Source organism: Branchiostoma belcheri, unplaced genomic scaffold (genome assembly GCF_001625305.1).
Source record: "Branchiostoma belcheri isolate BF01 breed outbred unplaced genomic scaffold, Haploidv18h27 scaffold4, whole genome shotgun sequence".
NCBI classification, from domain to species: Eukaryota; Metazoa; Chordata; class Leptocardii; order Amphioxiformes; family Branchiostomatidae; genus Branchiostoma; species Branchiostoma belcheri.
This window is the reverse complement of record NW_017804020.1, coordinates 6,160,509-6,232,597: the sequence shown is the minus strand read 5'-3', so window position 1 is coordinate 6,232,597 and position 72,089 is coordinate 6,160,509. Positions and strand designations below refer to the sequence as shown.

The following is a 72,089-nucleotide window of genomic DNA, read 5'->3' as shown; positions in this document are numbered from 1 at the left end:
TCCAAGGGAATCCAACTCATTTCTCTATTGGCTACGGGGTTAGGCAGCAGGGAGAAGGTTAAACTTGATGAAATCCACTTAACCGCGACGGGGGCCGACATCGACTACAAGATATTTTTGACCCAGTGTTGACGTCACACTTCAAAGAAGCCACGTGACAAGTTTCACTGGGTCAGTCTACTGAGTAAGACCAGAGTGACTGGTCGAAAGCTCTAGGTGGGAGAACTTTTTGTGTTGGATCAAAAGTTTGAACTTTAAACTTGATGAAATTCATTTTTCTCGTAACAGTGTTTTCAACATAATGCATGTGGCATGTTTTAATAGTTGCCTAACATGTTCATATGTAAGCTCCATCTACGTTTGAAAGAAAATGCCTAGTGCATTCGTCATCTCAAACAAGAATGGCCCCACACTTTAACAGGTCCACACGTATTCATTAGAAACAGCAGTCATCCTATTTATGGACTACACAGGGGAGTTTAAGGTCGCGTCAAGAGAAATAAAGCCAGACGATATAACGCGCGCAGCAATAAGGGATAAAAACTGCACAGTTTAACACAACATAAACGCGGTATGACAGCGATAAGGAAAACAAATCTGTCCCTGGAGCGCTAAAATATGAACGGATTAGTATCTGTGGCGTTACCTGATTTAATCAGGTAACGCCCCTGTCTAACATAGCTGAATATGGCCCCCCCTAACATTGCCGAACTCGCCACAACCATGGTTAAGAGTAGGTTGCGAACTTGTTGGCCTCAGTGTTCAGCGAGGTAGGCTACTGTTCGTCCGGGCCCGCCGAATGTTTCAAAATGTTTTAAACATTTGTGTGTGGACGGGAGGTTTGTGGTTGGGAAGAAGGGTATCAATGTTCGGGGTGTGTTCGATGGTCAACTTTGACTCAAATTGAACTCAAATCCGATTCGATTCGTACAGATTAGTGGTTTTGGTAGAGGGGTAGAGGTGGCCCGTAGCAAATCTGGTTGCTCCCGAACTTCAGCCAACCATTAGTTGGTTGGTAGTCGGAGGAAGGTTCTGAATGTGTAATAGGAGCTCAACTCTCGGTCTGCACACGTCCGGGACTCATGTCTGTGTAATGTAGACCCAAGGGTCACATTGAAGCGCTCGCCAATTTCCGCTATCTTCTCAACAAATCTAGACCCAGATGTTGAAAGGTAATTGCTCGTAAATGTCCAGGTGCCCCTCCATAAGTTTGACTTCATCATTTTATGATAGCAATCTTGGTCTTAGCATCAAAGAACTATAAAGGCTGGCCTGAAACCTTCCCCAAGGTCAGTAAAATACGGCGGACAAGGTCACTAAAGGTAAAGCTGGGAAAGGCTTGTGCAATCACCGCCATATGGTGCGGTAAATTCTACGCTCTTGAAAGTAATGTTTTAACGCTATTTGACATTGTGCTGAGGAGAAAGGTCCGTTTTACATGCTTTAAGTGCATAGCGTTGAACAAAAAGGACGTCATTCAGTCTAGCTATGATAATGACGGCAGGCTCTTTTGTTGCTCAATAGCGTTGACCAAAGGACAGTGCCGGTTGTTTAGTAGCTGTGCCAGATACTGACGTCAATGGAAGTACTAACGTTTAGTCCGTTAATATTTCTAAAGCGAAGTCTATATTAGCCTGGCTAAATCGCGTTCCTAGCGATCCTACACACTGGCCGCCCACTAGAAGGGGACCAATTAGCGAGCTAACACACGCTAAAATCAACATATTGTTTGAAGCTTTCCCGTGACTTTGTGTGTCGTCTAGTTGTTAGTAATCCTGCCTCTGGACCGGGAGTTCGGATTCCGGCTGATGACTATAGTACCTGATAGTTCTTTATGCATTGCAACATCTGCAGGGGTGTACAGCCCCGTTTTCGGGACTTCAAAAGGCCATGAGAGAACCTGGTGTATTTTCGTTCGTGACCGCCATATTTCTTTCCTTGTCATTTTGCCGCTGCTGCTATAGTTGGAATACAGAAATCCTTCAATCAGAGCTGCTGAAAGATAAAATGGCGCCCGTGTGTACGTCATCGGCGCGCGTCACGTGATGATTGATTGATTCTATCAACGTAGGTGTACGTAGGTCTGCCCTCAAGGGCGGGCAATGTCACCATCAGAGAGCAGGACTCCGCTTTTTGTCTGGTATGCCCTAAATAACCCCAGATTTTATAGAAGGAGAACTTTTAGATATTGCACTACAATTGTACATATGGCAACAGCCATTGTACAGAAAGGTTCTAAACGGGGACCATTTTGCTCCAGGTGTCTTACTGAGGAACGACTGCTGTGTGCGAGATGTCCGTTAGCTTGAAGAATAAATCCACTCAGTCTGACTCTACTATATAAGATTGCATTAGAGTTAATAGAGGTTAGGATTAGAGTTGAGTTCATTGTTCGCGCTAGGCTTAGACTTAGGATTAGGTTTAGTTTTAGTCTTCACATCACGGCCAACCTAATCTCCAAGCAGTATCAAATTTGCCAGCCTGTATCCATTTGCCAGACAGTATCCATTTCCCCACCTAATGGACACTCCTTTGGTCAATGGATACTGCCTTGCCACCGTATGATCTGCTTGGAGATTACGACCTACCCCCTCCCACCCCTTGCCTCAGGTATATTGGAAACCCCTATATAGAGTAGTGCCGTGAGCAGTTATTTGGCAGGGACAGAAATTTGGCTTCACACCGTCTGCCCGGGAAAAGGGGACAACCTGCTATAACATGAGTAATTCATGGACCGTGTGTATCACCATAATGATGCCATGAAACTTTTATGTTGAGAATCAATCCTGCTTTGAAGTTTGGCCTCGGTTGGGTCACAAACGGCGAGACCATCGCAGGTACGATTGAAGTCGTGCCAGGACGACCTCGCACTTCATAGTTCAGGTAACAAATGGGTAGTCGGGTACATGAACTTGAAATTGCGGGGGCGGAGACACTGAAAGTGCAACTTATCATAAGGGTCAAAAAGGGAGATTCCGTTCATATGCTGACTTCTCCAAAGTAGACTGACCAGATTTAGGCCACGCCTACCTTTCTATACGCATCGCATCAAATTTGAGTTAAATCGGAGTCATATCTGACGCTCGAACACACCTCGAGCACTGCTGACCTACTTCCGAACACTAGCCAACAGTATTGCCGTCCACACCCGAATGTTTTAAACATCTTGCAACATTCGGCTGTGGCAGCAGAACAGAAGCCGACCTTGCCGAACACCAGCCAACAACAGCCGACTTGGCTCCAGACCTTCTCCTAACCATGGTGGGGCCGGGGAAGTTCGTCAGTGTTCGCGATGCCATATTCGATCGGTTATGTCACAGGGGCTTTACTTTTCTCCGCAACAAGTATACAATCATCGGGGCTTTCCACTCGATATCGGTGGTCTCCTTGGCAAATCCACAAACTTATGCACAATTAGAAATCCTCTTATTCTGGCAGACATTCATATCGTTTTGCTCATATCATATCCATTAATCTGTTCGTGAGACCTCTTTTTTTCTGCTCACGGTTTCCGCATTTGTTGAGCTATGAATATGCATGACGCTATCTGCCAGGATGATTTGTGTCCCCCACGTAATTATGGTCACACCTCCACAGGGAGGAAACATCCATCATTGAAGTTCTGATGTAAGTTCGCAAGAGACAGCTCAAAAGTACGTAATTGGAATAAAGAACCTGCAAATCAAATCATGTGAATATTTCTTCAATTGCAATATTTCAATTTTTGATTCAAAATATTACATCATGGCCCTTTAACTCACACCTTAGTTGTTACATCACCAAGTATAACTAGAGTGTTACACGTTACGACGTTACACCATATACAATTCTGTACACTACACACCCTTTCTGTAAGAAGCCCGTAGAGTGAATGTCACATCTCCAATAACCGTAAAATTTCATCTGAAAACACGTTAGAGGAGCAGCGTCACTAGAGAAGCGGACATTATTTTATTTTATCGGTCCGGAAGAATGTGCAATCTCACATGGTTGTCTGCCGCATTGTGGATTTGCGTCAGTCGAGCGCTCACATACGCAGTGAGCAAACCTGCCATCTCCCCAAGTACCTATAACGACACGTCTGAGTCAAAATCATCATCTATGTGTGCATTCGTATCGTCACCATGCCGCATTACGTCCATAAAGAAAAGCAGGATTATCACCCTACATATGAGCAGTCTTTCTAATAACCCACGTCATCAGCCGCAATGGGCCAGAAACTGCAATTTTGGAGCGAGCGTCCATCACGGTACTTTGAAGCTTCCTTCCGATCGAAGAAGGCAGTTTTGCTACGGTTATTAGGTTTTCAAGGCTGAATTATTAATGCTTAACGTTATTGAATTAGCGGTAGAGATGATAGCGGCTTGGCTTTGAAACTTAGAAAGGGTATAGGGGTGACCCGGTGTGGCTTTCCTAAAAAGGTAAGCCTTGGCGAGGCCGCATTGCGCTGCTAGCTATCGTGGCGGTACTACTCAGTTTGAGACCTTTACCTTCTACTTGACTTCATTTACTGCGACAGCGTGATACTCCCCCACCCACCGATCTTACCACCATCATCCGGGTGTTTGTAGTTTCCCAATTATCAGCTGTCTCCTCTGATCGTGACCGTGCCGATGCGTCACGCGTGCTGCTCCTATGTCTGGTAATTCTCCCCTGAGAACAACGATTATACCTGCAGCTAGCGCGCTGCTGGCAACCTACTCAAAGTCACGGCACTGAAAGGTGGTCGGGAATGCTATGTGAGGTAAGAAACTGTTGTGTGTAGCACGTACTGATAACCTTGTAGTAGGGTTAGGTGGTTGTCCTTATTATGCACATAGTTAAGGGAGTGGCCGGTACTGTGCTTAACCTTCCTGTTCATTTTAAATGTCAGTAACAGCCCAGAATTATCCACGGGACCTGAAATCTGCTTGTTCGCTGATGCTGCAGTGATTCAGCCTACCCGCACTGTGTGCAGGCCAGGAAATTGAATTTTTATGTGAACATGCACAGCTAGGAATTTGCAGACGGCAGTGCCTCTAAGAGCGTAAAGGATCAAAATGGTACGTCCGTGGAGTCTGGTCTGGTCCTGTCTTTGCACTGGAAATTTTACAGTAATATGAGCAGGTTGTCTGTTATCTGCAACTGTGGAGGTCACCGCAAGCTGCCTTGGAGTTCCTCACAGTTCGCCTTGGGAGGACGTCCCTTTTCTGAGGTAAATTATTTCGCCGTGTGGATTCTGGATAGATATTAACCATTATTCACTACGGTTGTCGTTAGTAATGTGTGGCTATCAGTATCGGTGGTGACTGGTCGGTGGGTACGTACGTTAAGTGGCTGATCGAAGACTTCATTTCGCCCTTCCTTCCTTCCGTCCATCCTTTCTTCTTTCCCTCCTCCCTTTGTCCCTTCCTTCCTTTCTTGCCTCCATCCTTCCTTACTAGTACTTCCTTGTCCATTTTGATACACTTGTGGACAGTTTATTAAATCTCTCGGATCTGAAAGCTCGTACTCGGACAGAATGTTTCTCCTGACATTTCTGTACGCCTTTGATTAGGTACTGCGAAAGACGTTAATACTTCCCAAACCCCAAGCGTGTTGGTAGATTAGCCTAACACGATAAATCACCAAGTCTGCGGAAGACGTTTTCTATTGTTGGAGATTAACTCTGTGAGCTTTCTGACTTTTCCCCACTCTGCCCTCTTTCATTCCAAGCTAGTCCTGTTATCTTCACGCATACAATACACGGCTGCAACTGGAGATAATAAAGTTTTGCCTACAAGCGACTTTTCAACACTTGCACGCCTGTGCGGCGGAGATATGAACGTCAAATCGGAACCATTGTTACCGATTCTCTCCGGCCAGTGCTTCGCATGTAGACAAAATATTTCCCTTCGTTAAGCCTTTTGGTGCCAGTTGAAGAGGAAACAGGCCTATCTACGGGTTACTTCCGTTTCTGTCTACCGTTGGTTTTGGCAATTACATAGTGCCAGTACTTACAAGCGTTAATGAAACATTTAACAATCAATATACAATATGAAAGTCAGAATACATTCGGGTGGCTAGAAGACTTTACATAGAACCTTGTTTGTAATTTTTTTTTTTCAATTGTTTGAAATGTTTATTAAGGATGACACAAAATCTAATTGTGCTGGTAATTGTTTGTCCTAAATTGTATCAATAGTCAAGATAACACTAATTGGTTAACTGTAACGTTAACAAATTTGAAGACATCTGGAGTCATTGTTACACACGCGTAGTTTTCCTTTCTGGAAAATTATGCATTTCGTTTTGATTTTTTCCATTTCCTCTAGTTGTGTATATTGTAGATATAGCTAGCTAATATTGCCAGTTTCGCCCATACGACGCAGAAGAAGATCCATGTACGTAGACTGACGACGGTTGATGCGTCTGAGCGTTGGCGTTTTAAACTACACCGGAGGCCATCCTGATAACCATGCAGTACATACATACTACTCTGGGGATCCACTCTGATGTGTCAGCCTGAAATGTGTGCATTGCCGGCAGGGCCGCCTGCTGATCCTGGCATTTTCCTGGAAAATATACATTGACTTCTTTCTGAAATATTTGCTCTATTAAAGGGGCATTATGTAACACCTCTGCAGTCTGCACCACAATTGTGATATTTTGATTGAAAAAAATTCTGTTATGATAATTTTACGTCCACTTTTCAACATATTTGTGCAATTATCTCACATCTATGACATTTATGGTTACCGTTTAACACCTCACATCAGTCAGTTTGTGGTGCGACCACAAACTACCAGAATGTAACAAACATGGCTGACAGCAGTGTTTCCAGCTTTTAAACACACGTTATATTTTATCACCTCCACTTCCTGAATGGTACTTATTTGCAATGGAGTAGCGTTTATTCACTTTACTTTGTAAAGAAATGACTATAAAGTGGCTTTTTGTAATGTTACATGATGCTTCTTTAACAACATTTTCCACTCGTAGCGTTGGCGTCGTCTCATATTGCATATAACATCATATAATGAACATATGCAAGAATTCACCATTGTCATCATTTAACATTAAGTGTTAATTTCAGACTTCATCACTCGTTTAATGTTATGAATATTCACTCCCAAACTGCCTTTATGTATTCCGTATTTATTTTCTGGTCCATTGCATATTCATATGAGACAGAAACACTACAGCTGGGTGGTTCGTTTCCTTTATGCATACTTGATGATCATCATAATCCGTACTTAACGACCGTGTTAAGCAGCACGCTACAATCTTAAGTCTCGAGAAGAAATAAAAGAGATAAAGATGATAAACAAGTCGGGTAAAACATTCAGAAAGAGAGCAACTTTTCCGTGTGTTTGAAAAATCCTGCCGACCTCAAACCGCCGTGTATTCCGGGATGACCGCTATCTGGTCATACTAGCTAACTTAACTTTGTGATCATAGTGATGTTTTGTGTGAGGGATTTTATTCATCTGTGTGAGTTTTACGTATCATGCGTGCTTGTGTCAGTTTTTTTTTTATTCTTACAGTAATATCAGGAAATTGATTGGTAAATTCACTACAAATCACTCGGATGAAGGCCTGGCGTCAACCCCGTCTTGTATTAGCCACACAATATAAATGATTTACATCATCACACTTGCAGACTCCAGGAAGAATAGTATGAAACAGTAACGTTAATGGAAATCCTAGTAAAACAACCAAACAGCATTTCCAGAAGCGTTTCAAGAGTCATCGCGTCCTCATTTGAATTCAACACAACTTCGGGCGAGACGATCGACGGTTGTTCAACCCAGATATACCCTTCAAATGATCCAAACCCACTCTGCGTAAATACATCATCCTTCATGAGATAACGCCACGCCTTCTATATCTTTCGCCAGGTTTATTGGTAATATCTTTTAGCTTCAGCAGCCCATTTATATGTGTGATAGCGGCTCTTTATATCAGAAAGTATTTCTAATTTCGGTACCATGTATTAAATAACTGCCTCCGGTGCTAAGCTCCATTTGTGAATTGTGGGAAGGATGGGGCAAATCGCAAAACTCCCTTGAGAAGACAGTGAAGGTATGAAGAATGGAAGAGATAACATCAAACAGAGCCTTGCAGAAATATTGGATTACGTACCAACAGTGCAATAAAGTCGACAAAGCTGCAGACGCAAGCAAACTACATAAAAATGTGGAACACGTCTACTAAATATAACTAGTAGTCTTGTTTGAATTCTCTATAGGCAGATGCCTAATCGTCTCTTTTCATTAATACTACAATGAGATCTGTGATGTGAATAATATAGCTGTGTGAATATATGATACTCCATGTTTTGCTTCATGTGTAAAAATGACTCTAAAAGGCATTTGTCATATCCGGAACAAGGCTCTAGCATCTAGTTTTACTGCTTATTTTGCGAACCACTTTGTAATTTTTTGTGCCGTTGATATGATATGAGTGGGGAGGGGTGAATTGAGGTAGGCTAAGAGAGGGGAGGGGTGAATAGTTGAGGAAGGCTACGAATCGAGGGGGAGAGTATAGGTAGGCTACGAGTGAGGGAGGGAGGAAGAGTTGAGGTAGGAGAAGAGGGGGGAATAGTTGAGGTTGGGTAAGAGGGGGAAGAGTTGAGGTAAGGGTGGGGGAAAGGGGAAGAGTCGCTGCTATTTCACAGCAACTGCACTTGTACAAAATTGTCATGCCGCAATGATCTGTGATACCATAAAGAGAAAGATCTGTGGTAACGTTATAGTTCTGTTGCAATGACTATAGTTGTACTTCTGCTTCAGTTAAAGAATATATTCTCAAAATATTGTCTAACTTCTCCATCTATTCTCTCCAAATACTTCTTATGTTGTCATTGCTCACACAACACTTCAAAACGACCCTAGGTAACTCATTACACCTCAAACGAGTCCAGCGTGCCCCCCTCCCCACACAAACACTAACTCATCGCTAATGTCCCAGAAGGAGATGCCTACTGACTATCTTATGTAACAACTTGTGTGTTGGTTCTCTCAGCTTTCCATCTGGACATAGTAAAGCTTTTACTGTAATGAGGGTCAGGTATCGAACAGTGAAAACAAACATCACTGTGACGTACTATTGACAGACTCGACAATGAAAGATCCAAGGCGACCCATTTAACGGTAAAGTACCATATTACATCCGGGACCTCTACACGGGTCAACGGTCAACGCCATGCTGTTGTTTTCCTAGTTGGTACAGGATTGAAGACAGTTGCGTTTCAAAAGATGCAAATAAACCAACCATAACTTATCAAATTTGAGGCAACATGGAGTGTGAATAATATGTTCGCTACCCAAATCTTTACCTCTATATGATCATGAATGTGTATGTCTAATCTTGTATACCTCCCGTGCTCGTGTTAGGCCACGTTTGGACTACAGATAACATCCTTGCTGTATCAACTAGTTACGGTAAAAGGGAAGTATTTCTCCCACGGTATGGACTGTGTATTGTATTTCACTCCCCTTGACTGACCGTAATAGACAGTGTATCAGGTTGCACTAAAAGCACTTTGAGTGTTGCGGTCCATCAGTGCAGTACGATATTTAGAGAATTCCCGTACCCTCTGTCGACCTTGATTTCATATTCCACCATTAATTCCTTCCTGCAGTGAAATCTAAAACCCCGTCTGTTTTGAGAACCGCGCTCTGGTTGGTGCAGCCCCCATCTCTTTTATTAAGCCGTCTCCGTTTCTCCGGGCCACCTTAAAGAGATGAGGGCAGTAGTGTTACCTTCAAGTTCACCATTCATCCTCGCTACAGCTAATACCTCTGATAGTTATTGATCCGTCTCTGCATCACAGCAGGAGGGTCCGTACATTGCATCCTGTGTGTCTCCTATTTGCCCGGTTTACTCTGAGGCTATGTGTGTCTGCGGCAACCGTCTAGTCAAGAGATTTAGACCGGCATAGCATTGCACTTATCCTTAAGATGATTTTGCTGAGGTGATACACTCTATGTTTTTCACCACTTGTAGGTGAGGAGCGTTCAGCAATTCAGTGAATCCTGCGCTGTGGGTACGCCGTCCTGCCGCCACACAGATGAACTTGGCCATGAGCACCTTGGGAATCCGGATGCAGTGAAGATCAGGACGCGAGGATAACTGCAACGGACATTTCCAATGTGACGAATTGGGTATACACCTCTTTATCACTTGGCGTTGGAGGCTACAGACGTTTACAGGGGCTATAACACTCAATGTTTCTACGCGGATGACATGGAGTCGTCAAGACTTGTCGCGGTACAGCCTAGCAGATATTCAACCCGTCCAAATCATCGAGTAATGTCCTAAACCGTACGACATAAGACACCAGCATCATCCTAGCCATGACTACAACAAGTGTATATGAACTATATACTTATGAAACATATACTGAAGTCACGGAACTGAATTTCACCGTCAACGCAACGGAACCGACGATTGTTGATGCCGCCGATGACGATAGGCCTGTGGAGGGGAAGTCTATCCCCTCCGTGGCTCTCATATGGGTGCTGATCACATCGGGTATCTTCCTTGTTAGTATCCTGGTGAGTCAGACGTGTCAGTACTTAGTCAACCACACCAACCTGCTCGTCCCGTATCGCCAGCGGGACGAGTTTCCGTCGGATGCAGAGTCCTACGACATTCCCGTGGCGAACGGAACCGACCATCACATGCCCGGGATAGCTGTAACCCCCGAGAAGGAGACACCGTTTACCATTGAAGAAATCGTCGAGATGGTCACCTATCAGATACGGGCTAACAACGCGGGTGGGAAGCTGCCGTATTCTCTTGACGACAAGAGAAGACATTTTGCCGTGCACGGGAAGGATAGTGGGTTTTCAGAAACAGAGGACATGGATAGCGTTGTCACTGTTTCAAGCGATGGCACTAGCCAACCCTCGCTCGTCCTGGAGACTCTGCCCATTCCTGACAACGTCATGAATCCGCCGGGTAGTCCTGGCCAGTCTGTCCCGGCATGTCTCTGTAACCACTGCTCAAACCGACACAAAAGACAGAAGCATTGGCAAAAGCTTCAGAGACAAAGGAGGCAGCAATATCTCCGCAAGCAGAGGCTTCAACACCCACACAAATACATCCATAGAACGACGAGGGATCATCAATCGAAAGACATCAATGATAAACATATAGTTGTCTCCATCCCGGCGGAAAACCCATCTACCAGTAAAGACCAGGCTGATACAGCTCCTCTAAAGGATACAAGGGACGCCAGAGTCAACAATAATGAAGTGAAGAGAATAGAAAAAACGTCCAGAAAGTCCGCAGGCTGGGACCTTCCTATCCTACTGGTCAAGGCGCCGTGAACTGTGCCGGCCAGCTGAATAGACAGGCAAAAGCCAAAACGACCTTTCCACACAAGCCTTAAAAACCTCAAGACTAAGTAATCACATAAGGTGCCCATTGGAGAGGAAATACGAGGACAATATCCATTTGTTTTGTGGCGGTCCCAATTTGTGTTCTTTGCCTCTATGCCCAAGGATACGGACATACGGATAAGGGCCTCCTCCATGTTACGTGTTTAAAGCTGTGTCATTCATTATGGAGAGTGGATCCCTGTGTACCGTCTGGACATATCTTTTAACACAATTCAACTGGATGGTTCGTGGAAAGGGACATCCAGTTGCCGAACGAACTACAGTCGGTAAGTACAGTTCCTCCTTTCCTCAGTACCTCAACTTACGTCCCTTAGTCGAACATGGCCCCCGGACACTACCAAACTCCCCCCAAGCATGGTTGGTAGTAGGTCGACTGTGGTTGGCTGATGTTTGGCTACGCCAGTCGTACGTTTCAAATTGTTAAGAACATTCGGGAGTGGACGGGAGGTTCGGCCATGGTTGGGTACTGGTTGGCTGGTGTTCGGGAGTAGGTCAGCAGTGGTCGTGACGTGAATACGAGTGAAGTTTGACTCAGATTTATCTCCAATTTGTTTCGTACAGTTAGGGTGGCATGTTCCAAATCTGGTCAGACTGCTCCCGAACACCAACCAACCTTGGTTGGCTGAGTTTCGAACTTCTGACGACACTTGGACTGGCCTGAAGTATTCTCTAGGTGGCTATCAGGGCGTTAACCCTTCTGAAATTGTCGGGTTTGACTCGCCAGTGATCCCACGTTGACCCCCGGGCAGACTGGCGGACAGGTAATCTTCACTCGCACGCTTGTATGATTAGCGCAAAGCAGTAGCTGGTGATTTGGTGCCCCCTAAAGTAGCTAAAATTGAGAAGGACAGATACCAGGATATTAGTCCACTTGTGGAGTACCATTAGGTAGATAGATAATAACCTATGAGCAAGAATGTATGGAAGAATTCTCCAGAAATTGCTTTCTTCCTGAAGGCGTATAATTGCAACCTATATATTCATTATTCCTTGATATGCCCTACTTACAAATTTTGATTCATTTGGTTATTACCTATTTTGAAATAATTAAGGTTTTCCTGAATGAAAGTGTTAATCCGGAATTATAGCCGGGCCTGTTAGCTACATATATTTCAGCACCGTGGAGAGATACCGCCGTCTCCAAAAGGCGTGGCGGTTCAGCCTTCCATTCAAAATAACTTCAGGCAATTTCCTCAAAATTCAGGCCAATTTCCGCGCCAGCTTTTACTTAACACACGAGTGTACGGCGCTGCTGCTAATAGCGCCAGCCCGGCATGTATCAAGTGGAACGGACAAGGCCAATTAAACAATTTCATGGTTATTGAACGGCTGCTAACGTTGCGATGAAAGGCATGGCGACTCTGTGCAATTAGTGTGTGTAGATCCCATCGAACTGGCTGCCACGGACCAAATTAGATATTGAACCAAGAGGCTCTGAAATTCGGTAAAAAAACGACGCGGGTGAGTTTGGTACTAAATGGTCCACATCGATTCGTCTGGTGCACTCATTTATATAAGCTCCATCCACTTTATACATGTACGTATGGTATGTTAATCTCCTTTTCGTGAAAGTTCATAAGCCGAGTCCAATTCATATACATTCATAGCATCTTATCGTATGCTTCAAAACATCATAAATCCTTATTTCCCCAAGTCCTTTTGGCTATTTGTCTTCTTTTTCAATTAAACCTCTAGAGCGATCCATGTACTATATTTCTGTGTTGTCTGCCTAATCGGTTAATTTCCGTAGTATAGCGTGAGCAGAATACATGTAACCAGAAACCCACCACATAGTGACTATAAGTTGGATTGCTGTGAGTTTTTATTATACATTTGTATCCCCCTCCCGTCGTTTTAGCGTGTATCTACGACTAACAGGCTCGCTGTTGTAATATTAATGATTGGTACTGGGAATGACGATCAAAATGAATTCTTTTATGGTCCCAAACAAACGTTATACATTAATAACCCTAACCCTCCGTGTTTGCGTTGAATAACAATATTGGAAAGCTTAAACCACATATTGACAAAACAACCAGGGATCGTTGAATGGTTGAAAGTCTTTAAAGGAATTTTATAAAATTTCAGGGCGACAATACAAGAATATTATTGAGGAAGAAATCCGTCTAGTATTGACATGTACTGCCATATAGAATTGCACATTTTCGTCATCACTTCATACTTGAAACGATTGAAATAGACTAAAAACAAATTTGACTTTGAAAATCCAGAAATCTTCCACAATTTTTTTTTAACTTGAGACTGACATTTTGCAACAAACCTGACAGGAACCTTTCTTTCTTCTTGCTACAACTCGGAACTATTCTCACCAATAAGAAAGTAATCGCATCTTATGTAACAATTAAGTTACAACGTTTCGATACAAAATTGAATCAGGCATAACCTGATTACATCTCAGAGCGACACTTAAAATGCGATTATATACCGCACAACAGTATCTTTTGATGACTAAAGTTAGAAATCTAATTTATCCAACACGTTACTCATATAAATTGCATATTACATGTAAGTTACGGGTATAGAAAGATGTGCTTTGATATCAATTTCCTATGCTATATTGAAGGAAAATACATTAGACGGTAACCTTTATTCCAGTTTGCCATGTATCCAAGTCCCGGCGAATTCTACACGAACGTAAATGTGCAATCTTGTTAAGTTTGATATAGTCGACTCACGACGTTGACTGTGTTACATAACTGCACGGGAATATGAGATATCTAAAATGAACTACTTTATACAGTTACAGTACTTAGGAAGCATGCACGTGCATCTATTTACACGACTATTTGATACTGTTTTGTATGTAATGTATGCGTCTGCAACTTTTTGGTGTTGGTACTAAATAGGGCAAACCGGGTAACTTCACATCTAGATCGACTTCAATGGGGGTAAACCTGATAAATACCATGACTTGACATCTCTGATTGCTTCTTCACGCCAAGTTCAGGTCAGTAATAGGATTATACTTGGTTTTGGCTCAGACTTGCGGAATGAATAATACATTATCAAATTCATTGCGAGATCTGTTGGAAAGTTAACCCGATGCTAAATTTGTATTCAGCGCACAATACGTGGTTGACGTGGGGGACAGCGATAGTCCGAAAAGCTTGCAACAGATTTGTTTGTTTATCTATAACAATTTACCACGCAGTGGATGGTATGGTGTTCAGGAACAACTTTTCAAACCGAGAAAAACATGAAACACTAAATACATCACGTATTCAGTAAATATTCATACAAGTTCAGAAACAGCAAATGCATAATGTTTACCTTCGCATATGGTCTGCTCTGTTAATTCGTACTCAAATACATTCATATATATGGCCAGACAGGAGTATAAATCCCTCCTACTATAAAATTGCAACATTATGTACAGAGATTATGTAGCCCAACACCAGTTACCATGGTGGGAGACGTCATTGGCCAGGTCAGAGGTCAGTGTTTGGAACGGAAGAAGAGGAAACGTAGCAAAATAATATGTTTTCCTTCGGTAAACATAATCAATTCAAATAAACATAGAAACCAACTTATAAACACACATTTTACTATGAACCCAGCAAAGGGGCTCAGCAGTAAGAAAGAGGGAAGATTCCGAAGAAGAACTATAACAAGCTTATAGGCCCGGTGGATTAACTAATGGTTGCAGAATGTCCCACATACATCACTGCTGTATGTACCAATGCCAAGGCTGACTGCGACTTGAGGTTCATTTTCTAGTGGGCAAGGACAGCTGACCTTCACATAGCCACGAGATTACTTCAATCTACCCGCAGGAGAGAATTGAAGGACAATGAACCTTTAAGGACACAACCTCTTCTGTATCATCTTATCAGTGTTCAAAACTGTGTTTTATAACCGGAAGACATCCGCAACCCCTGGAAAAAAAATATTACGTAAATATTTAATTTAAATAGAATAGAATAGAATAGAATAGAATAGAATAGAATAGAATAGAATAGAATAGAGGACGAATGTCATTTTGTGATAGAATTTACTGTATGGCAAGGAATAAGATGCATTTGGTCTGTATGCATTTGGTCAGAATCTATTTCCCTATTTTATACATATCATAATCGATGTAGAATTTCTTTTATATTGTTTGTCGGGTGGAGGCCAGTTACTAGTCATTGATATTTTTGTAGCATTCAAATAACTTTGTGTCCCTTAGTCTTTACACACCTACCTTGCTTTTTACCTCCATGAAATGTGTCATGGAGGTTATATTTTCAGTTGCGTTTATCTGTCCGTCTGTTGGTCAACAAGATAACTCAAGAACGCCTGGATGGATTGGTTTCATACTTGGTGTGTTGGTAGGGTGTGACAAAAACTGGAAATGATGAGATTTTGGTCCCCCTAGTGGCTTCCCTTGGTACTGCAGCGCAACGTCCGGTTTTGATATCTCGCGATCTGGACATGCTAGGGTCATGAAATTTTGATGGAAGGTAGCTCTCGTGCTTGGGAAGAAGTCATATGAGTTTGGGCCCCCTAGCGGCTTGTTCTGGAACTGCAGGGCACTTTCTGGCGAAATGTTTAAAAGCCAATAAGTCCAGACAGGAACAACATATTTTCATTATTTTTGGTGTGTAGGTAGTTGAGAGAGAGATGTACATAATTAAATGCAAATTATGCAAATGAGGACTTTATTTGCATAATTAATGAGGAAATTCTATAATTACAGTGTTTTACATTATACTACTTACATACATGTAATGTATGTAACCTATGGCAGGCGGACCTTCAACACATACTAATTATGCAAATGATGACCTAATTTGCATAATTAATGCGAAAATTCTATGATTTCGTAAAGGTGAATGATGAGAATGTCTTCATTATTTTTGGTGTGTAGGTAGCTGAGAGAGAGATGTACATAATTAAATGCAAATTATGCAAATGAGGACTTTATTTGCATAATTAATGAGGAAATTCTATAATTACAGTGTTTTACATTATACTACTTACATACATGTAATGTCTGTAACCTATGGCAGGCGGAACTTCAACAGATACTAATTATGCAAATGATGACCTAATTTGCATAATTAATGCGAAAATTCTATGATTTCATAATGGTGAATGATGAGAATGTCATACTTGGGACATCTGTAAGTTAATCAAAAGTTAACATCACGATGCATATATCATGTTAATGCAGAGGTCATTTGCACAATTAAAGAAGAAATTTACATTTACATATCAAGATCATATTTCATGGAGGTATGAGATCTCGGAATTCTAGTTTAATCATTATTTTGACTCATTCATAAAACACTGATATTCGTGTGTTTGATCTTTTTTAAGCGAATATAGTGTATATGCTTTAGTTATCACACATAGGCTATGAGGCCTTATCAAATATTTGCATGCGTTTGCACACAGATATGTTAAATCCAGCTGTGCACGCACGACGCTATTTTTTGAGTGCCATATCTTGATAGCATGGCACTAAGGATATACTTTTCATATTGATATATGGAGACGCTGTAATCTTAACGTTGATACGTTGTACAAACTTTCATCACTGTCTCTAGTTCAACATATGATTGGAGAAATAGTATAGTCTGGCACAGGTCGAAACAATTTAGTAAGGCCACATCCCTGATCAGTGTATTGGCACCACAATCGATACTGTTCCCGCCTAGGTAAGGTGGTCGGCAATATGCTCTGGGGAGGTCCACCTGTCAATCAAATGCAGGGTCCCGCACGTAGCTACCCAACAAACTAATTGCATTAGAAGCCTTGACCAATCGATGAGTTTGTACTTTAGAAGATTAAGAGGTGAAGAAATGTTTCGGATTGGAAGGAAGCCGAAGGCGGTAGGATGAATGTTGCGCTATGGGTGATGAGGAAACGTAGCTATTGGGACGCGATGTAGGTCACCGGCATATTTGTTCCATAACATCTACATCAAGAAAGCTTTTAACCCATCAATCAATTAAGACTGATTTGTGTCTAAAAAAACTTTCCATTGCCATGTTTTCAGTGATTAACACATTATGTCTACATGCTATTCCTTTCATCGCCTAATGGCGACTACCAACTTAAAAGTAGTAGAAAAGGGTCGAGTACGGTGCCGTGGGGAACACCTTTTTGACATATCGTCTAGACCTGCGCATCTAAACAAATTAAGTACAGGCACAGCTTAAGGTACATGTCTGGACATGTATATGTACTTAAATTTGGCCAATCAATATGTGAGTTACATATGAAGTCAACTGTCATTATAGTCTGAGGTAAATTGTTGTCTCTGCTTGAGGGATTGCACGTTTTAAGTTTTCCTGATTTTGAAATACCGAATTGTCAAAATTACCATCTTAGGGATGCAATTTACCTATTTCTAGTGTAATAAAACAATATTTTGTTCAGGTACAGGTACACCAGATCTGTACCTAAACATTTTCAAAGTAAATGTACAGCTACAGGTACAGGGGGAGTAGTCTATGTTCTGCTGCTATCTTGGAGAGTTCACAGTTATAGCAATAAACACCATGCACGCCCAGAGTATATTCTAATTGTAATGTTAATCCATCGTCCTTCTGTTTTCCAAACTTGACCTTTGAAACGTTGGCGCGACATTGACACTGGGGAATATGCAGATGAGCCAGACTGTCGCCAAACCCGCCATATAGGACGGAGTGATACCACATTACGGCCCCACTTACGTCGTTTGGTGTCCCGCAGTCCTCGTTCGTACGTATAACGGTGGATTAATAAACCATTCCCACATCATTTGCACATTTATGTGTCATTACATTTTGCCGGCTGAGTAACAAGTTCGTTCGTTCCATCGTTGAGTGCCAGAAAAATAACAATATGAATGAAAACCAAGCAGATATCAGGAGGGAAAGACTTGCCGAATGGAACAAGAACTGACGCAATTCTTTACCGCAAGTAATACTCAAGCCACCCAATCAACTATTCCCATCATGGCCCCCGTCAACTTTTTAAAAGCTTTTCATAGTGGTTCTTGAATATCGTAATTTAACGATTCTGATAGAACTTGAGTGCGCCGCCATCTTGTCTGTATCTCTGTTTTGATTAAAAGAAGTAGTACCACTGGGGGAACCACATCTTGACAGCAATACAGTTTAATGTGCGATACGTTTGTGCATTGCGTAGACAGGTTTAATCATTTCTAACGTTACTCTAGGGTTTAGTATTGAAATGTGGCAACGAGATTGACCCAGATCTTCTCGCTCGAATAGAATAGTAAATCTGTTGATATCCTGTGTAAAATGCATATCCCGGAACTGGGACACAATTACAAGTCGAACATTTGTCATCTTTTGGCATATCAAAAGAACTGCGGAGAAACCCACGCCAGGGAGTCTACGCCTTTGGCGATAATCGTACCAGATGGCTGTTTGATATTAACGATCTGTCTTTCCAACCACGGGAGTTCCTTTTATCTGTAACTTCAGCAGCTCTGAGCTATAAACAAAAACGTACCATATGCGTCATTTGTTGCCGAAAGTCAAACTGATTTATTAGAAACTACAAGTTTCCCTATTTGTCGATGAAGATTTAATTTTTTTGATTTGATGCAGATTGTGAACGTACCGCCAGAAGTCGCTGCTGCCCTGTTTCACTCTTATTAGAAAGCACGGCAACGGTACCGGTAACCTTCTGTAGCTATATTTGGTCGTATTGACTGTGATGAACTAATTCAGCTTACTCTAATAACAATCTATTGGGGAATTCTGTACTGTAAATGCAACCACTGCAGATGTAATTCATTTTATCGTACCTTATAGATTTGGTTGGCAAACCAAACAAGGAGGAGCTTAATGAAGACTGCGGGAGCAGTAACGTATATATTGCCTTGTTAAACTCACTTTATTACATCGTTTCCACACAGGGTTCCACAGCTGAAATGTTCTTGCTTTCATCTAAATCGGATCACATGGTGCTGAAACTAATTGGAAAGTAACGATTGATGGGTGGTAATTCTCACTGTACGGAATCCTATCTTTTAAGTACAGGCGAGGAATTTAAAAAAAAAACGGAATTTTTACGCATGCTTTTATATGTGTTTATGGAATGGATGTGTGTCTACATGGAGACAAAATCAAGTCTACAATTAGATGCTCTTCATGGGTAATAGCTGTTAGCATTGAAACATAATCAGTTAGCCTAATTCCTTAACGATTTAGAACGAACCCTTTTTATTATGTATTAAAGAAGCCATGTCCGTTCACGAAGCCCTTTTCTCACGGTCTGTCTGTCCCCAAACCGTCGCTAAACATCTAACTCACGCGCCTCGGACATTTCCTCTGCACAATTCTGGTGTGAAACGCATCGTTATGTGACAAATTATCCTTTCAGGCAGAATTTGGGCTAATAGCGACTTTAGGAAATGCTGGACGAGCAAATGAGCAAATAAATTAGTTATTTATCTACTTTCTTACACAGTAATATCCTAATGCTTAATTAAGCGTATCAAGAAAGGTGAATTAACATTCAAAAGATCGTAAATATTTCCCTTCGGTCGTCCTGTATCCTGTATCTTGTGTCTTTCGAGATTCTTGGTTCCTTTTTTAGTCTGTCTCTCAGTTCTTTTGCAAACAAGCAATGCCAGCAGGATGTTCATTTGACGATCCGCCGTCCGTGTTTGCTATGCCTTACTCTGTATGCCCTCCGTATTCTACACACAAATCGGGGAATTTTGCCGTCTTTAAGTGCTATGTCTAGTGCATCGTAATGTTGCCCCGGGCAAGCTTTAGTACACGTACCTGACTGTCTATGTTTATATCCGTTATTTCGCGCACCGTCAGACCAAATTCACAATCCAGCTTTAAAAGGTCGGCTGAAACTGGGTCTCGGCTACCCTCCGGCCGAATGAAGGCAATAACCTTAGCAACAAATAGGTTTCTGTGAAGTCCTTTAAGGAAGCTCGGGGCAGTATAATTGAAAGGTGATGGAGTGCCTGTCTGAGGCAGCTGCCCTTTGTATAGATCGGGGCACTCACTCAGTTTACGCTGATTGGCCGAACACCTTTTGATGAAGACCATGTCGTTTTACCGTCATAAAATGATCTTCAAATCCTTCCGGAGAATGGGACGTTTATTCGAAGCTGTAAACTGCAATTCAGCGGCTGTAGGTTACAGGATTCCGAGGTTTATAGTTAATTGAAAGATTCCTTTCTGGAGCACCTGTCACACAATCAGAACCTTCCCACGACCAACCAACCAAACATGGTTTGACCAAAGACCAAATTCAGGCCACACCTATCTCTCTTTTTAAATCGAATCAAATTTGATTTGAATTTGAGTCGAATTTGACGTCCCAACCACTGCTAACCTACTCCGAGTAGGTCTCCCAACCACCAGCCAATAATGACTAAGCCTCAAGTCCGCACCCGAATGTTTTAAACATTTTGTGAAATATTCGGCTGGCTCAGCCGAACAGTAGCTGACTTGGCCGAACACCAACCAACCACAGCCAACCTACAGACCTACTCCTAACGATGGTTGAGGTAGTATTCGGCAGTATTCGGGAGGCAATATTCAGCTATGTATGACAGGGGCTTAAGAGGACTGCATATTTTTTCCAGTCTGCAGACACAGGTGTGTAGATCCTTACGTCTCTCAGTGTAGGCGGATGATTTCTAACGCTTTAAACATCGATTTACCTACGCGAAACTAATTTTCTGCTCGCGTTCGTTCCGACATGTATAGACTCGCAATTTTACACCTGACTTGACTCGGCATTCCATAAGGCGATATAAAACATTCTGAATACAACTTTCAAGTCCTTAGATTTATTTACAAACCCCGCTGGTCGTATTTCAGACCCAGAGAATCGCACATGTGCGGTTTTGAACGCATTTAAATCCCGGTGGCACTTTATAGCACGTTCTGAAGCACCTGTCATCTCACAAAATGCTTTCTTGACAAATCTTGACGTCTAGAATTTCGATTGAAAATTCCCAGTACGCAAACTGCAGTATAGCCTATTGTAATAAAGGTATCAAGACAGTCATACACAATAACCACTTTTAGATGCCATAGATCCATCGAAAAAGTGTAGCAAGCCCTTGAAACTGCTGCATATGCGAATCTGCGGTATGCATAAAGTTGTCGGCCTTCTAGTCAGGTTATCCTTCAAACAGACGAAGTGGCTATGATTTGATAAGTTTACGAAAAAGATGCGTCATTCTGTTGCAATGAATGATCTGTCAAGTGCCGATACGGATGATTGACCTAGATCCGCCCTGATCTGTCCCAGGCAGCGGGAGCGATTGGTGTGTGTACCGCAGGGTTACTTACTCCGCCCCCTTCACCTGCTCGCCATCGCTCATTCTCCCCTTGTGCGCGTCATTCTCTCCGAAGATGCAATCAACCCCCTCTCGATCCGCCCTCCTCTATCGGACCGGGGGTACCCGTAATCTTTATTCCCGCCGTACCGCGCTGTATTCTAAACGTTACTTACGACCCATTAGAGATATCTACCACTGCAAAAACCTTTCTATATGTATGAAGTGTAATGTTACAAAAGGCGTGTAATGCGCATGCATTTGTGATGGTTTCGTGTATAGGTGCTCCTTCTATTTGCAGTTTAGTGGTCTTCCATTGTGAGCGTTTTTTTATTTCAGTTCTGAGTGTAAGATTGCCGTTCTGATGGGATTTCTGCGTTGTGGATTACAGGGGCGGTGAACATGACAACTGCAGGCCCGGGGAACATCACTACGGAGCCTACGGCGGAAGACGTGTGGGTTCCGGAGGAAGGCTGGCCGCCGACCGCTCTGGTGATGTGCGGTATATTCATAGGCGTCTTTATCCTGAGCACGGCCGTGAGCAAAAGCTGTCAATACGTTGTCAACCACACCAACCTCATTATTCCCAACCCGATAGAGAGCCCGGTCTCACCTCGGAGAGACGCCTCGGGGGACACGAGAGAATTCCTCGGGGACGTGAGACGGGATCCCGCGTCACGCATCCCGACCGGTAAGCCGGTACTTGTCGGCACCACGCCACACTATGACGTGATGGACGTACTGAGTATGCTGTACTCCATGGACGCCAACAGACACCACACAACCGTCCCCGGGAAAAATCTTCAACAAAACACCAAAGCCCCGGAACACGGGAGCAGGACCAAATACATCAACAGAGACAGAACAGATGGGCAGGGTGATAGTGGATTATCAGAAGGGGACGTTTTGGATGCCCAGGAAATGAAGGACTCGTGCAGTAGTACCGTACATATGCAGGAGCTTCCGCGATGTCCAGAAGTAGTAGTGCACTCACCCAGGGACAGTAATGTCTGACTAGGCAGGGTTAACAGGGTAAGGTAACATATATATCACCTCCATAGTTCAAGTTGTAGATTCTTTCGCTGTTCGTTTGTTTTCAATCAAAGTGGCATCCACATCTTAGTCTCTGCTTTTGAATTTTATTTTCTTCTTCGAACACATTTTTTTCTTTGTAAAATCATAAGATGACTTTCCTGCGGGAATTCAATTCCACCACCTCGTTCAGTAGTCGTACTGCATGCAGTTGTCATGAGATAATTGGAATTTCAACACCTCAGAATTGCGGTTTCCACTGCGTATTCATGTACATCAGGTCTGAGGAAACAGAGGAATACAAAACAAGCCAGGTAGAGGGAGGGGCACAATACCTGTAGTGCTGCCAGGAATTCTGATATATGTTAAGTACATAGACAGGGTTAGCGTGTGCCCAGTAGCCAAGTTTAGTCTAAGTATTCGTGTTTGACATAGTCAGAGATCGCTAAAAACCCCGGAGGGGGCATGTTTTGTTCTTGCGTACCGAAGGGTAAAAACCTAATTTGCAAATCGGCTTCAACACCCGCCCGTCGCCGCCTGGTATTCTACACACGTCGTTTAATTGTAGATGACAGCGTTGTAACTTTGATTACTGAACAAAATACCCCTAGTTTTAATTGGTAGTTGGCTGCCAAACGGATACAGTAGGTACCAGCCGAACGTGACCGAAGTACACAGTGACACGGTAACAGACATCGTTGTGTCATTTGGTCACATCGTATCCCGTTTGTTATTTCCCAAACAGTGCAAAATGGCTTAGGGCGTTTATGACGACGCACGAGCCTCTCTATCTCCAAAGCAATTAACCGGTAGTAACACTTGACTATGAAGCTAGTATTGAAAGTATTGGTGAGTGCACCGTGCTTAGACTTTGATACTAGGTTTAGAAGCAAGCAGTGATGTATGCATGCTCGACTTAAATTTGCTGACATCAGCAGAAACGACTCTGGAGACACTGCCACGCTCCGTAGAGCACTTGGGAATTCGTACTCGCCTCGAAGACGGCGATGCATCTTATAAGATACCTTCCAGGGACCTTTCATCCTGCTTTAAGAAGTACCGACGTGACTGCTTCGTTGTGTATATAAATAATAGAAGACGCACCATTCCATTCTTAGACGTTCTGGTGCGACCAATGGATCTAGGATCGCCCGTAACAAGATGCAAGTACGCGTTTGCTATGTCATAGGACTATATTTTTCTCTCCGAAGTCTACAAATTCTTATATATCTATATAAACATAGCAGATGTATGTACAACGTACGTGTCCAGTATGTCTTACATGAGGGCTATCTAGCAAGAATGTTCCTGAGTATAATTATGCAACAAGACGTCCTGATCACCATGCTTCTGACGACTTTGTCATTTTTTGTTCAAAATATTTTCTGGTGCCTCTTAGAAATATTAGGGTATTATTTCAGGGCTTTCATTGACTGAATCCAAGTAGACAACGAAGAGAGTCTATTGGTGATGTTTTATCTCGATGCCGCTGAAGCACATAGCCGAGGTTAATCTCCAAGCAGCAGATCTTTTGGTGGGTGTAAGACAGTATCAAATTGGTCAGTCTGTATCCATTCCCCACCAAAAGATCTGCTTGAAGATTAGGTGGAGGTAGGAGTATAGTAGGTCAGCAGTGTTGGGGGATCTGGTCCGACTGCTCCCAAACTTCAGCCAACCTATATGAATGGTTTATTCATTGTGCGAATACAAACTCATCGCAGCTTATTAGCTGAATTGCGAGTTCATGTACATATACAAATTTCACAAGTTGACATAAACAATCGCTCTAAAAGTTTACAAGCTGCGAACAGGTGACAATACATATTTAAAAGTTGACTTACATATTTAAAAGACGCAATGCATATATAAAAAGGTACAATTACATATTTAAAAGATATACATTAATTATCAAAGATACCAATTAATAATCTAAATGCCAAAATTATCTAAACTAAACCTTGGTTGGTTTGCAGTTGGGGGAAGGTTCTGAATGTGTGACAGTGGCTTTAGGAAACTCTGTAACTAAAACTACATATAACCCCATTTATATCAATAACATAATCCTTACTCCGACCATATCACTATCAACTCATCGTCCATCATGACCAATCATGCTTGATGTGATTAAAAGAGCAGTAAACACGGAGCCTGTGGACAGATGGTGTAATCTACACGTCACGCATACAGACCGATCGTGCGAGGTCACTTTACTGATGACTTTTGGCGATCACAAAGTTGGTGACCTATTGGGAAAGGAATAAAAGGTAGATCCAAAATCACTTGGAGAAGAACTTTGACAGATGACCCGGCGTCCATGAGATTATCCTGGCGATCAGTGAAGAAGGTCGCCAAGGACAGACCCAGATGGAAGGATAAAGTCATGGCTTTATGTCTCGCTAGGAACGAAGAGGATATGTAAGTTCTTTTTAATAAACCCATCCAAGCTTCGTCTTTGGAACGCTACATTTTAGTTGTTTCTTTGCTAAGGAATTTGTTGAAAATTACTTAATTACTTCAGCGCTATATATAGGGATTTGGGTAGCACAGTATTAAAGTTGAGATGAAGTTTTGCGAACGCTACTATCTGACATGGATTCTGTCCACGTTTTTTTCCATGAATTGGTTTTTATGTGGTTTCACTTACAGACGAGGACTCAGATGAGCTGTCCGATCCACTTAGTTAGACAAGACAGAGCGCGCGGTGTGGAGGGCAGCGGGGTCGGCTAAATATCAGACGAGCTGACCTGAATCTTTATTTAGTTAAGCCCCAGTCAAACATTCAGAATCTTACCCCGAACACCAGCCGACCAAGGTTGGCTGAAGTTTGAAGTCTGACCACCTTTCGGCCACACCTAACTCGAATCGAATTTTAGTTAAATTTGAGGCAATTATGACCCCCAACCACACTCCGACCACTTCGCACCAGTGCTGAGGTCACATTTCTAAGCCGGAGCCCGGCCGGGCTGTTTGCATAAACGAAAAATGAAAAAAAAAATCATAACAAGAATATATACAGATATTGCTCATGATGAATTTTTCAACTTTTTTGTGTTCAATTGTCTTCTGTACCATAGTTTTCGTTCCTGCTAACTGCCCGGCCGGGCCCCGGTTTGGAAATGTGACCTCAGCGTAAGCAATGGCCGAACCTCTCGTCCTCATCCGAATGTTTGAAACATTTTAAAGCACTCGACTGACGCTAGCGAGCGGTGATGGTTACCATTGGCCGCACGACTCAAGGTCAGCTGTAGCCGAGCGGACAGAGAAAGGGGTGTCAAAGGTCCGATTGGAACCAAATTGGGGTGCTGAAATGGCCGACTGTAGCAGCCGCTGGCGACTTATCGCCAATACTAACAGCCGTCTTCACCAAGGAAGTTCAGTCCTTACACATTCCGCCTGCGCCCGTGAAGCCCCATCTCCCGTATATCATGACACTTCCCCGACAGTTCGCAGTTTTTGTGCGCGATCACGTCTAATCCCCGCCGCTGGTGGAGGCGATACGGCTTCAACACCGCTTTACCGGCGCGGAAATGGACGGCGGGCTCCCAAAACCACTTCCAGGAAATCCGACAATTGCAGTTTAGGTAGGGCAAGATGACAGCTGCGGTGCTTCCAATACATTCAAGAAAATCGGGAGATAGAGATTCTTATTTTACTCACCGCCAGGCCACAGAGCGGAAAGAATGGGTCTGTGCTTATTGGAGTGGGCTAAAGCATCAGTACTTCAATTCCAAAGTCATTTACGTAAACAGTAAAGGAGTCCTAGAGGGGAAAACCCCGCCTACCCCTAGTCGCTATGCATTTTCTAAGGAAGAGAAATCTGATATAATTATGTATAGGAAATATGAACAGATGAATGACACAGTAGGGTTTTTATTTTATCATGTGCTGATGTAAACAATGGCCTGGGTTGTAACATTCCTGGATATGCATTATTAGTGCCATCATGCTCCCAATGTAGAAGCTGTAGGTTACTCTGTATGCCGTGTTGTCTATCTTGCTACAGGAAAAGGCCATTTGTAACGGGCATGGAGAGAGAGACCTTTGAAACACCATTAGCCAAACATGCTGTCTGCTGTAGACAAAGCTGGGGGTGGTGTAAGGGCATCCCTTGGAGGATAAGATGACTGTCGTGCGTCAAAAGATACATTCTCAACCTGACATTGAAGCCCCGAGTCTTCAGCAGACAAGTCAGCAACATGACGACAGGAGGATCAGGTGTTAAAGCTTGGGGGGATTATGAAGGGCTTTGTGGGACGTATTTTGGAATGCTGACGACATTCCCAAAAACTCAGAGCCGTCAGAGCCTCTAAAATGTTTTTCAAGTTTTATCAGCATCTGTTGATAGCCGGATGAGATGAGGATTTGGGAAAAGGACGGTCGACAGAGTTCATCATCCAGAATATCATTTCTTGTTTTCCATTCCTGATATTATTATGCATTGGTTGCATTTAACAGCTCAGCGCTAATGAAGTACATCGTGTAGATATCATTACTTATTTATCCTCTTTTCCTTTTGTGAGGTTTTTGAAAAAAAAGTCACTTGTATAAAATTAAAACTACAGAGCTGTTGTGTGCTTTTGGAAGTAAATGTAAACAAGAGAGACATCCGACGGATAATAGCCATAAAAGTAAAGCTGTAGTAAAATCTGTTTCGCTTGATTACATTTGCATCTAGCTAATAATGCAGAAGGAGTCCATTGAGACTGACTCGATGACTTAATGACGATGAATGCGTGCAATTAGAAAGCTTGTTCTTCCTGCAAGGCGTATCATAGTCTGTGTACCGCCGTCTGGCCGGGTTTACAGGCTGCATTATTGATCAGTAGTCATCACAGGAGCGTTCTGTTCCATCGACCCGTGTGATGTGGAGTGTGGAAATGTGGAGACTTTCCGACGAAACAACCGGACCAGAATGAAACATTTTAGCTTGCTGCGGTAAAGATCTTCTAGCTACAGACGAAAATGGTATCAAGAAAACCGTGCCTGGATCGATTAAGTGCTTCAAGAATGAATGTTTAACCATAACGTTGACACAATTATACGGTATGGCTCACTCTTTGAGTCAGATTTGACTGCCAACGTTAACCACGCCCCTATGCCCTGACCTACTCCCAAGCAGTATCCGACCTCGCTAAATACCAGCCACCCACAGGCGACCTTTCTACGTATACAGACCTCTCCTAACTATGTTAATAATGTTCAATATTGCAATCTGTTTTGTATTCAATATTGCAATCTGTATTTATATTGTAGTGTTTGGGAGGACAGCTTGTAAAGGTGTCAATGCACCTGTTTTGTCCCCCCTTCCACTTGTATAGTTGTACTTGTGATAAATTTAAATAAACAATCAACAATAAACAACTATGGGGAGTTCGGCAGTGTTCGGAAGGCCATATTCGGCTATATGTGTGACAGCGGCTTCAAACAGACATAGCGTTCAGAGACAGTAGTAAATGCGCGCGACTTCACCTTTCCTTCAGCACCAAGGACAGATGCCATCACAACACTCTGTATAAATACATTTCACATTCACCTGCTGTGTTTTAAGTTTTTACCACTCAACGGGTTTGGCAGTCACGGTTCGGGAGGTCATATTCGGCTATATGTGTGACAGCGGCTTCAAACAGACATAGCGTTTAGCGAAAATAGTAAATGCGCGCGACTTCACCCTCCCTTCAGCACCAAGGACAGATGCCAGCACAACACTCTGTATAAATACATTTCACATTCACCTGGTGTCTCCCAGGTTTCCACCAATCAGCCTGACGTGCATAACGGCCGCTACATGGAGCACCACGGCGGTCGGTTGCTAGGCTAAAAGTCGCATTACTAGGGAGGTATCGGGTTACAGAACATGTTCGAACGTGGCCGCGCGGGAGTCCCAGGCCGGCCCGGGGGCAACGGGTAAAATTTGAAAATAAACAAAAGTAATTGGAGAGTAAATACTCGTCAAAATAAAATGTAATAAGTGATTTTGTTTACCTCAAATGTTATTCTTGCACTGCCTTTGCTCCACTTTGTGTACATTTGCTTCCAAATGAGATCAATTTCGGATTTCAAAAAGGGTTCACGAGAACCAAACAACTGATTTTAAGAGGCCCCGAAAATTAAAAATAAGGTTAGATTTTTGGATTTTTAGAAATATTACAGTAAATTTAAACTTTCTGTCTTAGGATTTTTTTATTTTTTAACTAAAACTCGACTTACAGTCAAAAGAAGAGCTAAAAACGCAGTGTTTTAACTTTAAATACCGATAATTCATAATCGCGGCCATATATAAAAAATCCCTAAGACAGAAATCTGCGGAAATCGCTCCTCTTCCAAACAAGACCTCAATGAGGTAATTTGAGCGATTTTTGGGAGTGGTTAAAATACCATGTTTGCACGCATGCTGTGCCACTTGGATATGGGGACCTGGATTTTATAACAGCGTCAACAAGAATTCTGACCTACAAGGTCACCTACGATGACGGCAGTAGCTTCGTTACATGTTACATATCCACAATAAAATCACGGCATAGATGTAATGTTTTGAAAACGGTTCATATTTGTGGAAAGGTGGATTTTTCCTGTTCCGTGGTTCCCAAGTAAAAAAGGGCATGAAGTAGCCGGTTGTAGCGGCTTTACTGTAATGACCGCGGGTAACCCCAGATCGAACGCCCGCTCTATTCGAATGACGTCATATCGAACAAGATTCGCGGGTTCGGGGGATTCGATCTCCATAGTAGCGGAGTGGGACTTTTGGGCCCAAATCTGACCATCGTGCACCCCTACTTAACGGTCTTTTCTTCTCGGCGCCAATTTTATGAAGAGGTTTATGGATTACTTACAGGTCAGATGGGGACGAAACGCACGCAGGATGTCAACTGGATGTTCTGCCATCGCTGCTCCATAGATCAACGTTCCTATATATTGTACTGATCGGTAGAACTAACACTACCACATAATCAGTGCATTTTGAGGGGCATTATTATTTGTTATATTATTCAATTCATGCAACATTTTTACACCAAAAATTGAAAATATGATCGAAACAAATATTCATGTGATTGTAATTTACTTCCACTTTTCAACATACTTGTGCAATCATGCAACACTCAGTTTGTGGCACCACTACAGAATACCAGAATCCATATGTTTCCTGCTTTTTAACTCACTCGTGAGGCGTCATACGAGTATTTAGGCACCTCCGATCCACTTCCTGATGAACGACACTGATTTGCAATTCCAGTGTTGACTCAGCTTACTTTGAAAAGAAATGGCCAGAAAATCACTTTTTGTATCGTCCTGATGTTACATAATACGGCTTTAACAAGCCATTATGAACACTGAATACTGTTTGCACCGCCTTCGTTAAGACCCTTTCATGCCGACTAGGGTTTTCCAGGTAGGCACGTCTTATAAATCATCTCATATTTCCTCTTGTTAGTCCCTCACAAAATCAATAACTCTATATCACAAGGTGATTCCAATATGTCAAGGGTATCAACGTCCCTGACCCGACCAGGTCTAAATTCGTAAGGTGGGGTAAGTCATTGATTTTTTTTTTCTACTTGAGATCGATCGCAAACTGGTCTGAGCATCGCTTTCCAGGGCTCCAAGGAGTCTTGTCATTCCTCGGGAGTCTTGTGCTGATGTTTGGTACGTGCGGCCATGTTTGTAAGGCCATGTTGATTTGATGATACGGATGACATCCACGCGCTTGAATTTTCGGCCGTTTCCAAAAATAAAAAGGGAAATCGTAGATTTCAAACCTCCGGGTTTTTTTTTCTATTGGTTTAGGTTATTTGTTTGTGTGTAGTATGAAAGTTATGTGCGTAATATGTTTGTATGCCGGTTTGATGGCTACTGACGGTTGGTTCGGTATGGACTGTTGATTAACGTGTCTCAGTCTGACAGCCTGCACCGTCACCCGCGCCATTACCCCCGCCGTCATCCCGCGCCGTCATTGCTGCGCCGTCACCCAAAATTTTTATCGGAACCAGACACCCCTCTGTTTGACCCCTTTTGAATGCTAAGACCCAAAACTGCAACCTCCCCATTCCTTAACAACATGGTAAATTCCATTTTCAGCATAACGGGGGTGTCCGGAGCACTTAAAAACCTTTTATTTCGACGCCCATAAACACATATGCAATTAAACAAAAACGTTCTGCATCATCTGCAGTCCAATAGCAATACATATACCGAACAACAGACCAATCCGTCCAGCCGATCGCGAGAAACAGCTGCTGACAGAAATGTTTCGAACAATAGTAAAACCTCCTCGCGGAAGGATATCTCCTTCCCCGGAGGTAAAAAGGTTTTAACCATACTGTAAATCGTACATAACAGTTGCAAAATGAGCAAATATATATATACCGTAACTTGCAAACAATATATTGGAAAACGATACCAATGTCGTAGAATACTAAAATCAAACGAAAAAGACGAAAATCTAATTAAATAAAAGTGGGCATCAAAGGAAAGACAAAGAAGAAGGGTTGATGTGCAGACGTTTTACATGTATAACGAATATAGTTAAAGGTATGCCCGGGGAGCCAGGTCGGTTGTGACCTGGCTCCAGACCTCCTTCTAACCATGGTTGGGGGAGCTCGCCAGTGTTCAGTAATCAGGAGCATATTCGGCAGCCCCATGACCCGAGGTAACCCTTCGCGAGCGGCTTTCATAACTGTACCATCGTCTGACCTTTCCTCTGCAGAAACCGAGCCTGATGAAACCGATCTGTCTAGAGCAATATCAAGCTGACGCCCGGAGTGAATCATATAAATCATTATCAGAAATGACAGATTGTTCTTTAAATGTCAGAGGAACCTTTGGAAATTCATGAGGATAAAATGATTTTTGGGTCAGCCGCGTGTACTGCAGTACGCCGTGTTTCGTTGCGAGCTCGAGTTTGGGGTCGACAGACCTGTTACTTCATCATCATCTGCTAGAGGGCGCTCTGGCGCTCTAGTGTTATTTGCCAGAATACAGTACATTTGAAGTGGAACGAGAAACGATAACATGATCTTGTACTTTACATAGCAGAACATCTGAGGAAGACTTGTTGACCTTATTGCAGTCATACGCCCAAGCAGAGGTTTAGGGTTTAGGCCTTCAGCACATTTATATGTGTTATAGCAGTTTTTATCGGACTTCCTTGTTGTGTGTTTTTATAAGACAAATCCAAGACAAAACAAAAAGAATACAAAGGCTAGAAATATTTGATGTATATATTAATGTAGGTATGACGTTTTAGAATATTCTTGTCATTGTTGGGTTTGATTTCTTTTCTTGTCTCTAATGCCCGACCATTTGCGAAATATATGAGTTGGGGGACGTTAATTACGTCGATGAAGGTCGACATCCCGGTAATAAGATACGCCAAAAAGCAGTTAGCTAGCAAGCAACTGGATTTTTTTTTTGGAAACGGTCAGACGTTAGCTAGCATCCACTAGCTTTTGTCAGTAACCGTTTCCAAAATCATATCCAGTTGATTGCCAGTAATTAACTGCTTTTTGTGGCGTAACGTTATAATAGAAATGTAGTTTTTTTGTCGGCTGGAAAGTTGCAGAAAACTAGGAAAGATTTTGGTGAATACATGAAACCAAAACAAGGAGGAAGTCTTCTACCTCCTTGGCCTTGCTTCAAATATCTCATCTCTTTCATAGAGCGTATGGTAATGATGGTGATGTTTCAGTACCTGTGTTAGCTGCTAAACGGCGCTTTTGTACTGCAAAATTCAACCCATATTACCCACAATCCACCGCTAAATCGTCCTCTTCTCCGGACGCCATATTTGTTAGAGGTACGTGAACACATCATACCCCTGAAATCCGACATAATCTCACCTTCTGCGAAGCCATCCGACCTCATCACACGAGACATTAACTAACTGACATATTTGTTTACCTCCCTGATGACTTTTGAATTGTGTACTGGACGTATAGTTCTTTTAAATGTTGTCAAAACAGAGTGTTTACCATCGGTCATATGTCCCTTCTTCATTCAGAACTTTTCCCTGCTGTTGTTGCTAGTTTTATTGCACTGACCTGAGTTCAATTATTAACGGCAAAGCCACAATGAAAAAGCTTCTCCCTTCAGTACGTGAGTTAGAGAGTTGTCAAAGGATAGAAGCGAAGAATTTTGACCCGTGCATATTTACCCCTGCCCCCCTCCCCACAAAGCCATGGAAAAGGATAGGTGGATGACTAATTTAAGTTGTAGCAAATCCTTTATAATCATGCACACGAGCCTTCTATTAAGCTTAACAAGTCATATGTATCATAGAGAAATTTATTAGATTATAGTGAGATTAATGACGATGATGAATCGATGGAGATCGTTTGTAAGCGTCTTGGAAATAAATTATTATACATGCGAGACGAAAATTTTATTAACATGATCGTGGGCATTTAACGATTAAAGAGAAGAAGAAGATTTCATCAAATTTGAAAGAGTCAAAGAAGGATAGTCAAAGATTTATTTTATGTCTACTTTGCTGTCGTTAGCTTGTACAGGATCCTGTACCCACTAGGTGGATCAACATGGCGAAGTCCAAGAACCACACCAACCATAACCAGAGTAAGTACTCAAAGCCTGGAAACAGGCTTCGAAATTCTTTTTTTTTTACCTGTACTGTTGCATGTAACATCGCAAATTGCCCCAACAGGGGCTATATGGGGGTGTAGCCGGGGCTTGTACAACATCTTAGAGCCCCGGCAAAGATGAAGCATGAAGATGAAATTACCTGCACCAGACAAGATCCACCTGCACCACACTTTTAACTAGCACGTTGGCAGAACGTATTGCACCTGTGTGAAACCGTATTGTATTGTATAGCAGAACGTCTCATATAAGGTTGTATTATGCATATCATATAATGTTAACGCTCCGTCTATAGTTTCTAAATGTTATGTCGGAAAAGATATCGTCTTCAACAAGCAAATTCTGATGCAACATTGACCAAACATCCAACGAAAACTGCCAAAAATCTGGGTTTCGCGCAGGCGCGGAATTTACTGACATGCTGTAAAACCCCAGTATGACCATGCAGGTTTGGTGCAGATAGATATCACAAAATTTGAAATACATGCACAGCTCCAAATATTATTTTACCTGCACTGAGCTGCATATGCAGATGGTATTTCTGAATAACCATACATGCGAGAATTTTAAGTATTCAGTTAACTTATACCGAAAGCAGGTCTATGATGGTACTGTACATTTACATTTTTTTTTTCATGTGAAAAAAAATTATAACTGTAAGTGCAAAGTGTTCTCCTCAGGTAAGGACTCAAGGAGACACGTGTACTATAAGTTTTGGTGCAAGCTTACACCATGTTCATTATGTTACAGACAAGAAGGCCCACAGAAATGGGATCAAGAAACCACGCCGCAACCGTTACGAGTCTCTGAAGGGGGTAAGTTGTCAGATTATGTTCAAAGATTTTACTGGTAAGTGTAGTACTGTCATCTCTAGTGCCTGTGTGTTGCTCACTCACTAGCACCACCTAGCAGAATGAAGCAAAACTGCAGCTAGTCTCCCTAAATTTTCAGAATAAGCAGGAGCAGATGCAGCTATATTGATGAAAGAAACTGTATCCATACATTCTGGGGGGTTTGGTAGTTACATGGTGGTTGACATCCTGGGTTATTGCAATGGTATGTTTTTTTTTTTTTTTCAGTTTTACTTTTAGAACCCAGCTGTAAGCTAGTGCTAGTCCTGAAATATTTATGAATGAATTATAGGATTTACTAACTTCAATATGTAGAAGTGTAGCTCTAGCATTGGATGTTACCAGTATACATGTACATGTGCAGCTCACCTGTTGTATCCTAGTTATTCTCTTTTAATAATTTACTTATGTGCAGAATGACAATATTTCCTTCCAGAATCTTTGTGCCGTCCCAAAGTTATCAAAACTTACGACCAGTATTTTCGCTTGAGAAATCAGACCCTTTTGTTATTCACACAATGTGAGTAGGCCTTTTACATCCCAACATGTTTTTTTTTTTTTCTTTTTTGCTAGCCTTTGTTATGTTTTAATTGCGCGTGGGCTTAGCAAGAGAACTCAGCAAAGGTCATCCCACAGAGACATGTGAAACTTTTGTCTAGGTGGGAGATTCAATTGCCGACAGCATTAAGGAAAATGTCAGAGAGGAAATTGAATATGTAAAACTCCATCCTGAAAGCCCTGAGCTATATGACTGATGTCTGATTGAAGTTAGATTTCACACAGAAGTCTTTTGAAGTATCCTTTACCAAGCTCTAGGGCATTGCGTACATGCCACGCTGTTTTAATTTTCTCCCAATAGACTTTATCAAAAGGTTTGCCAGCTTTCATTTCTGCTCTTTTATAAGGGGAATGTATCTACGCCCAGCCCAGGTGAGGGATAATATTAAAGCTTTACAGGTATTTCTGGTGTCTACCTGCACCTAACCTGCACTGGTCCATGAAAGTGTCTGCGGATTTTTATTTGAATTATTGACTGTTACAATCTATTAATCGTAAAAATAAAATTATGGTTTCTGAGTAGTTTCTAGCATGATCCATACTTCCTAAATTCTAAGTGGTGCAGCTAAATTTTGTCTGGTGCAGCTAATTGTCTAAGTTACATGTGCGAGTGCAAGTGCAAGTATGAGTTAAATTACACTTGCAGCTTGCACTAAAGGCATATCATATGTTGAAGCAATTTTTGATAAGTGCAGATTTGATGATATCATCCCATTTCCACCTCCCATGGCAATAAGACCTGTTTAGAATAAGACTTGCTTCCATCCATGACGCAATTTGTGGCAGACTTAAATAAGTGTGTGTCTTGTCACTAGGAGGCAAGACAATATGAGTTAATAAGCCCTGTGGCAATGACGCAAACTGAAGAAATTCTACGTCAAGCAGTGTTGTAAAAGGTCGAGTCAGAATCTCAGATGTATGGATCTGTAATGTGAGGGGGTGGGCAGATGCATTGATGTTCCGGTGTATAAGAGACAACATGTTGCGAGCACAGATGTTTGTAACATCCTGAGGCTGATGAAGAGCTTTGATAAAGTTACATTTTTCATAGAACTAGTCGGTTGTTGAAACAGCATGGAGAATTATTGGACTGTTCTCACTTGCTCTGTGCTCTACAATTTCAAAACATTTGGCTTGAAGTCTGGATGTGCCTGTATCTGTCTTCGGATAGAACTAGGATTTGAAATTGTTGACAGAATGAAGTAACAAAGTAATATGAAGTCAACAGTCCCAAAAACGTGAAGTCAACAATCGCAAAGATGTGAACAAATAATATTCGTTCCATTCAGCCTGGTTTGAATTTCTGGTTTCTTGCCATTCTTGGTGCTCCTCTTTATTTTCCTTTTTGTTTCTCAGCTGTATTCAAGAATAATGGCTTGGTTCTTTTTCTCTTCTACGATGAAACAGTTTGAAGTACATGGTAGTAACTGTACACCTTGACAGTATTGTATAGGGAATTGATGCTTGTACAGGCACACAACTGTATTGGAATTACACCTCTTGGCAAAGACTACAAGAAAGTTTGACATTCTTAGCTTAAAACTCATCAAGCAAAGTTCTCAGCTCTATTGGGCCTTTTGAATAGAGCTAGGAAGGAATTGCTTCACAAGAAATGCCAGTGAGAAATATAGCATGTGGCTACAATGAGAGGAAGTTTGGCCCAGATTAGGTCAGCTTGTGAAAAGAAGAAGATGAGTATTATGTAGCTGGGAGCCAAATGCAGGACCAAGTTTCACAACGACTTTACGCAAGTCTACGTCAGCCTTACGTCCACTGCTAATGCATCGACCACTTGTCGGGACTTGCGTGGGCGAAGAAGCCACTTGTGGCGTTGAATGTGTCCTTGATCTTTCCAGTGTGTGGGAAAAGTCAAGGGTATTTGGTCACACAGGCAGTGTAAGAATCTATAGCAGGGCTCAAAATACTAGTACTTGGTACTATCTTTTGGTTACAATGCAAAATTGCATGAGGGCAGAAAATATACAATTCAAAAAATCCTCATACTGAATAGAAGTTCAGTCTTCTCTTGATATACAGTACCACAAGATACATAAGAAAGTCTCCAACGTTAACGTGCTTATGACAGGGAAATTTTTACCTACTAGTTGGGGGCACCTGGAAGAAATGAGACGTGTGCCTGCAAAACTGATGAATTTCGATGTAGGCTTGAGAAAAATCATCAGGGAAAATGGGAAACACTCTACATTTTAAATTGAGTATAATTTTACTATAAAGGCAAAGGCAATACAGATGTGCCATTATTCCACAGTCTATAGGGAACATTTCATTTTCAACATGCAAAATTCCATCTTCAGAATATTTTTTCGTGCAAATCTTGAAAGTCACTTGCAAATAGCAAGTTGCATGTGGGTGTTTGGAGCCCTGTCAATAGGAACATTTTTCTGCAGTTCTCCAGTCTAATAGTTCACCATTTTACAGCTCAAGTGTGGTGCTCTCAGGCCTGAAGCCTGATGGAGCCACTTGCGGTGGAAGTAGTATGTAGTCCCTCCTCTTGAGTTGGCCACAGAGTGGCTGGGGGTAGAATTAAGGACGTCACGCCGTGTGACCAACTCCTGAGCCCACTGTACCGACTGACGCACAGTCTACTCAGGTGTTTTTCAGGAGTTTATTTCAGCAGTATAGACTCATAACTAAACTGAGATCACTTTGGGTGCTTCAACTTTTTAAGACACACTACTTAGTACTAAATGTAGTAAGCACTCCTAGTATTAATACAAAAATTAGACTGTGGAATATGTGTTCACATTTATTTCATCTTTGACAATCTAAAATTTACAAAATAGCCTAATTTCAGGCAACATACATCTATTCTGTATCCCCATGTTTCTACTTTTGTTTTAAAGTTGGCCAGGCGTGGTCTGGATATAGTTTGAGAAACTCTGCGGCAGAGTTTTCCTTTAGATGTAGTTTAGGATAAGAAACCCTTTTTATATGTACGCTTCATTCTCCAAGCTGCCCTGACCCGCCGAGTCCATGCCAAGTGTAAGTGGTTTTGTGTAAGTGATGTTTCCCAACAAAGCGAGGATGTTAAGACATGTCGGCTCCTCGGAGAAGCAGGCTTTTAACACAGGCCTGGCTCGTTAAGACTGCGCTGCCTTGGGATAAGCACCTGTGCTGTCTCTCTCGGCTCTCAGGTCATAAACACTGTCTAGACACTGCACTTGAACGTGAGCTGAACTTGAACGTGAGCTTGAACGTGAGCTGAAGGTATATTTGCACTGGGGGAAAAAGAATGGGGGTTTAGTGAACAGGGCTCAAAATACATTTTTTCTGCATACCTACACTGGTACACACCTACATACACATGTCCTAGATACCCACTCAGTGTTCTAGTCAGCCTTACTTTTTCTCTGTCATTTCAATTCCTATTTGTCATGTGGAGCAGGAGGATTTGAGCCAGAAGTGTGTGATGACCCTTTGGAAAATTTTCAAAATCTTGACCGTCTGAATCCCTATTCCTTGCATTTTGAGGGGCAAATTTTGCTGGTAGACTAAGCTTAGTTTTATGATATCTCTTTTTTTATTGTTTCCACACCAATTTTTGTCCTTTATGAGCAGCAAATTATGTCAAATGACGGAAAGATGGTGGAATCTGTAGATTCACTGTCCTCCAACACTGACACCTTTGATTGTAACTTGTATATGCAGAAGAAACATGAATGGCTCCCACCAAGCCTATGGGTGGCACCATGAATAAACCATTGCTTCCTGTAGCTGAAATTTAATAACCGCCCGGATGACCCATGGGAGCAGTCTGGGATGTGATTTCCGCTAGCATGTGAGATTTCATTACAGCAGGGGAAGCTGGTGTCCTGGGACGGAGTAAGTGCTATTAAATGTGGTCAGCGCGCTGAAAAGGCGGGCTAACTCGTGGAAAAGCCATTACCAGGTCCAACCTTGGGAGTAGTGGAAACATGTTAGTACACCTTACATAAGATACCATCAATGAAAGCTTTTTGGTGTGCATACAGGATCAATGGGTGCTACTATGGGTACCAATGCAAGTTGACACAAGTTGTAGCTCAGATGAAATTAACAGTCGACCCTTAACATGTGTATTCGGCGATGGCCATCAATAACTTTAATTGCAAGTGGACTGCAAAAGACATCCAATGCAGTTTCAGGGCAGCAAAACAAAAATGAAATACTCTGGATGAAAAAATCTGCCTGATATTGACATTGACTGCCATTTCTTATCACATTTTCATCGTCATTTCTTTCTTGAAGCCTTTGATTTTGAACTTAGTCATCTCTTTATTTTTGGGATACGACTTTTGCCACCCTGAAATTGCATTCTGCTGCAAACTACATTGTACCACTGAAATTCTCCCATGATTTTTTAAAAATGATGTTCAAAGCTTACTGTAGCGTCCAGTATAACACCAGACAAAATCCTCAGCATTACAACTGTGATAGATACTGTAGATAAATCTTTAATGACAATGTTACATACTCCGAATACTACACCTTGTGATATGCCTACACATTCAAGCTGGACTTTACACACACCCACACACACACAGAAATGACAGCATATTTCACCATTTCCTGTATTAAGCTAATCTGACTAAATATATTTGGCGGATTAGCTTAATACAGGAAATAATAAAAAAATCCAGAGCAGTACAAATTTGTACTGGAAGACACATAGACCTTGAATGAGTATTTGCCATACTTTATTAATGACTTCCGTCTAATCTAATCTAATAAAGCTTTTCGTTCCAAAATAGATTAACAGGTAACAAGCTTATTACAAGTCTGTATGTACATGTTTTTTATGGCCTTATGTCTCGCAAGGGATGAAGAGAATAAGTAAGTTAGTAAGTTTATTCATGCTGCCTGCCTGCACCACAGCAGTAAAGGTGATACCAGAAATTAGATGGAGCATATTTCAACAGGAGACGACCTTGTGAAATATTTATGGCGTACGTTAGTGCCGGGGAGATTACACCCTCTCTCGGGGTGTGCGGACCGGATATTACAGCACGGACCGCTATCGCGTTTCAGGGATGAATGCACAAGTGGGGCCCTGGAGTATTGGGAGCGTACTTGACATTCAAGTTATGGAGCTATAGATCCAAGGGTTCAGACATGTTGAATGGCGGGTTTTGTATCAACTTGGTTGTTAGTACATTCATGTAGGTAGATATGTTAACTGCAGGAATTTTAATCTTTACCCTACTGAAGTCCTCTTCATGTTCTAACATACATGAGCTCTTACTTAGTGCACACAACTATCCTAACACACCCTTCTTTAAATTAACCCTAGAGACCCCTTGTTAGCTTAACGTAGCCCCAAACTGCCAAAGCAGTGTTCTATCAAGCATCAGGCTTAACGTCATTTGACAAAAATTTGCCCAATCTGTTATCAGACAAAAATCGATGTGTAAAGATATGAAAAGACATGTCTACCAGCAAAATTTGCCTCTTTAAAATGCAGGAAGGGATGCCCCAGACTTGCTAGCAAAGTTGAGATGACAGAAAAAAAATTCAGGCTGGCTAGAACATCTCCAGACACCCTTCCCCCATGTTAAAGTAGGCCCGAAGACATTTAGTATATTAGTATACATCATGGTCAAAGATACTCCTGTCTTATCTCCGTCCTTGGCTGTAAGATTGTGGCTGGGAGCACATGTACTTCCTGACCTATCACAGTATCAGTACAGGGTGCAGGGGGTGAGACTAATTTGCCATCGCTGTGGTTTTCTCTTATCTAGCCTGTGGTAAGACTGGGCCACCAGCTGGCTCACGTTCAAGACTGACAAAGTAACCTTAATTACAAGAATGTCAAGTCAAGAGACGACAACACACAGTATGATGGTATTCCTGCATGATAATCTTATGCATATATCACAAATATGAAATGATGAAGAAAATGTGCTAAGAAATGGCAGTAAATGTTAATATCATTAGGCAGATTTCTTCATCCAGAATATTTTTTGTGTGTCACCGCGCTGAAATTACATTTGATTTGAATCACGGAGGCTTTGAAATTTTCTTGCAAAAAAAAGCCCTCTTCCTAGATGGAAACGTCATTTTTCAAACTTGTTCAAGGCTCTTTGGGATCTAGACTGAGCTTTACCATACAGGAGGTACAATTTGATGGCTTTACCTAAAGCTGTTAGTGAACTTCCTTCGAGATATCCTGAGCTTAAGTTACTAGGGAATGTAGTTACTTTTGGAAGTATGTTATCACCACTTCCTCTGAGTAATCTGTGGGACATTCCTCCCTGCAGTTGCCATGGTGACAGCCAATGAGGGCCAAGGTCTGTGTGATTTCCAACATCCTCTTGTGTTTATTTCGGTGAGAGGGCGGATGTGGCAGCTGTTGAGCTGGAGTGATGAGGAACAGACTGTACACTTGTTGTCCTTAACAGTAGAGCTGAAACAGTATTTTAGTAGGATTGTGCAGTTGTTGACAAGGGCTGTCTGCTATGTGAATTGACAAGACATTTACATGCAGTCAAACTTCAACTTGTCTAGGAAGACAGCCACCAAGGGAACCTACATGAATCTGGTCTTCTTAGACAAGTGGTCTTCTTAGTCTTACACAAAGCACATCAACACAAGATAAGACGGAGATTACAGAGTTCACATCCTATAGTAGACTGTTGCAATGACCCAGTGGGTGCCATCTTTGACCCATACTGACCATAGTCACCCATACTCAAAACTGGCCAATTTTACCATAAATTTCTCGCTAATCATCAAAAATCATCTAATCATCAAAAATCATTATGCTTCAATAATGCGATCATTAAAGGCAGGGATTAGGCCATGTTCGGCCCTAAATAGTGCCAGCCGTGGTCATGTTAGACATTGTGGTCGGCTTAGGCAAGTCACCTATGTCTATGGGGAGAACTTTCAGGACTGAGGAAAAGCTGTCTGTTATGGCCACATGGTCAGCTTATAGAGGTGGTTGCTTCAGCAAGTTTGACTGTATTTCATTTAGCATTAATTAGATATGTTCCCTTCTTATCTCTGACCAATTTGTTCTCCCTTGGTAGTTCTCACAGAGGATATGTTGTCCTGAAATGTCCTCATTTGGAAGGCACAGAATGCGGGACTTGATCTAACAATCTACACTAAGGAAAGGAAGAATGCACTTTTGATATGCAGATTTGTTGCCATTTTCGTCATGATATTGCTTCAAATTATTTATTATCATCTATAGAAATAGATAACAATAGTGGCAAGTAAGGCAGCAATCATAACTCATGTCTCTTATTTCATGTGGCACAGAACTGTGCCAAGCACATAAGTATTCTGATAAAATTGGATGGGGCACTTTCTTTTATGGTTTGCCACAATTTGCCAGGGCTTGACACCAAATCCTCTACCAGCCTTTATCCAACATCCTTTAGACTAAACACTTAACAAACTAAGGGAACAACTACGTGCGATATATGAGAGTCCTTTTTTTTTCATAGCAAACTGTTACACAAAAGCCAGATTGTCAGACATGAGCACTGATCTACTATTACAAATACAGCTCAAGTGTTGCAGTGAAAAGTTTTCAGTACAAGCTTAGATTCCCGAGTGGTTTCTGGGCTTTCAAATGTTTTCTATGCACAGTATGTACTCTTTACAGCTAACTGACCTTTGAGTTCCAGTGTTCTATACTGTTCCAGTGACTGGTGTTTGTTATCTGCTAGTTGCAGGCTTGGAGTGCTCACGACATGCAAAGAGAATTCCTCTCAATACTCATGTATACCTTTCTTATCTTGCTCTGCCCTTGCAGGTTGACCCCAAGTTCTTGAGGAACATGCGGTTTGCTAAGAAGCACAACAAGAGACACCCAAAGCCCAAGGAGTAAGCTCCCCCGGGCGGTATCCATCCATAAGACGAACTATCCGACCCTCTCGTCTGACCTCCGTTGACCGTGATTGTGTAACATCTGGATGGACGTGGACTGTATCAATACAGGGACACTTTCTGTGGTGTCGCACCTTCTTGTGATCTTTTCCCTCGGTCAACAGCCAAGGGAAAGGAAACAGTAAAAGATGTCACATCCGATCCACTGTGTGGCTGTGCTTCCTTTCAATATTGACTTGCTGTCTTGTCTGTTTTTGTTGTTGTTGGTTCAGTGTCAAGAGACAGTGAAAATGGTGGCAGGGTTCTCACTTTTAAGCTTCTAGAGGAGAACCTTGTGACCCTTCAAAAATCTATAAAACAAGTAAAATTTGTCTTAAAATGCAGCTATAGCAGAGAAAGAACATAATCTACAGTTTCATTTTATTTCTCTCCCAAGCATGCCCATGATTTTCTCTGCCATCCTCTAGCATTTGCATTTATTGAAAATATGTCAGTACATTACACAGGTCAGCAAAGATTGCCACAGACATACAGGCAGCAATCAAATATGAATACAGCATAAGTAAATAATTAGAGGTTCTCCCGAAATGCGGTTTGAGTCTATGGCAACAAACCATAACAGAGCGCTGACTGCTGGTACAACTCATCCCTGTATGGTGGGTGGTGTAGGTTTACCCCTGGTATGATGCAGGTTGGAATGTCGGGTGGGACGTCAGCCAGAATGACAGGCCGCATATGGAACAACACGGCCAGGAAACAGGTTCCCCAGCCAGGCTGGACATAGTTCCCCATTTGTACACTCCCATTCTTGCTGAGTTATGGTAACCCAGATTTTAACAGTGCACCCTTGGTCAAGGTCTTGTATGAACAAGGCTGTGTGCCCAACACGTGTGGGAATGTGATTGGAGCAGCCTTGCTTCTGTTGCTGCACTGCCAAAAGTCATAAAATTGATTTAGACCTTTCCTCTTTAATAATGTGTACAGCATGCATGTACACGGCTTTTACTTTTGATCAAGAAATGCCTGACTCTAAATTACGTTTCGCACAGCTATTGATCGCGACTTGTGTGTCTGCAGGTGGGATTCGCGATATGACTGTATACAGGTACTTTGTACTGCACTAGGATAAAAGTTAAAGGGTAAACCATCCTACAAGCAAGGGAGCAACAACCTCTGGTGGAAAAGTACCCACAGGATGGGCTGTGCATTATTCCTCACACCATCTTAAGGTCTTAACCCACTGGTTCTTATGACAGCGTAATGGCCTTCCTTGCCTTTATCCTTCAGACCTGAGAGCAAAAAGCAGAGAGGTTGTTACCGAAATCCCACTCTAACCAAGCCTTGATCTTGTAACTGCCATCCAGGTCCCCAGTAGGCAGATATTAGAACCAGGTTTTTGCATGTAATGGCACGTAATGGCAAACAATGCCAAGTTTCTCTTTAATGTTCTGCCAAACCGGCTAGCAATCCTCCAGCGGTGCCATCTTCCAGTGCCACCCCGTCAGACCTCTGGATCATCTTCTTATAAACAGAGAGATCGCGTCAGTGCACCGTGCTGTCACACTGGGACCCAGCCAGGAATGTACCAGGCTTTGGGCTTAACACAGGAAAACTTAGAACACTTTCATGTTTTATCAGTATGATTTTACACTTTAAGACTACTCTCTTTAGGTGGATGGATGTACCCAAAGGGTAATAAAGTGACGGCAGGTAAAGGCATCCAATACAATTTTAGGGTGGCAATATTTTTTTTTTCTTTTGCCACTGTGAAATTGCATTGGATGCCATTAAAGGTGAGACACAGTTCAGGAAGGACTAAAACTGGAAAAGGGAAAGCTTCACTGTGAAATTATACTAAAACCCAGTACTGGTAGATATGATATCTGGCCTTGCTAACCCTGCGGTCAGATTTTAATGTTTTTTGATTACTCATTATTTGACCTCTTAAGAAATTTCTACATTCAGTACGATATGTATGCATGGAATCCCCAGAAATGCAGGAAAACCTTGTCAACACCCTACGTAACTGCACATGTCGGAGTCACTGGTGACCTTTGAATCAACTGATGACGCAACAGGATGCTAACTTCACTGAGGACAAGGGCACTCTGCTTCCCTGCAGTCTGTTTCCATGGCAACAGCCAATAGAACATCTGCCTCTTTTTATATCATGGTTGTACATCACATGTAGGAACATGTGAGTCAGAACTATAAGAATGTGTATACTGTTGAAAGTGGCAAGAGTTACAAGAGACTGTAAAGTAAGATCAGATGCAGACAGCTTATCCATTGTTGCCATGGCAGCACTAAGCACCATGTATAAACATCCCACCCGTGTGTTATACTTAAATACTTCCTGCAGTGACAGCCTGTATAACATTGGGAAAGTAGTATGTATCCACCAGACTAACAATGCGGGTTTAAAAACGGTAAAACGTAGCCGAATACAGAGTTTGCCTAGCCTGGGTACCATCCGGATTTTCGCTACGCAACGCTTGAAAGAATCAAGTGATTTTTTCAAGCGTTGCGTAGCGAAAATCCGGATGGTACCCAGGCTAGAGTTTGGCCACTGTTGAGTTCATTTGACCTTTCCACAGACTGACACTCTGGTCAATTCTTGTTCCCTTTCTTTCATAGGAAGGCCTGCTGGTTGAAGCTATGGGGAAAGTGCTCTGGAGAAACTTGTCCACCAGGCAAGCAGAATAGGGCAGGAAACCATAGTGTGTGACAGTTCAACTCTGTGGGTTTGGTTATTTGGTCCCACTTCCCTTCCACGAGCTTCCTCAGGAACATACGGACATGGATACTAGCCAGACAGGCAAACCTCGCATCCTATGTAATTTCAGAGAGGCAATCCAAAAAAAATATTGTGGACGATGAAATCTGTCAGATATTGTCATTTACTGCCATTTCTTATCACATTTTTGTCTTCATTTCATAGGTGAAGTGTTTGAAACAGCTCAAAATGAGTGCCTTTATTTTATGATGCCACCAATAAATAGCAAGAACCTGCCTAAAATATGAACCAAGAAACCGTTTTCTGTCAGCGACATCTCATTTTTGCCTCATAGATATCAGTATGCTATTAGAGTTGATTTGACTTACTACTTCAAGTTACTACTTTGCCCTGAAATCATTTCAGGAAGGATGAATGATTGAATGCAAAGATGGTACAATGTTGGTAATCAGAAGTGAATATTGTAACATCCTCTCTGTGAGGAATTACTACCCAGATGTGAATGCGGGCGGCGTGTTGTTGACTTTGGGAATGCCCCGAGGAAGTTACACAAGGAAGTGCCTGGTGCTTCCCAATGTTTACTGGCAGCATTCCACGTTACTAAGGAAGCTTACAGTTGTCAGAAGATGTGGGTGAAGTACGTTCTGACAGGTGCCTTCGCTTAACTTACCGCATCTCCCTCGGGGAACGTGTCAAAAGTTCAGACATTCCAGCTTGTTGACTCACATGCTTCGAGTTCCTCCGCCGAAGTTTTGCGTGTTCACTTTTCCCGCTTTTGGCATTTTGTTTAGATCAAGTAAGAGTAATTGGATTAAGTGTAATGGTGACTATCTCAATGATTTTAAATGGATGCTTAAATTTCTTTCAAATCCTCCTTAATACACTGTGACCTGTCTCAACCTACATAAGCCACTTGTTAAAAGTAAAAGGTGATAGTGCTTTTATTTAGAAGTCTTAATAAATGTTGCAAATCACACATTTTGTTATACCCCAATTAAAAATGGGGAATGTGTAAAATACTGAAAGTTCCCCATGCACGCCAAAGGTATTGTAGGCATTTTATGTTTCCCATGTATGACTGGCCCATTACATCTCAACAGCCTGGATGCCAGACTCATAGCGTGCTAGGATCAAAGTTAAAGGATCGGAACAGAGTTATAATTTCCTTGGGGGCATGTTATCCCTGGGGCTGAGGAGCTGGCCTGTGTAGTGTGGAAGCCCTAGAAACAGTCTGGCACCCAGACTATCTCAGCAGACTTGTGTCTGCCCAAAAGCTTGACTTGTGCCCCTTGAGTTGAGCTGGAATGTGTAGTTCTTTTGTAGTTTTCACTGGCCATCTTACCACTGGCTTTCGCAGGAGTTACGACATTACTAGCTAAAGCCTAGACTTCTGTGTTACTGGCAATTAAAACCTGTCTCTTTGCTGAACTTGAATGTACAGGAAATGATGCCAAGCCTGGGTTTTACCTTTGATGGTATGATTGGCTGAAAAAGATGATGTCACATCTAACCTACTCCTAAAAGCCCCTGTCACGCATAGCCGAATTTGGACCCTGTTGAAGTTGGATACATCTTAGAGTCTTACAGATGTACATGATTGTGCAAGGTCACTAGTTACAGTACAGTGTTTTCTTCTTTCCAAAGTGAAGATAACGTTAGGCCAAATCAGAAATAAATGGAAGAGAAGGACTTGCTTAAATTGCTGTGGCCTTACACCAACTTATAAGTTATATTACCAACAACACATTACGTTCTTAGAAGTTGGAGTTGTGGTGGCCTGACGAGGGAATGTAGGAGTGTTCTGTCAGAGTTGTGAGCTGTGTAGCATGTAGCATGGCAGGAATGCTGCTATAGTACACAGGCTTGTCCACAAAGTACACACTAAGGGCACATGTCAGAAAGACATTTTGGTTTTCAAACCAAAGACATGCTCTCAATTGTGTAGGGCAGTGTTCTAGCCAGCGTCTGTCTGTCATTTGACAGAATTTTGTTGCTCATGACAGGCAAAAATTTTGCCCAATCCATCATCTTTGACAGACAAAACTAATCATGTGAAGATATGGAAAGAGTTTGTCATTAAAAGTTAGTCTACCAGCAAAATTTGTTTAAAAAATATATGACAGTTAATGACAGATCAGCTACAGGGTCTTCAGAATAGCCCCGCATATTTATGCTACACAATTCACTCCGGAAAAGCCAAGAATTTGGTGCCTTTTTTTGATGCAACAATTTGCCAGCCCCATTACATCAACTCTTCAAAGGGTTTTAACGTAAAAGAGTGCAGCTTTCCATGCCTTAGCATCTTATTCTGTCGTGCTAAATCCAGGATGTCCCTTTTCCGTGCTTTTCATGTAGGATCTGCTGTGTTTGGAATTACTGCATTAACATTCTTCTGTCCTGATATACAAGCCGAGTCAGAAGCCATTGTACTGTCATTGGGTTCAGATGGTGTTGCAACTCGCAAGTCCACATCAGCAAATTAGTTTACGTAACTGTCAGTTCAAGCTCAACCCTATGTTATATAACTCAAAGCAGCTTGTCACTGAATTCTGTGATGCCAGCATCTCTTGCCTCCATCCATTCATCTCTATCTAAAAATAAATCCTAAGACTACAAGTAACTCCTATCACTTGTCAATTTTGATTTCCTGATTCCCATTCATGCTCATGTCCAAACTAACTCCAATAATTGCTTTAAAGTGGCCAAGATGTGTATTATTAGTGTCATTATGGATTATATGATATTATGGATTTAATGCTGCCTTTCAGGTAAACCAATGCCTTACCAATAATTGCCAGTCAATTTTTATTTTTTTCAAGGATCCCCATTCATACTCAAGACCAAAATGCCAAGTAATGACATGAATTGCTTTTACGTGGCCACAATGTCTATTATTAGTATGTTGCTGACACATGTTGGGTTCAATGCTGCCTTTCAGGTAACCAGCGCCCATGTCTGTTTGAAGTGTCATGACGGTTTTGTGGCACAGAACAGAGGTGAGATTTCCGCTCTCCAGTCATGCCTCATCCCTCGCTGGTCCATGTCCGTGCCTGGCACCATCGCACTATAGCCTCTACCAGGCTTCGGAAGTGGGTGGAAAGAGTGGAAATTGGCCAAATAATGTTACATGTAGATATATAACATGCCAGGGGTCAATATACAGTATGAGTGTTAAAGTTATACAGCTTGTTTTTCTTTGTTGTGGTGTTGGAGCATTTCGTGTATAAAAAATTAGATGACTTACTGCATGTCAAATCTGACAACAAGGATTCAGAACCAGATTCTGTTTTTTTTCTTAATAAGTCAGAAAAAATTGCAGCAGGCGAGTCTGATTAAACCAACTGATTAAATAGCACTACTGGGATTTTTCTGTTGGATCATTTGACTAACAGTTTCACTGAAACTGAAACTTGAAAACATTTTTTTCCCATGTGACAATAACATCCTTATCTTTCTTTCTGTGGTTTTAAGATGAGTAAACAGACCAGGTATTTGGGTTTGCCACCTGGACATCCAAGAAACCCTGCACCATTGTGATGTTCACTCTCACTGTGTTGTACACAGTGTTGGACCCCAAACAGTACTGAGTGTTCCTTCTCCAGTTGTGGTGAAAAGTGGTGTCATCCCAAAACATTACCTTTCTATGGTGTGAAAGGAGACAATTTTATCTCACTGTTGGTACACACCACATGTATACTTGAGGACCCTTCTACTATTCCATTTTGTTGCTTCCTACAAGGTAAAATACAAGTTAGACAAAAGTCCATATTAGAGAATGGGAGAGACAGTACCAGCCACTATTATAAATGCTTTACGTTCTGTGGACCTCAGTTGAAGGTGTACTAGGCCACACCAATACTAAAATTAACAGATAGCCCAATGCCGTTATGCTAAACTTTAATAATGAGATTTTAAAGACCTGAAAATTTATTTTTGGTTCCCCCTCTTCATTTTTTCTTATTTTCAAAAAAAAAATCATTTTCTTAACACCATGAACCATCAAATTAAATTGGTGTGGTGTGATCCTCCCCTCTTTCCATTCTTGTGTCTGTCCCAACCTGTCATTGTCACAAGTTTTATACTTTTCTCAGTTGGCTCAGTACCATAACCAAAACCTGAACCCCCACAGGGCATTAATGTTATGGATACAGTGTTGGTTGCCATGGCTGTGGACTTTTGAAAGGAAAGAACGCAGCCCAACCTTTTGCATATGTTTTACGTCAGTTGTAGAAGGTCTTCTGAAAGGTCCCAGCTCATTAGGCAGTACAACATGTAATTGTCTGTAGCTTTCCCCAGCTGTGATTTGGTACCTTGGAATGTATTTGATTGAAAGAGCGTTAATGAAAGTCACAAAAGCAAAAATCACTTGACCTTTGGCAAACACACCTATCATGCATAACAGTTATATATAGCTATGAACATTTTCATTATTCTAAATTGAATGTATATATTTAGAACCCTGCCAATTGGTATTTGTTGTCTGAAGCTCTATTCACAAATGCAAGCTTTGAGTCGAGTACTTTCTTTTTCATCCAATCTTCTTGGCTTATCCTTGGAAAAAAAAGTTGGATAAAAGTACATGTACACCTTTTGTATTGTTGGCTAGCACAAAGTGTGCGCCTTGTAGTTGATAGCCAACCAAGTACAATGGTACGCTGCTTTCTTTTCAATGCCCTTTCCTTTGACCATGTCTCCTGGGATAAACAACTGTCAAAAGGGAGTCAATGGCCGGCAGCAAATGTGAAACATCTTGGAGCCTGCCGGTGACATTTAGCAGCTTAGAGACAGATGTAGGACAAAACAGCCACAGGAAATCCTAGCATCACAGAATGACAATGACAGGGATCTCCCAACAAATATTGAGTCAATAGTAACTGTACAAGTCAATGCCCTTCAGCCGGCATCCGTCTTTCCATCAATTTTTCTGCTGATTGACAAAAAATTTGTGCAATCTGTTATCTTTTGACAGACAAAAATTGGTGTGTAAATATAACAATTTGGAAGAACTTAAACTTAGCTTGCAGTAGATCTAGTATACCAGCAAAATGTGGGGATGTGTGGAATAATGGTAGAGTGATCGGCTCAGACCCAAGAGGTCCCAGGTTTGAATTCTGCCTCAGATGCCAGCTTGTACTTACATGCATAAAATTGGTGTGTTACGCCTTTAAAGGCAATTTACCGGTTATTCGAAACAAACAAACAAAATTGCCTTAACAATGTAAGAAATAGCATTTCTGGTATTGCCATGCACAAATATCACACTGATTCACAAGCTGGTTTAGAATTATACAAACAGGAAGATAATGATTTGACTCCCACACTTTCATGGAATCCATCAGACTCTAATTGCCTAACTCCCCTTTAATTCTTCCACTGCTACAAGTGCAGCAGCTCTGTAAGCCTCTTAACAACTAACCCAGGGCAGCAGAGATAACCTCATGTCACGCTGATTTGTTTGGTAAGTGGATAAATGGCACATGGCCTACAATGTGCTGAGGGCTCCCATTAGATGCATTATAAATAGGCAAGATGAGGAAATTCAGAGTCATGTCACTCAAACAAGGTGTTTTAGACATGCATTCTAAAAATAAGGGGTTTTTTTTTATTACTGCTGTCAGTAACGCCTTACAGAATAGCACTCCAAAGATGACTCACTATGTAAGGGAGGACATTATACTTCTGTATAATGTCCTTGGTTTGGGCAAATCACAAGACATCAAGTTGACAGAGACCTTTGAAAAGCTGCACCATAAATTGGTTGAAATAATTGTGTACTTTACAATCTTTTGATAATTAGATTTTTAGGTAATTGCATTTACAGTAATTTGTGTCCTCACATTTGCAGCCATCAAAATCCGACTGCTCAGTTAAAAAATGATTACACAAACACAACATAACAAAAACAGTCTTCAACAAGTAACGGATGTGTGTCCAGCCATTAGTCTGGGAGTGACGTCACACATAGTAAAGAGGAATTATGTAACATGTTTGCACCAATCACTGACATATCTTATTTGAAAAATCAAAATCTTCATTTGATTGTAATTTACTTCCACTTTTCTTCATACTAATATTTGTGCAATTATCTCACATTTCTGACATTTATGGTTGGCCCTAAATCAGTCCACAGGAGGCGCACTCATTTTGTGGCACCACCTCAAAATACCAGAATGTAAACAAACATGGCTGACACCTGCTTTGTAAGGCCTATTTAGACAAAATATTTTAGCACCTCCACTTCTTAATGGCTCTTATTTGCAATGGAGTAGGGCTGATTCAACTGACTGTGAAATGAAGAGCATTGTCCTAATGTTACATAATTCAGATGTATATGTTATTATTACCTTGACCAGTGATGAGAGGTGGTTGACCTGTGGCTGTAGCTAACTAGGTCACCTGTCAGACTGATGACCATGTGACATTCCACATGCTCACCAGGTGTGCCTGTCAACATCCCTGTGTGCATTTCTTAAATTATGACAGTGACATTGCAATTTTGCATCTGATATACTGCTATGGGATTGATAAAAAATCAAAACCTTGATTCAACTTACTAGTTATATTAAAAGGGTTACCAGAAATTGACTTTGAAACCCAGTTTTACTGAGAGAAACAACTAATCAGACAGTGTGTCATTATAATGACCAGACCAGTGATGTATCACCTCAGTATTGTACAGGACATCACAAAAGTTACAAATGACATAATGGACATTTGTGGTAAACATTTTGACATTTCTAAATGACGCCTTTCAGGAAATCTGTGGTAAAGGTGTTTCTTCCTCCCGTCTCTCACACCTGTACTGAACACCTGACTGATGATGAGTCAGAACATGCCATACAGGTAAACAGGAATTATCCTCCCACCCCTTCCTGTTATTGCTGACCGTAAGAGGCAGTCTGCACACTTTTCCATGAATCGCAGTCAGGCGCTATTAATTTTCAACAGTAATCGTTGTCAGACAATTGTTCGTGAAGGGTAATTGGTCGCTTTCATTCCACGTGGCACAATATTTATCATCCCGAATTCATTGTAATTGAATTAAAACTTTTGATATCATGTACGTCAAAAATAGATTGCCCAAAAATCACAATTGTCTAGACACCCTAGCCTCTACCAGGCTTGGGGAGGCGGCTGGAAAGAGTAGAAATCGGCCAAAATAGAGAGATAAGCATGCCAAGGGAGTTTGGGCGTGGGGCCCGTGGGGCGGCGAACTGTTCTCTCAATGGCCAAACTCCCTTGGCATGCTTATCTCTCTATTTTGGCCGATTTCTACTCTTTCCAGCCGCCTCCTCAAGCCTGGTAGAGGCTATAGACACCCCATAAATTTGCTGTTACACAATTGTCAGCCCTCCTAAGTTTACCATCAAGAATTGCCAGTATGCCCCCATGCAAACCCTCCTGTCAGTGTCACCTGTAGTTCTCTCATACCTTGTGGAAATTCTATGACCACCAGGATCCCCCATGCAGACCCTCCTGTCAGTGTCACCTGTAGTTCTGTCATACCCCCTGGATAATCTATGACGGACACGTGGCAGGAAGTTGCAGGTTACATTGTACGTGTACATGTATGATTCATCACGATTGTTTCTAGGAAAAATTACTTCAACTACCTGTATGTGTGTACAGGTGACCCTGAGGACAATATACTAGCATGACTTCATGGTTCCTATCTCAGATTTGGGGGATTTTTTTTTTTTGCTCGTTCACTTCATATTTTCGCTGAAAAATTCTGAGAACCGACAAATTAAATTGGTGTGGCTTAATCAAGGTGTAACATCAGCCCTCTCAGACTTCTCTTCCTCAGGAACTCACACCTCTACTCTACAGAAAGGAGACTCCATTTCCTCAGTCAGAGTCATTCTTGAAGCACCCACAATTTTGCTTGGCAAAATTTTCATTTCATCATTCTGAATCATCTCCAAAAATGCTCATACTGGTATTTTGACCCCCCACACTTGAAGCAAGTCTTTGTCTATGTATCGTTTAAGTGATTTGATAAAAGTGGTTTGATTAAATTGGTGTGACCTTACATTTGGTTTACACAATGATTATATGCATACATACATACATTTCCCTTATTCTGTTTTTCAATCAATCAACAACGGGAAGCTTGCAAAGGTAGGGTATCCATCAAACAATTCAATCAAACTAAAAATTTTATTAATAATACTACTTGTCAATCATTCTAAAGAATTTTTTCAAATTTTACGTAAAATAACAGAAGACTTGAAGATCGTTAACAGTGACATAGCAGTATCTCAACCCTCCATTTTTATTATGTCAACATGAGATCCCCATACTTGACTGTTTAGGCAACCTTCCATGACTGTCATGTGGAAATAGTTGTCTGTGTTCTTTTGTTGTGGGTAAAGGTATTTACTTCCTCTTGCACAAAGCCCTACAGGTAAACCTACCGCAAACATGAAAACTTTTTTTTACAAAATTTAAAACCCACACTGACAATCTGCATCAAAACCATGAAACCTTTCTGTGATTCCATATAGTATAATATGTGTGGTTATAAGACTAAATCCATAAGCGAAAGCCATAAAGTGCAGATTTTCATAATTTGCATGTATTTCTGTGTCAGGAAGTTTTTTGGAGTTACAGTACTGAACCCAATCAGGTGGGGTCTGAGTCATAGCTGTGAAATTGACCGTTCTCACGAGAGGTGTTGTACCTGGCCCAGGTAACACAGCACTTACACAATCGTCTGAAACCACAGGTCTTTACTGCAAGTAAGAGTCAGCCAAAGTTCACTATATGCTAAGGCCATACCAATTCAATTTCTTGTTTCGAAGGACGTTTTATGTTGTTTCTTTGATTTTTTAATAGAAAATATAAAACGACAGTAAAAAAGCCGAGGAGTCCAATAGATTAGCCTCAAATGTTACAACATTAATGGTCATTAATGGTAACTAACAAGAACTTGAGCCATGAAAATCAACACGCCGGGCTGGTTGATAATTCAGACACTAAAACTTTTAATGAAACCACTGCATTGATAGACTTAAACTGTTGGGGCCAATACATCTGGCTATCTTTTTTTTTTTTCACATTTGTTGGCAAATGAACACACTGCCAATTTGATACAGTCTTGCCAATTTGATCCTGTCTTGCATCCACAAAAAATCTGATTGAGATATTCTTTTAAAGTGCTGTGGCAAGAAATGCAGTATTACACATACTTAAAGGCTTGTCAAGATTCAAACAAAAAACTGCTTCATGATTTCTTCGTGTCAAATAACGATTGCACCAACCTCCCTATAGAAGGTTTCTAAGAAATGCATTGTAATTTGAAAGATGTTGCCTAATTATCGTTAGTACACGTGAGTAGTTGAACTTTTCCAAACAGATAATACGGCGCAGTGCAGAATTTAATGAACTCTTGAGGAGCAATTAGTGCAGCAATTTGGGTCATTAATGGTGGGATAACAAGAACTTAAGTGAAGAGATGCTTCCAACAGGTGCATTGAATATCAACAACTCTGATTGGACATTGCATAATATTTTTGGATCCACTAATTGGGGTTTTTGTTGTCTACATATTTTGGCAATGCCTCAGGGGCAGAGCCAGTTTACACAGTAATGTTTCAACTGTGTTAGAAATACTGTTAAAACTTCAGTGACCAGTGGCTGCATTAGCACAATCACTGAACTACTGCATAGCAGCCAGGCAACAGAGGTGTGGACAGAGCTGCTTGGAGGTCTGGTGTGAAGACTAGTCGACTGCCTGCCCACCCATGTTAGGGACCCCCGCAGCAGTATACTACATGTCCTGCATTTCCACACCAATTTCATTTGATAGTTCACAGGTTTTCTATACAAAAAAAATGAAGAGGTTGCCTAAATGCTACTTTATAGCAGCCGTGAAGTCAACATGACAGGCTGGCTTATAATCCATTTAATTTTAAACCACTGCATTGATATCTGATAGATCAAAAAACTGTAACTAGAGAGACAAGGACTTTCTTTAACTGCTGGTGCCAAAATATGAGTAAAGAACTGTGTGATTCAGGACCTGAACATTTTTTTTTTCAAATTGGAAAAAGATTCAATGGGTTCATCTGAGAACCAACGGATTAAATTGGTGAGGCGTTATCTCTGTTTTTTTACCATGACTACAACTACACAATGACACTAAATGACACTACAGTTAATGACAAGGTATGTAGGATGAAGTCAGAGGATGCAAAAGGTGCTACAGTTATCTTGGAGAGGTTTGTTTTTCACTCTCTCCAAGGAGCTTCTTGTATGCTCTCTCACAACAATTTGAAGTATTCCTTTTGTGAGCTAAGCTGTTAGAACTGACCTAATTACTGAACGCTCATATGAAGTGGGATGCGGGGGAGGAATACAGATGAGAAAAACAACTTGGTCGTTCACCCACATAATGATAGTACATGTACGGAAAATGTTGGCATTTTTTTGCAATGGTTGTTTACCTCGAAACTATGGCACTGCAAAATACGTATTTGGAATGGATTGGATCTTTATTATTCAACATGCAGACATATATCAATCTGAATTTTGTTAGGGTTTACAAAGATAGACATGAAATTTACATACATGATCACAATTATGTGAAAAAAGACGAAAATTTCCTTAATCATAAAAGTATGTTCTCAGGGACATAACGTTTCATCCTTAGAATGCCATTTTTTAGATGAGTGCGTACATGCATATATATACAATAAAGATGTTGTATCATCACGATATTGTGATTGCTCAGTTCAATGGACTAATCACATATTTAGCAGGTGCACTATGTATGGGATTGGAGTGTTTTCTATTGTTCTACAGAAGTGGATGACATTCAACCACAAATTTTGAAAAAAAAAACTTCCTACCAGGCAAATAGATGATTCTACAGTAATAAACCATGTACTGAGCTGGTCGTTTTTATGAACCTATACCCCCCACGCACACACACCTCTAACTTCTTATCACAATTATACAATTATCTAACTAAGCACTACTGAAAAGGAAAAAATCACAGAATTTGTTGTCAACAAAGTGGTAAAGTTAAAAACAATAAATTTCAAGTGAAATACTTCAATTATAAATAAATGATAAATATTGTACAGCGCGACCGATTTGAAAACTCGTATCTGGTACAACATTCGGCCCCTGAACGGATCTATAAACTCTGTACAATGTTGGACTGATGTTTGTGACGGTTGAGTGCGCCGTTCTTGACAAGATAGGCGTGTGCCCGGTTAGTCCTTAGCTCCAGGCAGAACCACAAAGACGCACACGGGCGCGCCGTGATGCAGGGCCGCAGGCAATGACGTACTCGGGTCCTAATTAGCGAGGCGGGGTCCTAATTTACGCCTTATTTTTCGACAGCTTCGTGCATGATTTATTAGTCGATAGATAGATATCTTGTGGATTATACTATTCACTATGTGGTAAATATCCGGAAATTAATGGAATAACAAGTTGAAATGTACTATACTGTATACTGTACGTTTGTGAATGCATCTAAAGCAGCGACACCTGTGCTGTAGTGCATTGTGAACCAGTCAGAATTGCCCTGAGGAAGGTGACAGACGGTCACGGAAACGTCGGCTGAATAAAAGACTTGGTTGTGTAACAAGAATCTCTTTACTCAACAACAAGTTGTCCCTAAATGCCCCCAGTTGCATGGGCCCCGACATTTTGTGGGTGAATTTTATCATTTTTGCTAAACTCTATTTTCTTGGAAAGATACGTATGCTTCTGTCTCCATCCCGAGAGAACGTACTAGTATTAAAAGACCACTTAAAGAAACATAATTAATATAATGAAACACACAGGAGACGCTTAAAGTCTAAAAGTTAGGTGAAAAATCTTGCCCATTTTATTGCCAAACCCTTCAAAAATAATAACTTTATTGCACAACAAGGGTATAACTAAAAGATAAAAGGCTACGTACCTCTATTGTCGGTCAATGTGAAAAATAACCCGAATTCTATTTTACTCACTAATTTATGGACACTAAATATCCTATTGGTGAGAAAAATAGAATTGGGCTTATTTTCCCAGTGATAACCGCATTCACTGCCGCTGACCAATATCAACCAAGTTGTCTGCGGCTGTCGAATACTAACCCTCAGAAAGGCAATAAAATTTTTGCTTTTCAATTTCATACAACACTCCAAATCATCTGTTCCTGCTGTATGGTATATTGAAAATACACAATAGCAAGCGAGAGACGCTCTTTTTTCGCTGATGAAGATTTGTTTCAAAGAAACCGAACGGTCGTCAGAGCCACCTCAGCCTCGGTTAGTTGCTCTGTCAGTATCATGTCGTAAGACGTAAGACGCTGTTGTGTGCTCTGTATGCGTCTACACATGCACACAAACAGTGATACGTCTGCAATAAAAAATAACAAGCACGGCTTCATCTGGTTTCGGTAAAATGTTCTCTTTCTTCTTATTTTTTTTTAATATTTGAAAAACTATATGTAGTAGTTTCTGGAGCTTGGCTTAAGTTCAGGTGAGACCAACTCATGCATAATGAATGAGCATCGAGTACAATACCGGTCGAGCAAGTTTGCTCAACTGTAGTGTATTAGATTTCACTAGAAGACTGTTCACATTTCTGTGTTTTTCGAACTTAATCTGACTTCACTGAACTCGTTTATAGAGATCTTAAAGTACCATCGGGTACACATGAATTGAATTATATTTCACAAATTTGGATTCGCGTTTTAAAAATGTTCTTGATCCGTCTGCCGCAGTCACCCCTATAGACCAATATTTACGTCGACCTGTCGGACGATCCTTTGTGGTATCTGGTTACGGTGATTCGGGTGAATGATTTTGTTTACAGACGACAGTACACCCTACCTGGCGGGACGGGGTGTTTGCTGTTTTTTCTAGCTTTAATTTTGCCTGAAATCAAGCACATTCGACGATTTACTCGGTCGTCTTGTGTATCCATATTTTGCTGATGTTGTCCTGGTGAATTTTAAACCAAATTAGTCAAAGGCTTTTTATAGATTGTTGAATATGGACCGAGGTCAGGGGTCAGTGTGTTGAGTACGGCCGACGTCACAGGTGGATTTGAGTCCCAGGTACCAGGAAGAAGCTTGTTCTACTCATTTCTAATTTTACAGGTGAGTAACAACTCTCCTTCCTCCTTGTGCATTAATCATTTTTATTTCATGTACCAAATGTTACCAATGGTGCAGTAATTGCTTCTCAATGTTTTTCAAATATCCTTGATGATTTTATTTTCATTATCACGTGTGCACTACACCATATACTATCACCATTCTATATTTTTCTGTACTTACAAAAATCGCTATGGTACACATGGCTTGTTTGATAGTATAACTCGAAAAGCCATGTATTTATGTTTTAGTAGAACGAAAACACTGCGTTTTATACACAATATGTCCTTGGTATGACCCGTGATGAGGTCGTTAGCAGCAGAATATTAATGATGAATATATAAATTGGACGCCGTACAATAGACGGTATAATTACATGCATGCAACAGGAGTCACTTTGAGTCGTTACCCAATGTCGCGGGGAGGGGGGTGCATACAAACCTGTCCGACCGGTGTGTTTCTGATATCAGACTATAAAAACGTACAACAGAAATATAAATTCAGATATATATGATTTCTTCATGAGATACAAGTGTACAGTCCAACTTGGTCACTGCCAATGTAGCAAAATTAACGTTGCAAAGAGAAAAAGTGTTCCCAAGTGAATCCAATATAATGGCCACTGAATTTAGGATCTCACAACCCCCCTCCCCCAAATGTACATAATAGACTTCTCAAATTACCAAGGCAGTCTAGCCAGGTATTTTTATGGTGACCCAGCACGTGCTCGCAGCCACCGATATGCCTTATAAAATAATAAATTTCGTCGTTGTGGGCTTCAATCATTTGAGGCAAGCTTCTTTGTACCTGGAAGTCTTACTTCCGTCAATACACTTTACATACACGTGTACCAAAAGAAGAAACTTAATCATCTTGACTTTGTACGCTCACTACACAGTGAGCAGATAAGCATATCCCAAAGGCAAATTTCACGTGTATAAAATACACTGAGTCCCAAAGCTATACGTCTGCAGCGGTTCTAGTGTCTATATTACATTTTTGTGTAGAAACTTTTTAAGATTTCGTTTGAATACATTTCGTTTCTCTAACAACGTAATCCCTCTCCTTCACAGCTTGTTTTGTTCTTGACTGACAATATGCGAGGAGGCGATTTGCTGGACAGTACCACCCCACGGCCCGGATTGCGATGGAAGAGTTGGATCAAGAGTCCCAAAGTTTTGGGGTTTGCGTCTTCCGCATTCTTCCTCGTTTTTGTGAACTACCTTCACTTCGGAGTGGTTCTGAAAACGTGGTCTCCTCAGAAACCCCCCGTGGACCGGGAGAGTTGCACCTGCCCGTGTTGGGATACCATCTTCAAGGGGACGTACCAGATGGGAATCAGCGGCTACAAACACATGTACTTCAACATCACCCCGCAGGCGCTAAAGATGTGGACCCTGACTGTAGTCACCATCCTGATGGTACACGAATGTATCTGTTACATCATCCGCATCTTTCTGAACAGTAAAATCAGGACGTCCATGCTCCTGCTGCTAGTCTCTGTCGTCCACTCACACTACTACTCGTGGTGGGTTCTGTGGGGGTACTACAACGACGATTTCTACGCGCAGTGGCCGCATCAGATGTTCTTCACCCTTACGGAGCTGATGTCGACAGTTCTGGTGCTGTGGCAGCTGGATGAAGCAACCCCCTTGTCCCCGCGACTGACGCTCGTCATCGCTGACATCGCCCTCTTGCACATCCTGGCCGGGGGAATCGACCAGTTCGTCCTCAACGTGATCTTCGGGCTAGGGGAGCGTCATCAAGTGCTCAGAGACCTCGCCTTTATGTCGTCTGATATCATATATCTGATAGTGGCGTGCATAGAGTTAGCGCGCTTATCTTGCGGCAACGGAATGACTTTATCGCTTCTGTGGAAATCACTAAAGTGGGATCTGCTGTACTCCGGTCTTGTTATATCGGCCCTGCTCGTGTTTTTATCGCTCCTCTGACGTATGCTGCACTTGTATCTTGTGATATGCTATCTTAGTGACTTCCGTAGAGTTAATACCAGCTGAGCTGTAAAGGAAGACATGTCAGAGGCGTTATGCCGACTGTAGCACGTTGTACAAGTATTTTTTAATTTCAATTTCTGAAGAATTTTACTGTCACGTGACAGAAAAGGCACTAGGCTCTCTTTTCACAATTATGGTCAGCTGGACCAGGCCCATCGTCTACCGGGAAGGAGGCCGATGAAGAATTTTATTATACAGTATATAGGGGTTGTAGAGATGTATGTACATAAACCGCTCATGCATATTCAGCACTGTAAAGGCGTAACATTGTTCACAGTTGGAGCTGCATATCTCACCATGTTGTAACAATATACATATGTATGTCACAATTACTTTACGTTTGAGACTGTATTGTTAGCAGTAACATCAGTGCACAGTCAACCAGTAACATTTAAGCTTAATTCAGCTCACAGTGAACCAGTCTCAATTGCCCTTTGGAAGATGACAGGTGGTCATCGAACTGCGAGCGAAACTTCGGGTCTTGTTAAACAAGTGGTTGTGAATAAAGAACACTGCTATCATTTGCCAAAGTCATACTGAATCAGGTTTAAACTGTTATTCCCAAGACAAGACATTGGACTTACACAAATTTACTACTGTACCGTGAACTCAAGTCTTTGTCAAGGATTGTGAGATCGGTGATGTCACGCGTGTACCATTCGCAATACTATACTCCCGTGTACCTATTTATTTTTAAAGAGAGTTAGAGTTAGATGAATTATAGTATATAGTAGCTGTTTGTTTTGTTTTTCTTCTTATACAATTCCCTATGTACTACTAGTAACTAGTATCATCCAATATGTTATATCATCCAGTGCATTTAGCCCGGAAGGGCATGAATATGCAATAAACATCATTGTCATTGTCATTTAAATTCTGTAACTAAGCGTGTGATATGTAACCTCTGTTTATTGATTCATCATAAAAATCTCAAGTACATGGCAGCGCCGGCAATTAAGGGCGCTGATTTGTATACTTGCGTTAAAATTATACAACACACAATTACCATCACAATTACATACAAGTGAGTTTTTAAAAGACAAGTGTACAGCCAGTGTTAACTCTACATACTATAGATAATACAGTAGTAACGATATAGAGTCACCATCATGTGCAATATGCCCTTGTGATAGTTTTAATGATTTGTAAATTATCCGCAATTCAGTGGCTTTCTCACTGCGAAAGTTCAACAAACGCACGGTGACTCACCGCCGGGAATGAATGCGTTAAGTTTTCCCGGGTCGGAGATCGCTATCCATGCGTCCTGCGGTCTGGTAGATCTCCCCGCGCCCGAGGCTCCGTGACCAACACCCGACATGTCTCCGCTCAGGTGTGTCGTCTGTCTGTTGTGTTCTCCCAGCCAGGTGAGACGCGTGTCCGGAAGGCAGGATCCCGGTAAACAATGGCTGCACAACCTCGGGTGATGGGGAAAGGGGTGACTGCCTGCATGAGTGACTGCTGTGTATTGTCTAGATAACGAGATAATGAAGATTTTTCCCAGTTTCCTTCGGTTAGAAAGAGACGAGTATCTAAGCCATAGACTAGACTCTACCAGGCTTCAGAAGGGACTGGAAAGAGTAGAAACTGGCCAAGTAGACAGATACATGCCAGGCGAGTTGGTCCGCTAAAGGAGTATTTGCCGCCTCCCGAATTTTAGCGGACCAACTCCCATGGCATGTTATATGTCCATTTGGCCAATTTCTACTTTTATCCAGACGTTTCCGAAGCTAGCATGCATTAGACATAAGTTGCATAGTTGTGGATAAAAAGTTAACAGAGAGATTAGACCATTATCAATCTGATCGTGCTTTCTTTTAGCGGCAGTGAAATTATCGAAGGGTTCACATTAACTTGTGTACTGTTGATTTAGAATGAATGAATGAACGAACGAATGATGATTCTCTCATTGATTTACAAACTACATTCTACTACAAAATGGTGTTCATCTTCTATGTAAATTAGAGTATATGGAGATGGGCAAATCCATTGTTCCGGGGATACCAGCACTCTCATCTTTCACTGCAACCTGTTATGTTGCGTGCGAAGTATGTCTAACTCTCACCAGCTGAGATGAAAGGTTATCTCTGCATCTTTTGTTCTCTGCAATTTCTTCTGCTCCATTTCCTCCACAAATGTAATCAGCTGTCACATTATGGTGACGCGCCTAACGATTTGGAGATAGATTGTTGTGGCGAGAACCATTTCAGAATGATAATTTCACGTCATCAAAAATGCATGATCTCTTGTTGTCGATTGTTGTGTATGTCTGTGGTTTTCTGTGCCATTGTTAGCAGGCGAGTCTGTTACTAGTGCTTAATTAGCCTTGTAGGTGTTCTTTTTTGGGTCACCATTGTGGGGATGTTACATGATTCTAATCTAGTGCAGTAGATAATCGTCTTGGACAAAGACTTTTATGCTAGGCTAGAGGAGAAATACCAGCTCTTTTATAATTTTCTGAAGCAGCTGCGGACATTTGTCTTTACATCTCTGGTAGTTTGGGGCTCTTTTAGGCTCCTTTAGGTCTTCCTACTACCTTTGCTACTCCCTGTGTTATGGTAAAATGAAAACTGTGTTTTAGGATTGAATTCAAAGGTAAGAGAGGTCATAAACATGCTTTCTAACATTTTTGACTACATACATAGTGTTATAATCAAAATGCTTGTGCTTCATGTCTTACTGCAATAAAATAAGTGTTCTCAACCATTATCTATCCTCCCTGCTGATATCTGATATAACGGTACAAGTTCGTCCAATTGTCACAGACAGTGTTCCTTTATTTATGGGGAATGTAACATTTTGAAGTAATGTTGTTTACCACTAATGGCGACCTAGTGTACAACCCCTTCATCTTTTTTTCAAGCTTCGAAGACAAGGATTCTCTTCAACTGTGGCGGCCCAAATTTGAGCATCTTGGAGTTGATTCAGAACCTGAATTTTTTTTTTTTTTTTTTTTGCAAATCACAAAAAAGGAAGCAGGCTAATTCAAGAACCAATTGCTGAAATTGGTGTGGCCTTTAATAATTTCATAATTCTGGGGGTGGGGGTTTGGTAGGGGCCGTTGTTGAAAATGATCGACTCAACTTATGAGAACAACATAAGAATGAAGGCACAGAACTACCAATACCAAGGTCATATATCAATGTCAAGGTCATGATGACACAGCCTTCAACCCAAGCAGCATAACTGATGTCATGGCCAATGCCATTGAATGATCCAGCTGCTCAATGTCATGCCTGTGGGAATTGTATTACAAGGCTAACATATGTATTTGTGGCATTAGATGTTGATGGATGAAACTTCAAAATGGTTCTCTTTTTAATGTATAAAGTCTTTGTTCTCTTTCTGGGGGAGTTTTGTTCATGTGTTTGAGGTACTTTCATGACTTTAATTTCTGTCATCAGATTGATGATAGAATATTCTTTTTACTTTTATTAGAAAGTTGAGATTGTGAGCTTTCCAGAAATATATATGTGTGTACTAGTATACATTTGTTACAATAAAGAAAACTACTTAATATCATCTGTTGCAATATTTGTGGTTGAAGATCTCGAAACCACTATACAGTTGGACTGGCCTTAATCAGTTTGGGTAGCAGAAAGCTATAAAATATGTATGGAGTTTTGTCCAAAAGCATGATAAATGTGTTAAACAGACAAGCAGGTCGGTCTGAGTCCTGATGTTTCAGATAGCACAGGCCTGAGAGATGTCATCATTTGTTTGTTGGCCCTGTGAAACCTAATAGTACAGGTCAAAACTGACCAGGAAGATGACCCAAGGGACCACTATCATCTGGACTATGTGGACAGGTGGTCACTATAGACAGGACTATTTATGCTGGTCGATGGGAAAATAATTATCATAATTTAAGGCCATATCAATTTTATCAGCTGGTTTCCAGGTTCCTCCCATTCATTTTTGTCTGATTTGCCAAGAAAAAATCAGGTTCTGAACCAACTCCAAAGTCCTTGTCTTTGTTGTAACAGTTTTCCAAGTTGTCAATGTAGTTGTTTGACAAAAAGTTAAAAATCTATTATATTGATTATAAGTCAGCCTGGTATGTTGACTTCTTGGCTCCTATTGTAATTTGTTTCCCTGTTGCTTCATTTTTTTTTTCTAAAAAAATCCGAGAACCAATAAACTGAATTGGCCTGGCTTAAGGAACCAGGAAAAAGTGGTCACAATGGACAGGTGGTCCTTATGTAGAGGTCACTTGTACCTGTTTGACGGTACATGGATATACAATGGATGCTTTGACAATTGTCTGAAGCAAGTGTGAGGAAATAACAAGGGACAGAAAGGATTAATCCCTAAATTAAAGGGGATCAAGTATTAGATGTTACAGTAGCATTCATCAGATACTAGGATATCTTACTAATCTCTCATCATAGAATGTGATATGCTGCGGTGGAAATCAAAGAAAAAGCCGCGTGCACTTTTGCCCTGAGCATAACATCAGAAGCTATATCCATTTCACTTTTAATCCCTTCTATGCAGGGTTTTGCCCAGAGCACACCAGTACAAAGAAAACAAGAGTTCCACGATCTCATACCTTCGCCAAATGATGTTAACCCTTGTGGTTGACAAATTATACAGTTTTAATCATTGATTTTGTAAATAAGAGCCCCATTTGCATGGATTATATCAGTTGATCATATTCTCCACCCAATGACAGCTATTATAGCACTTCCTCATAAATTATGCAAATGAGGCCATGATTTGAATAAATTATGTTTGTTGATGTTCACCTTCACTTAACTTCCAAATGTGGCATGTATGAAATTCCCAGCAGTAACAACTATGAAATTATAAAAATTTGCCATTTATTATGCAAATTAGGTCCTCATTTACATAATCTATATCCTCAGATGTTTTTTCTCGTTCTCACAAGTGATGTCACAAGTGTTTCATAGTTCTATTATCGAACAAAGCAGATTTATAGAATTTCCTCATTAATTATGCAAATTAGCTCCTGATTTGCATAATTGTCATCTGATCATGTCAAGCATCACTTCAACTACCTACATACCAAAAATCACGACAATCCGTCAACCGGTTCTTGAATTATCCTCCTTCGACAAATTTTCACAAATGCTCCTGCAGTTCCAGAACAAGCCGCTAGGGGACCCAAACTCATGTCACTTCTTCCCTATCCCAAGAGCTATCTGCCATCCAAAATTCGTGACCCTAGCATGTCTAGATCACGAGATATCAAAACCGGAATTTCTGCTGCAGTACCTAGGAAAGCCGCCAGGGGGCCCAAAATCTAATCATTTCTAGGTCTCATGAAGACCTACCAACCTACCAAGTTTCATTCCAATCCATCCACTACTTCTCGAGTTATCTTGCTAAACCACACACACACAAACACACCCACACACAGACAAACGCTACTGAAAACATAACCTTCTTGGCGAAGGTAATTAGAACCAGGTTTTGCAACATACAGTTTAGAAACCCCATACTTCTATATAGTCACTTTAGATATTACAGTGAGAGTTAGTAACTGTATTTTGTGATGTTTGCTTTTCAATTATTGAAGAGGTGGTGTGGAATTTCTGTAGACTTACTATTTTAAGATAACTTTTAGGTAGAGGAACTATGGATTAAAGCTAGCATGACTGTTGACATGCTGGGAATAGCCTTCCATTTTATGCCCTTGTAAGTTGTAACTGACCCATTTCAGCAAATAAAGCTAAAAGGAAACGGAAGTATGCAATGACTGGCTGTCAAACAGGCAGTTTGTTTTAAAGGATGCTCAACTTTGCCCTAGTTCTACCTATGGTAAATTCTGGGATATCACACTTCAAACCTTCAACCATACATTTGAATTTTCTATCCCCAAAGTTATGAAGAGAATTCATTTCTAGTTAGTAGATTTGAGTATGTAGTGAGCCTCCAGTTGGCTGGTAGATTGGAAGTGTTCTTTAGAATGTATACGTACTAGAGGCAAAGGAATGACCTGGACATTTTTATAGAAGCTTTGTCAGCAGGTGAGTCAGACCAGCTGTGGCCACTTACTGTCACTGGAGCTGATTTAGAGCTGACAGGGGGTGCACAGAAAATGTGAAAGTATAAAAAACAAGCAAAAATTAGTGGAAACAAGCAAACTATAAAGCAAAAATGTTTAATTAATACACAAAAGTCAGAAATAGATGTTGACGTTATAGGTAAGGTCAAAAAAGAACATTGACTTCTGTGTATTTTACTTCTGTACTCAGTTCCCTTTACTTGTATTTTGTACCACAATATCATTAATCTATGTTGCTTTTTACACTGTATTTTGTTCCATTTTGTTCCTTTTCACTCACTGTTTTCGGTTGTTTTTGCATTTTCTGTACACCCCTGACAGGAGGTCTATGATAGATGGTCTGTGTACTTAGGGCAGGTTGGCAGGGAGGGGCAGTGGTCTGACTCAGTCACAGGGGAGGAGCTCTCAAGTGGTTTTCTGAGGAAGATTTAATCCTTTGGTTGCTACTAAGTATCCGACACATACCTTACATACATGGTAGCCATCTGAGTACAAGGAATTCCTTCCAAGATTCATTTTTCTAGTCGTTTTTTCAAAGCTATATCATAAACCTATTTCCTCTTTATGGTATTATCATTAAGGCCAAGGGTAATGTTAATGTGTGTCGAGGGTGAGGGTGTAATATATATATTACATATACAAATGTGTACATGTATATCCTGTATGACTGTGCTGCTCATATAAACACTTGTGGTATGCCGTGTCCTTGGCTAAACAATGATTAATGATTTCCTAACTCAGTGCTGATAAGGTAAATTTCCTATTAATTTGCTTTCAACCAGCATCCAGAGAAGATTTGATTGAAAGGAAGCAGTTATTTTGACTTATAACAAGACTTAATGGAAACAGTTCAAAGAAAAGGGGGGTGTTAAGTTCTCCGCAGGCAACTGTTTAGCCTATTTCCCCTTCCTTCTCTGTTGTACGTGCTGTTGTCACCATCCGCCCCCTCGAACTTGGAACTTGGAACAATGTGATTGGCTGTACCAAATTAGCCAACGATTGATAAGTCAAAATGCTTTCCCCCTATTGTTCCTGACTGGAAAACGTCACGTACCTGTCAGATTTATCAGAAGTTTTTGAGTGAGTGGGGCATGTGTCATTTATAGAGGTACCCATCTCACCAGTGTAAACAGGCTAACACCAGACATAACACAGATTACACATGGCAAACTTTGAACAAGTGCCAACCTACGGAGGAAGCTGATGTTGACTTGAGGCTGCGATAAGATATGGCAGGCATGATGGGACCTGGTCGACTAGAGGTCACTGCCTCGCCCTCTCCTGTTGCCAGGTACCCAACCGATTTGGATTGAAAACACCGCATGGAAAGTTTCAAAACATCCATTTGACATACCTGTGCAGTGATTCTGTTCTGTGAGGAAACATGCTCTAAATTGATTCCTCACATCTGACTGGGTTGAATGGATGGTGTTAACTTGTAAAATACATATGTTGAAAGCCTGCTCATAGCATTAGGTCATCAAATGGTTAAGTGAGTCAGAGGAACATTAAATTTTGTGAATTTGCAAACAAGATATCTTATTGATGTTGATAAGTGGATTGCTTTCCTTTATTTTGACCTTTTTTGTTGAACATTTTTTCCTACTACTAATACATTGTACTTCTACTATTGCTGCTGCTTATAAAACAAGGGGAGGAATTGGCATGACTGATGACTTTCTTGGCATGTGCACCTGTAAAAGAATGTTGGCATTGAAAAAAGAATTCTATTGTGTCATCATCAATCTCATTTAACAATGCATTTCCAGCACGTGTGATTAGTGAGGAATAATTAAACCTCGACCACATCTCATATCGCGCAGCAAGGTCACACACGCACCACTGCTATTGAACCAGGTGGGCAGAATCAATGACATACTTCTCAGGCAGCCTTGCACCACAGTGATAGGGCAAATAAATGAAGGACAGTTTTTGGACTTTTGGACTAAATATTTTATCTCCAGAATAGTTCTCAGCTGAACAACTTTTCTTTATCCAAAAAGAATTGCCAATTCTGATACCCAATATCAGAGGCTCCATCAGGTGAAGCACTTAATTTCTAAATATCTATCCAGCATGCTTTATAAAGTGGCACTTAAATGTGGTATCAAGTAATAGATCCCATTCCTTGTTTTCCAAGTCACCCTAATATTTATTAATTTTCAATTAAGAGTTATCCTCACTGAAATTAAAGTAGCTTTTCTTGCATAAATGTGCAGCTGTTCTTGGTTACAGACACATGTGGTGAAAGTACTGATAAAAATTCTCCTTGAACAAATCTTAGAAGCATGGTAACTGGTAAGAGTGGCATGGTATATATCAGGTCAATTTCCTGCAGAGTTAAATGGAGCTGGCTCATCACTTTGTTACCACTGTGCTACAATGATAGTCATGAAATTGATGTTATGTAATGTTATATAATGTTCAATCACCAACCAAGCAGTGGTTAGATTTCTACCCACCCACTTTTTTCATTAATCCAGTAATAAAGAAATACAGATGAGATGGTGACACACTCAATGTTACATCAAGCTTTAATACATATGAAGATATAATGGTACACTTGACTTGTTGACAGTCCCATTCTGCTCTCCCCCCCATCACAAATGGTCTCTCCCTATGATGTATCACACAAATGGGCAAGGAGGAACCTTCAGAAAAGGAGAGGGATCTTCACCAGTTGAAGATAAAAAGATAATGTTAACACGAGCCACCATTTCCAAGTTCAAGAACAGCAGTTTCCATCCATCCCCCTCCTCAGAGCACCCTTAGGGACGTGGGTTGCTAGGAGCTCCATGGAGATGTGTATCGATTGCTCAGTCATTACCTCTGAAAGATGACTCTGGAGCAGGAAGGATTTGCATCTGCCCACACAAAACCAGCAGGAATCGTGACCATTAAATTTGGAGGGGCCAAAGTGGTATTTACCTCAAGCAGCCTTACACTGTATGTAACATACACTCAGGCAGCTCTCTTGAATTCGTAAGAGATGATACTTTTGATATCATTACTCTGCGTATCGCTTCTTGTTTTCTGCACAGGTTTGTCCATAGAACTGGAACAGGAAAATGTGATGACTGGAGCTGAGCCAGAATTTTGTGGTTCCCACAGCCCAAAATAACACAGGAAGCTGGGGAGGCCTCCAGTTATCTCATAACTCACTTCCTTCCGTTTCCTTTGATCTCCCAGTGGTGTCTTTGGCCAACAGACAGTATCCTTCCTAAAATACTACTTACCTTGGCTCCTAGCTGTATGTTACTGATGGGAGACTTAGGATTATAAATTTCTCACAGAGCAAAGTATAATGTATTATCGGTAGTATTTAAGGCATCCAATGCAATTGCACTTTGCAGGGCGGCAAAACAAAAGATATATGCATATATGTCTGGATGAAGAAATTTGTCTGATATTGCATTTATTGCCATTTCTTAGCACATTTTCACTATAATTTCATACTTGAAGTGTCAAACTTACTTCATTTTATACTAAAACAGGCCAGAAAATTGACTTTAAAAATCCAGTTTTGCTGCCCAGAAATTGCTAAGGGTGCCATGGTAACTGACAGAACTATTTCTTCAGTTAAGGCAGATCAAGTTGAATTGTCTAATTATAGAGTAGAAGATTCTTATGCCGCCCTTCAGCTGAAATTAGAAGATTGACTTGACTTTATTAGAATCCACATTTAGCGTACATGTACATGACAATATACTTTCATCATTGTAAACCTTAAATAGAAAATATCAAAACATCTTTCAAGTATAGAATGACAGCTTAGATTAGAGCACATACTTCAACTGCAACCCTAAAATAGAAGATGTTATGCTACCTGTCAAATGTAAGTGTAGCTGGCATGCCTAAAATAGAAGAAACATATGCAAACCACCTTGAAATTGCATCTTAATTGGTATAAGCGAGCAAGAATACAATACAGCATCCTTGGTTAGAGCAAGGACATTCAATCATATGACCTTGGTTAGAGGTATTAGATGCTATGAAAACGTGAGGTATTGGTAACTTAAATAGAGATGCTGACTCATTCATAACTTGTGTGTTTGATTAAAAAGAACTATATTTAGAATACCTATATTCAGAATACCTTTACCTGTATGAGATATATGCAGAGGCCATTCTTTGGCCATCAGAGATTATGATAATTACAGGAAAATACAATTTTCTGCTGCAGTATCAGACACAAATTGATAACCTAAAAGAGTATTATCTTGATTCTGAAGCTGCATAATCTGTGTGTAGCAGTTTGCTATAGAGAAATTGGTCATATAGCAGTCCAGGCTAACACCTTTGTGAATGGGGACAGTTAGCTGCCCATTCATTGATTCCATTCATACTGAATGTGCTGAATGGACCACCAGCTATTGGGGTTAATGGGCAGTGAATGGGGTCATCTGTCAGTCATATATATGTAGGTGTATATACTGGTAAAGCGAGGCATTGCTGAGTTGCTATTCCAGTGCTGTATTAGGGGCACCCATTGGGTGATACCTGCGATGTACACACTGTCACAGTAAGAAAACTGTACAGAAAATGAATTGAATTTGACATTTTCACAACCTTAGCTAGATAGATAGGGGTCCTTTTGATCCATACTGGTAATTATAAATCAGCTGCACCTGTCTTTTCAAGGGTGACCACAATGAATCTGATAAACCTACCGTTCTTTATTAGCCATTACACAAGTATTTTTTTACGATGTGTATGAGAAACTGCAATACCAAACGAATTTGTTACCACAATTGTTGTTCTGCATATTCTGTGATACCATCAGTTCACCTGCTTGCACAACCATTTTATATTAAAGTCTGACTGTACTTCGCTACTCTTCAAGCAGAGGTTTGGGCTTTGGCTTATTTTTTGTATCAGGCTCTCTTTTTTGTACTCAGGTATTTTTTTTTACTTTGGGTGGCAAATGGATACTGCCTCACCTGGCCATTTTGATACTGTCTTTTCAGCCACCTTAAGATCTGCTTGGAGATTAGTACTTTACTGTTTCCTCACAGAAAATCGTCTGCATCTTCCCCCTTCCGGCCAACACTTGGACCGGTCCATAAAAAATGAGTTGTCTCAATGGTTGCTTGGAGTGATCAATACGGAGGGGGCAAGGCGAAAGTCAGGTAAATGTCTGGGGGCTATTTTTAGCCCAGTGCTTGTCATGTGCTCCTGTAAGACGTCAATGTGTGGGCGGATGTGGTTCAGAGAGCCATCACTCAGGGCTCTCCTCTCCAAGTGTCAGAGAGAGGGCCCATCATGCTCTAGGTGGAATTGAATGTGAGTTAAGCATCTATAGCCATTGGATGTAGGGCACTGAGTACTAGTCAGAAGTGGAAAAGAAAAGTTTTTGTTGGCTTTTGAATCAAATCAAGGACCTGGAGAGGGGATGGAAATGTGTGGTTTTGTCTTAGTTGCCATCATCAAGGTTACTATGGTTAGATGTTAAACATTAAGTGAGTGAGTAAGGCGGAATGATTTTATTGTTTGCATTATGACCAATCTCCGTTATCAAACAGCCAATGTTTACATTGCTACAGTCAGAGTGGAAAAACAAATAGCAAATGCTATCACTGCATCTACTGATATCAGTTCATCAGTTTAATCAGACCTAGATTTTGGACTGTCCAATATATATTAACCTGTTCAAGGGCATGAAAGGGGTCTACAGGCACCCCTTATCTGCAAGAAA

At 41.2% G+C, this 72,089-nt stretch overlaps 4 protein-coding genes across 4 annotated transcripts; all 4 read left to right on the top strand.

Moving 5' to 3' along the window:
- Window positions 1-10,309: 10,309 nt before the first annotated feature.
- Window positions 10,310-11,297, top strand: LOC109477288. The gene has a single exon (XM_019778388.1). The coding sequence runs from the start codon at window positions 10,320-10,322 to the stop codon at window positions 11,295-11,297; it is 978 nt and encodes a 325-aa protein (XP_019633947.1). The 5' UTR covers window positions 10,310-10,319.
- A 10,701-nt stretch (window positions 11,298-21,998) lies between these two features.
- LOC109477291 lies at window positions 21,999-22,927 on the top strand. Its single transcript, XM_019778393.1, has one exon. The coding sequence runs from the start codon at window positions 22,048-22,050 to the stop codon at window positions 22,657-22,659; it is 612 nt and encodes a 203-aa protein (XP_019633952.1). The 5' UTR covers window positions 21,999-22,047; the 3' UTR covers window positions 22,660-22,927.
- A 9,484-nt stretch (window positions 22,928-32,411) lies between these two features.
- Window positions 32,412-42,713, top strand: LOC109477295 (60S ribosomal protein L29-like). Its single transcript, XM_019778397.1, has 4 exons — window positions 32,412-32,467; window positions 33,171-33,243; window positions 34,018-34,082; window positions 42,439-42,713. Exons 2-4 carry the CDS (start codon window positions 33,207-33,209, stop codon window positions 42,511-42,513), a joined length of 177 nt encoding a protein of 58 aa, XP_019633956.1. The 5' UTR covers window positions 32,412-32,467; window positions 33,171-33,206; the 3' UTR covers window positions 42,514-42,713.
- Window positions 42,714-58,240: 15,527 nt separating this feature from the next.
- LOC109477293 lies at window positions 58,241-61,200 on the top strand. Its single transcript, XM_019778395.1, has 2 exons — window positions 58,241-58,354; window positions 59,425-61,200. The coding sequence occupies exon 2, from the start codon at window positions 59,449-59,451 to the stop codon at window positions 60,301-60,303; it is 855 nt and encodes a 284-aa protein (XP_019633954.1). The 5' UTR covers window positions 58,241-58,354; window positions 59,425-59,448; the 3' UTR covers window positions 60,304-61,200.
- Window positions 61,201-72,089: the final 10,889 nt, after the last annotated feature.

Coding starts and splice junctions, on each gene's coding strand:
- LOC109477288 (XM_019778388.1), top strand. CDS start 10,320: ATGACTACAACAAGTGTATATGAACTATATACTTATGAAACATATACT.
- LOC109477291 (XM_019778393.1), top strand. CDS start 22,048: ATGACAACTGCAGGCCCGGGGAACATCACTACGGAGCCTACGGCGGAA.
- LOC109477295 (XM_019778397.1), top strand. CDS start 33,207: ATGGCGAAGTCCAAGAACCACACCAACCATAACCAGA. Junction 33,244..34,017: donor CCACACCAACCATAACCAGA/GTAAGTACTCAA, acceptor ATTATGTTACAG/ACAAGAAGGCCCACAGAAAT. Junction 34,083..42,438: donor GTTACGAGTCTCTGAAGGGG/GTAAGTTGTCAG, acceptor CTGCCCTTGCAG/GTTGACCCCAAGTTCTTGAG.
- LOC109477293 (XM_019778395.1), top strand. CDS start 59,449: ATGCGAGGAGGCGATTTGCTGGACAGTACCACCCCACGGCCCGGATTG.